The following is a 72,089-nucleotide window of genomic DNA, read 5'->3' as shown; positions in this document are numbered from 1 at the left end:
CCCGGGTCAAAAGTTAGCCTCATATTTCACCTGTTGCATTTTATTCACTAACCTGACGAAGATTTTAACTGATATAGCCTACAGCCGGAGATAAAAGTTTGCCTTAAATTTCATCTCTTCTGTAGTTCATTCACTTAAAATTGGCAGGAGACAAAAACAAATCGTCTAACATCTCACTTACCCCTAATTCACTTTAACTTTGAGAAACTTCGTCCTTTGTAATCCATTTCTCACACCTCAAAAGCTTAATAATACTACCGACCTGCATCCTTTCCATAATACTGTATTTTCGTCACTAACACCATATTCTAGAGTTAATCGCTTGTTTCAATTCAGCGTTCATGTTTAAGAGATGACAACTTTACGCTTATAATCAACAGGGTATACGTAGCCTTTCCTCTGCTGCCCCATATTCCGCAGCTGAGAGAGGCTTGGTAATATTTCTCTGCCCATAGATGATTCTCTCCAATATGATGGGTGAGAGAAGAATATGACAGACATACCCGAGTGAGAAGCAAACACAGTACAATGGAAGGCCAACTAATTTTCACTTCAACTAATCACTTTCTTCTGGCTGTTAATATTCCGAAGCAGAGAGAGGTTTGGCAATACTCCTTTGTCCATATGCGATCCTCTTCCTTGTCACTTTCTTCTGGTGGCTAATACTTCGAGGCTGAGAGAGGTTTGGTAATATTTCTCAGCCCAAAAATTATCCTCTCTGCTATGATGGGTCAAAGGGGAAAATGACTGACATGCCCTAAGTGTGAAGCAGACGCAGTGGAAGAGAATGCAAACTTTTATCCTTTACTGTACAGTCAGAAAAACAACTACCTTCCCCGTTCCCTCTGAAGAATATTAACAACTGGCGAAGTACAATGAAAATTCCATCCCAATTGGTTCGATGTTTCCGCTATGTATTCGTTAAATTTTGGAGAGATTCTTCTGTGCCTCTCTTTGTACAATTACCGAGCTATTCATGCAGCTCTCCATTCTCCCAAATTTGGCAAGCTATGCCAATTACTTGAAGGGAAATTAAAAAAAAAAGGCATAATTGTAATGTGTCAGGTAAAAATTCAGTTATAAATCCTTCACCAGTAAAAAAATGAGAAAACTCATCATTATTAGGTAATAAAACACGGAGTACCGAATACCATGCACAAATTATTGCCTCCTCTGAATTAAATTAGCGATACAATAAATTACGTAAGGGAAAAAAAAGGAAAGAAAGGAAAAACGCGGCGCATACCACAGTACACTCTTACACCTTTTACACCCCATCTAACTATCATTCCGTCTGCTACCTGGGTCCTCTCCTAAGGTGGGTAATATCGAATGGCATCCGGTGGTAGGAAGACTGAGGTATTAAAGACATCAGTCGAGAAGATAATGGTCACCAGCCGCCTTTTCTACCAATGTGACTGGCATTTTGGAACACGCAGAGAACACGTGGGCGATATTATTTATCTCTGTCTCCATGCTGTAGTTAAATCATTAGTAACTGCACATCTTATCTGTATAAACAATTTACAACAAGAGCCTGTAAGCACTGAAGGAATCCCCAATTTCCCAATCAGCTAAATACGTACCAGATTAATTATGCCTTTCCTGCGTATCTCGGGGTGTAAAGCAGAGAACAGCCATTAAAAACATCATTATAGTCAAGTAAGTGGGTAGTGAAGGCAGGACAAATGAACCCCCTTGTACCATGGCCTGAGTACGACATGGATTGACTACCCACTGATCAAGGTCAATTTGCTGATTATCCCTGCAGAGGTCAAGGCCCCCACTAAGCAAGGCAAGGTATTTTATTCTGGCAACATTAAGACGATTTTTTTTCCGCTGAAGAAGTCTCCCCTTGGATAATATTTACCAGAAGTTACAACTGGAATCCACGTAGTCTGATGTGCTTTCTGCTTATATCTCATCATTTGTTAACACTTTTCTTCTTCGTTAACACTTTTCTTCTTCTGTGACACCTCCGTCGCGAATGAGCCCTAATGACTTCAAGGGAGGGAGGGGGGAGGGGAAGAAGGTTAATCTGGGACGGAAGTGTCATGGAAGAAAAGCGCCAGCAAATGGTGATATATAAACGGGAAAATCATTATGTTACTTGAATTCCAGTTGTGGCATCTGCTAAATATTTACCCTCCGCTCGCGATTAACGATGATGATGATGATTTTAGAGGGAACAAATTAAGGCTGTCAGAAACGAGGAAGGAGAGATGATGATGATGATCATGATGATGATGATGATGATTTTAAAGGTAACTAATTAAGGAGGTTAGAAATGAGGAAGAGGGAGGTGAAGGAAAGGTGATCGATGGTAAGGGGAACTGAACGTGAAGATGATGCTGATGCTGATGATGATGATGATGACGATGATGACGATGATGATAATGATGAGAGAAAACAGAAGCATTCCCCCTCCAAAAAAAGGTGCTAAAACTGAGCTTAAGGAAATTGCGATGATGAAAGGGAGAGGTTTGAAAGGGGGGATGGTGGAGGTGGTGAAAATGGTGAAAACTGAAATTGTGGTGATGATGACAGAGAAGAAAATGTAGGGTGAGAGATGCCAAAGGTAGAAGATGGTGATGATGAAAAAGGCTTCTGTTGAAAAGGGTGATGGCGATGAAAATGGAAGTAACAGAAGAGTGGTGATGATGAGTGTGAGGGAAAATTATGGAGGGAGAAATGCTAAAAGTGGTGATGACGGAAAGAAGTTAGAAAAGGGTGGTGGTGAAGAGGGAAGGGCTGATGGAATTTGGCACAAAGGTGATGGTATAGGGAGGTGATCAAGGATGGTGGTGATGGTGGAGAAAGATGGCAAAGGGAAGGTATCAGGAGAATATTGGGAGTAAAAGAAATGGTGGGGTGATTTTTTTTTTTTTCTTTTTTTTTGGTGATAGTGATGATGGAAAGTGGTAGTGAGGATGGAGGTAAAAGATGGAGACAAATTTTTTTGGAGATATTATAGTGAAAAGGTGACGACAGAGAAAGTAAAGATGGGTGATGACAATAATGGGGAGTGACGGAGACAGGTGGTGGTGATGATGGAGAAAGGTGGTGGCGATGATAGAAGAAGGTGGTGATGAAGGAGAAAGAGGGAGAGAAAATATGATTGGACAAATTATCAGAAAAAGTAATAAAAAAGGATAATGATGATGATGATGATGATGCAGGGTGATGGAGGGAGGTGATGATAATGGATGGAGGAAATAAATGTTAATGGTGATGATGGAGGAAGGTGATAAAAGGGTAAAAGGGTGAGATAAGAGGTATTCCATGCTTGTCATAAAATGCGACTAAAAGGGGAGGGAGCGATGGAAACAATCTCTCTCTCTCTCTCTCTCTCTCTCTCTCTCTCTCTCTCTCCGTATATGCCCAAGTAAAGGACATACACCGAGGATTTTGTGCGGGTAGATTTTTTTTTTTTCCTATAAATTCTTCGTTAATCTCAGACCTGACTAACTGACAGAAGCAAGAGAGATATTTATTCGCAATTAGCAAACCAGGCGTAAATCTCATCTCCCTACAAGTTCATTGACCCTGGAAGTAGTGTGACAATATGGATAATTATAAACGATTTGATAATAGTAATATAAACATAATGAACGGAGACATGCTCAATCGATACTTTAAGGCAGAGTTCTTTACTTCGATTTTCCCTCTGCTTACGACCTCGAGTATATCAAGCCTATAATGTCCCCTACCCCTACACACACACACACACACACACACACACACACACACACACACACACACACACGATCCAGCGCATTCATCCACATCGCCAAGTATTTAATAAACGCATTCATCACACTAACAAAGACATCGGCTACCGTTCTCATCACACCCGCATATAAATCAAGGGCCCTGTTGTTGCCGGGTTTTTGGTACTGCGTCCTGGCTATAAATCAGCTTAATATATGTCCCCTGAGCTCCTGACAGTTAGTTTTATCTACAAATCAGGAAAATAGTCGTTCACCTCGCCCAGCATCAGACCCAGGGCACCACCTCCATCCATCACGACACAACACGACTTGTTTAACCACAGAGGTAATTGAGCTATCGGCGTGGACCATTCGCCTCCCACCTCTCTCCCATCCTCATTCTTCCTCTCTTCTTTTATTTTCTCCCCTATCCTTGTATGATCTCTCCCCTCCTCTCCTCTTTTCTCTCTCTTACCTCTTTTTCTTCTCTTTTCTCCTCCTCTTGTAAAATCTCTTCTCCTCTCTTTAATCTCTCCTCTTCCCTCTTCTCATTCCAACTCATATCTTCCCTATTATCCTTTTCTCCTCTTCTCACATATTTCCTCCTCTTACCTCACTCACCTCCTTCTCTCTCCCTTTCGCTCCTCTCTCCTCCTAACCTCATCCTATTCTATCCCCTTTCCTTTCCTCTTCTCACCACAACTCCATTCTCCTCCTCTCCTGATTCCTCTCTTCATCTCACTCCTCTTCTCACCTAACCTCCTCTCCTCTCCTTTTCTCACACTTCATCTCTTCCCTCTTCATCTCCCAACTTTCTCACCTCACCACCTCTCTCTCCTCTCCTCTACACACCGCTCCTCTTCCCTCACTTCCCCTCCTCTCCACACACCTCATCTTCTCTTCCCACCTCATCTCCCAACTCCTCTCCTCACATCCATCCTCATTAGCTCCGTCTTTGCCCATCCTCGCTAACTAACAGCATAAATCTGCGAATCTTGAGGAGCAACCAGGTAATATATTCTTTTCTAATAGATATGATCTTACGGTAAATTTGGTGGAGCGGACTTCGAAAGCAAGGGGAGGCAGGGAATTAACCACTTCAAGACGATTAGATTTTTTACCTCACTCTACTCGTTACACACACACACACACACACACACACACACACACACAGGTTAATCAGCCCACGACAGCAATCTATTAGTGTGTGTGTGTGTGTGTGTGTGTGTGTGTGTGTGTGCGCGCGCGCTACAAAAATACAAATATCAAAAGAAAGGACAGTGAGAATTAGTGTTTTCTCATCTGAATGTTCTAGTAGTTGCAAAAATTGAGTTTAAAAAAAAAAAATAAACGCAAAAAAAAAAAAAAAAAAAAAAAAAAAGCGAGAATTATTGTTTTCTCGGAACGCAAAAGATGGGGAGGAATTTTAAGTGTGCATAAATTCGACTAATTGCTGACACCGTTTATTGCATCATATAAACTTCACAAAAATACCTCGAGTAGGAAAACGACATGGGTACGAAAAATACCTAGGGAGTTTTTCCTCGTCACTGCGATGCTGGTTTTTCGATTTTCTGCTAATTCTCGACAATTTTATTAAACTTGGGAAAAACCTCTCGTGTTGAAAGGCTTGATGAGATTAATGGAAGTTAAGAGTTTTACCCTCATTGATCGGGAAAAAATCCTAAAGTTAATAAAAATCTTCTGGTAGTAAAGAAAAAATAAAGAAAAAATCGGAGTGAAGAAGTGAAATTATCCTAGTTATTAAAAATTCTCGCCTGGTAAGGTAGCTCCCTAACACATCTTCCTTAGCGATTTATTTTTGGATTTAGCTGGTTAATATCATATCTTTCTGTACGTTATATCTGTAGATTATGGTGAATTTTGAAGGATTTATATACTGTAGGACGAATAGAACAGTAAGGTATAATAAGCAAAACAAATCGCCTAGGAAAAGGTGTTAGGGAGCTTCCTTAACCTACGAGAATGCGGGCCACAGTGTCTCAAGTTTAATTAGGTAGTCTGATGCTTGCTAGAATATAATTAAAAAGACATCCTCTGCGTGAATCGGTTGAAAATCCTCGCCGTACTGAAGGGGTTAAGTTACTACCATGTCCTTAGTAACTCTCTCTCTCTCTCTCTCTCTCTCTCTCACACACACACACACACACACACACACACACACACACACACACACACACACAAACGACCCACATGTCTCTCATTCTTTGCCTTCTTCGGTGAGCTTTTGTTTGTATAACCTGTTTTTATGTATTGGTATGCCTTAACAACAGGTCACTTTCTATTGCTGCCAGGCCATTCAAACCCTAACAAGTCGTTCTATATCTTGTGCAGCTTAATTTACGACCTTTGTTTGGAAGCGTTTACAGATGAGGACAATTGTTCGCCTAAAATTTCCCTTCTACTACTTACATGTTGGCTAATATTCCTAAGCTGAGAGAGGCTTGGTATGTTCCTAATATTTTCACCTCTTCTACTTCTCACTTTCTTCTGCTGGTTAATATTCCTAAGCTGATTGGTTTGGTATGGTTCTAATATTTTCACCTCTTCTGCTTCTCACTTTCTTCTGCTGGTTAATATTCCTAAGCTGATTGGTTTGGTATGTTCCTAATATTTTCACCTCTTCTACTTCTCATTTCTTCTGCTGGTTAATATTCCTAAGCTGATTGGTTTGGTATGGTTCTAATATTTTCACCTCTTCTTTATCTCATTTTCATCTGCTGACTAAAACTCCCAAGCTGAAAGAAGTTTCGTATGATCGTAATATTTTCACATCTTTTACTTGTCACTTTCTTTTGCTGGTTAATATTCCTAAGCTGAGTGAGGCTTGGTATGTTCCAAATATTTTCACGTCTTCTACTTCTCACTTTCCTCTTCCGGCTAATATTCCTACGCACAGATTTTTCTCACTTTGCTCGCTAATATTCCAAAGCTGAGATGTTTGATATTTTTCATATATTTTCACCTCTCCTATCTCTTACTGGTGTTATAGCTTTGGGAAAATACCTTAATGCCTCCAGAGCAGGGAAAGGATTAACTGAGATCAGATGAAACTGTCTGACTGTTACGAGCTCTTAGCAAATTAAAATCGCCCAGTTTAAGCTTGAATAGAAGGGATCAATCGAAATCAGATGAAATTACTTGACTATTAGGAACTTTCAATAAAATAAAATCGCCCAGTATATGTTTGGATACAATACTCATGTGCAGCCCTCACAGCGACAGGGTTAATTGAGAACATCTGTTACCAAGGTTTTCTTTTAGCTGAACAAAGTCAAATAATGTTTAGGGTGTTTACCTGAATAACATACCCAGGTTCCTACACCAAATTTAAACGCTGTAACCCTGGACGTAGTAAAACCAAAAAAATACGCCCAGACTGAGGTGCTATAATCTGCTTTTATGTCTTCAGCTTCTCCTCCTCCTCCTCCTGAGTCTCCTCCATTTTCCAGCTCTCCTCCTATACCTTTTTCTCTTGCTTCTCCACCATCTCCTTCTTCCATTCCTTTTTTTTTTTCTTGTTGTTCTTTTCGCCTCGTTTCACTCTTCCCCTTTCCCCTCCTTCTCTTACTCCTCCTCCTCCTCCTCCTCCTCTTTTTCTACTTCCTTTTACTCCCCCTGATACTTCACCTCATCTCAGCCTTTTCATTTTCTTTTCCTCCCTTTCTTTCCCTTTCCATTTTCCTCCTCTTCTTTGTCTTCCAGTTCACCTCTCCTATCTATCTTTTTCTTCTTCATATATTCCTTAATCTTCTCACCTCCTCCTCATTCCCATCATCATCACCGTCATCATCATCGACATCATCACTATCATTTTTCATCATCATTATCATAATCACGACCACCATCACCATCATCAACATCTCTTCTTTTTATCCTTTTTTTAAAATCTTCCTCCTCCTCCGCCTCCTCTTCCTCCCCATCATCATCATCATCATCATCATCATCATTATCAACCACTTCCTCTTCATTTCATCACTTTCTTATTTATCTTCCTCCTATCACCACCACCACCACCATCATCATCATCATCAACCTCTTCCACTACTTTTCATCCTTTTATTTAATCTTCTTCCTCCTCCTCCTCTTCCTCTTCCTCTTCCCAATCTTCTTCTTCCTCTTCTTCAAGACCAGGATATATCTTTCGTGTCCAAGATGAGGGTGTTGGTGCTTTGTTCAATGTCTTGTAAACAGAATTATGGGATGGCTTCAACTATTGTGTCTACCCACCTAAGCATGTGTGTGTGTGTGTGTGTGTGTGTGTGTGTGTGTGTGTGTGTGTGTGTGTGTGTGTGTGTTTGCCAGTGTGTTTAAGTGCTTTCGTGATTAATGGGTTTTAAAGGAGACGTTTGTAGTCATGGAGATGTGTGTGTGTGACGTTTGTAGTCATGGAGATGTGTGTGTGTGTGTGTGTGTGTGTGTGTGTGTGTGTGTGTGTGTGTGTGTGTGTGTGTGTGTGTGTGTGTGAGAGAGAGAGAGAGAGAGAAAATGGATGTGTACTGCATATCGATAATGGCCATTGCAACATATAAGGAAAGGGTAAGGTACACTAAGCCGATATAATAAGAAAATGAAGGTAAAGAAAATGAAAGCAACACGCGAGTAAAAGTGAACAGAACATGAGTGAAAAATAAACAATGGCAAAAGTTAGAATGAATGCAACATCTTGATTTTAAAATGATGATGATGATGATGTGGCAAAAAAAAACGGCAACTGAGAGAACCAGGCATACGAAGAGAACTTTATATCCAATTACGGCAAATAAAAAATAAAGGTACATTGCCGTAAGAGGTGAAGTACAGTAGCCAGAGTGAGATTACAGTGAAAAACAACGTGAAACATAAAATAACGAAAATGTGTGAGAAATTTTAGCTAGTTAAGAAACCAAGCATGTAAGGAAAGCCAGTTAATACACATGGAAGGTACGAAATGAGATGAAGTTAACTGAGAGGGGCAGAAATTATAACACTAACTATTTCGAGATGTAAATGTCGTACTTAAAAATATAACTAAGAATATCAGCTAGCCAAGGAATCAAACATGGAGAATATTATGGGTAATTAATACAATGGATCTGAAGACGTGAAAATAGGGGAGCAAATCTAGACGACTTACAAATTACAGAATGAAACGGAGGAAATGTAAAAGAATAAGTGTGGAAAATATTTGGTGGTAAGGGAATCGAACGCATGAAACGGGTAACAGAGTGCTAATGCAAATGGGGCTGATAATATGTAAAATACTGTGATAAAGTTACTGAATGGAATATTAACACAGAAACGTTAAAACTACGCGTGAAATTTTAGCTTGTAAGGAACCCAAGCAAGTGAGGAGATTAGAACTCTTTAATGCAAATGGTAAGAAAGATTTATGCGAGCCATTTTATTCGGAGAAGAGTAATTTGACTGCAGAAAGAGTTTTAAAAGTAGGCGTGGGAGGAAAAGCAAAGAGAAATTCTACACCTTGCCCACTTTAACTTGTCCTAAAATTACCATCGCCCTATCTTGAGTGCTGTAACATGATGCTACCAATAAAATTTAATGCTAGTCATAAAGAAGTGCTGTGGTAAGGATGCAGAACCGTAGTACTGCCTTACCCTGGCACACCAATCTAAGTGAAATAAACTGCAAAAGGACGAAAATAACAGCCAGGTTAAATTAGACACAACATAGTGAGATTGGAGGCAAAGCAGGTGAGAACGCGACAGAAATTACACACACAGGTGAGAATGTCGTAGGTGTGGGGAGAGGATACGTGGGGCGAAGGTGGGGAGGGTGTGAATTAGGTTTAGGTGATTTTAAGGTGGGGTAGGTGTGGGTGGGGGGGGGGTCAGGCGATGTTATCAGGCTCCTCTGACTCACGTACAGGTATCAGGTAAGGCAGGAAGGTATGTGTGATGCTCAGGTGAGGATGAAAGGTGGTGGGGAAGACAGGACGATATGTATGAGTTTAAAGTGAGGATGATAGGTAAGCTTGGGGTGAGGCAGGGAGAATAAAGCGAGGTCGACATGAGGCAAGTGCATGAGAGGTAGAGATGAGCAGGTAGGTGTGATATTGAGAAGGGGGGGGGAGGGAGAAATTGGGGTAAAATGAGGCAGGGTGGCTGAAGGCAGGGAGGGAGGCTATAGTGAGGCAGGAGCTAGAGAGATAAAAGTAGGGTAGGCAGGCAGGTAGGTGTGATATTGAGGTACGGAAGATGGTGGTGGGGAGAAGGAGGAAGGTGGGAAGTGGAAAATAGGTTTGGGTGGGAAGGGGGAGGGAGGTTGAGGTGGGGAGAGGAAGGGAGGATGAGGTGGGAAGAGGAAGGGAGGTTGAGGTGGGGAGAGGAAGGGAGGTTAAGGTGGGAAGAGGGAGGGAGGTTGAGGTGGGGAAAGGAAGGGAGGCTGAGGTGGGAAGAGGGAGGGAGGCTGAGGTGAGGCAGGAGCTAGACAGATAAATGTAAGGCAGGCCGTCTGGTAGGTGTGATATTGAGGTGCGGAGGATGGAGGGAGGTGGGGGCAGGTAAGCTTGAGGTGAGACAGGTGAGGCAGGGAGGGTAAAGTTACATGGTCATCACCTGTCACAACAAAGCTCTTATTTCCTCCGCACCTCTTCGTTAACTCTGCCCAGGGAGCTTATCACCGACTCCCTCCCACACTCCCTCCCCTCTCCCTGCCTTCCTCTCACCCCCCTCCCATTCCTCCCCCTCCCTCCCTCCCCCTCCCTGTCTGCCTGCCCCACTCTCACTTCTCCCTCTCTGCGTGCCTGTCCTGTCCTCTTCTCTTCCTCCTCCCTCCCTGTTTCTCCCTCCCTGTCTCGCTCTCCTCCCTCCTATAACCTGGCAGCACCACCGAAGGCTTATATTTGTGCCACCACGTGAAGGCGTCTCTCTCAAGCACACGCATGGCATCAGCGACAATAAAAAGTAAAGACGTTCTGACCCTGAAGAGCTTTGAACCAGTAACTAGCGCTGTCACTCTGATGGGTCCCTGCTATACTCTGTTCACTTTAACTAGGCGTAAAGATGCCATCTCTTCATCGTTAATGCTGAGCTATTAGAGAATAACACTACAGTACGGTGCTAGTCACGAAGAAGTGCTAGGGTAAGGTTAGGCCGTGGTACTTTCTTATTCTGCCAGTGAGTTAGGTGAAACAGATTGCAAAAGGAAAAAAAAATCTCCGCCTTAGATGAATGAACTGAGCTGAAATCGTCTGACAAGGGCAAGAATAAAATAAGAGAGGATGTTAACACAGAGAAAAGTTGAGAGTTTTCCCACGTGTTAAGGTTCCGCAGCTGAATAAAATCGTCTATGAATAAAACAAGCATAGACGTCAGGGAAGAGAAGAGTTTAAGATGCTTGGGAGAATATATGAAGACGTTGCCCATGTGCTAAGTTGTGCTAAGCTAAATCACATTCTATATATTAAGTATTCACCCGACGCCTTATCACCCACTTCATCATTCATCAAACAACTTTATCACGCTGCCCTCCCATGAAAGCTGCTGAGACCTATAAAGAAAAGCAACATCATAACCAATTGCCTGAGCTCACCTCTATTTTTATCCCTCGACTTGTTTCTGGCCTGGAGCTGCCGACTTGATTCTCTCTTATACTTTGGTTTATAAGACTTTAAGGAATGCTGTTGTTTCTCGGTACTCTCTCTCTCTCTCTCTCTCTCTCTCTATCAGTCAATATCTACATTTACACATATATACATAAGCATATACAAACACATACATAAACCCTGAGAAGCAGATCCACAACATTCATCGTCATCCCAATAAAGTACGAAGTAAAAAATCCAAAAAATAATAACAGCAAAACATTGTAGGGAAGATCCAGAAACAGGAACAGCAAAGCATAGTAGGAGAGATTACGAAACAAGGACAGCAAAGAATAGTGAGGATGGTTCAGAAACAGGAACAGCAAAGCACAGTAGGGAAGATTCAGAAACTGCAACAGCAAAGCACAGTAGGGGAGATTCAGAAACAGGAACAGCAAAGCATAGTAAGGGAGATTCAGAAACAGGAACAGCAAAGCACAGTAGGGGAGATTCAGAAACAGGAACAGCAAAGCACGGTAAGGGAGATTCATAAACAGGAACAGCAAAGCATAGTTGGGGAGACTCATAAACAGGAACAGTAAAGCATGGTAAAGGAGATTCAGAAACGGGAACAGCAAAAGCAAAGCAGGGAAGCTATCAGCAAACTCCATAAAGAAACGGGCCATATATTCAATCAATCACTATTCATGCCATCCAAATTCTTGACTCTACCTGGCAGACCTCATGATTCACACAAAATTATGAGCTTATGATTGCATAGGACCCAGAGTAATTTCATCCATCCATTTCTAAAATACAGTAGTTTTATTGCTTCCTCAATATCCCGTCTCTCTTATAACATTAGTTTTACTGTTCCTCACCTTCCCATCCTCCATATTCACACACTCACTTATAACCGATTCCCAGCTATAACCTTTCTTCATCTTCCACACCACCTCCAGTCCTTAAACACACCTTTTTCCTCACATTGGTGTTCACATCCACTCTCTCAATACACCATACCCCCTGAATTAACTCGTTTCTACCTTCTAATCAACTGACTTCACTTCTCAACATCGTTCACGCATCTCTCTTACCGTACAGACAGGAAGCAGCGACAGGGTTACATTCAGAGTAAAAACATGGCTTCATTTCTCAACATCTTTCACGCATCTCTTTTTACCCTACAGAAGGGAAGCGGCGACAGAGTTACATTCAGAGTATAAACACGTCGCCTAAGCCTCCATTACACATTACTCAACCTAAATTACACTAGTCTAAGAGCTCTGGCATGTCTGTGAGCGTCGGGGCCTCTCTATCAAGCCATCCTGCGGTAGTTCAATAAAAGTGGCGCTTGGTTGCCCTGCCAGCCATTATAAATCACACCAACACCTCTTTTTGTACATTTTTTTTTTTTTTTTTTTTGGGGGGGGATAGTGAAGTGTTTTATGGCAGCGGTGAGGCCAGGTGAAGGTTGAAGGAGAAGTGGGAGACGCCGGGGTGAACAGCAGGGAAGAATAAATAAACGGGACATGGAAGGTGATGAGAATTGTGGAAAAGATGAAGCTGTGATTAAAGGATGAAGCTGTGATTATTAAGATGTGTAAATCCAACGCGACGGCTGAAGGAAATATAGGAGCGAAGAACAAACACAAGTAAACAAAGGAGCAATGGGAGTAGCGGTAGTTATTGCCAAGGTGAGAATGGACAGGAATTTGAATAACATGACTAAAGTCCTTATTCTTGTCGGTTAAGGAAGCTCCCTAACACCTCTTCCTGAGCGATTTATTATTGGATCTGGCTGGTTAATATAATTTTGTACGTTATTTATGCAGCGTATGGTGATATCAGAATGACTTAAATAATACGGAAGATAGCAAGGTGTAATAAGTAAAATAAACCACTTGGGACGAGACGATAGGGAGCTTCCTTACCCAATAAAAATGAAGGTCTAAATATTCCTATCCGGCTACAGTTTGAAGGAGAAATGGGAGAGGTGTGAATGAAGAGCAGAGGTGAAAGAATAAAAAGGATTATGGACGGAGGTAATGGAGATGTTAGAAAGGATAAAATAATAGATATGACCAGCTATGCAAATCCCAGCTCAAGGCTAAAGAGGAAAAGGGAAAGCTGGAAGGGACGAGCGGCAGATAATTAAGTAAAAGGGTTATGGGAAGGAATGGGGGAGAATTAAAAACGCTTTCTTTGCCCTTTACACAGCAGAGGTGGTTAGGCTGCTGGAGAACAAGGCAAAACTGTGGATGACATGACCACGTACACAAATCCTGGTTGCTACGGGAAACAGGTTGAAGGCTTGAACTCTCTCTCTCTCTCTCTCTCTCTCTCTCTCTCTCTCTCTCTCTCTCTCTCATATAGTAATACCTTCATCACCTTCATCTATTCTGATAATTACTCTCTCTCTCTCTCTCTCTCTCTCTCTCTCTCTCTCTCTCTCTCTCTCTCTCTCTCAGCCTGGTGTAAAATGTGCCCCCCGGCCGTCTATTAGGGCGCTAATTCACACAATCGCTTAATTAGATTTCCCAGGTGATCCCTCCACGTATTTTTACCTGCCTGGCTGAGATGAGAAAGGGAGCGCCGGGGGAAAGGAGGGACTGGGAGAATGAAATAATGAGGGGAAGAGAAAGAGGAGATAAAAAGGGAAGACCAGGAAGAGAATAATAGGATGAGAAGGAATCGACAGGAACACAAAGGGAGACGGAACACAAAGGGAGAAGGAAAACAAAGAGAGAAGGACTACAGAAGGAGAAGGAACACAAAGGGAGAGGGAACACAAGAAGAGGGAACACAAAGAGAGAAGGAACATAGAGAGAGAAGGACCACAACCGGAAAAGGAACACAAACGGAGAAGGAACACAAAGAGAGAAGGAACATAGAGGGAGAAGGAACACAGAGAGATAAGGAACACAAAGGAAGAAGGAACAGAAAGGAAGAAGGAACAAAAAGGGAGAAGGAACACAGAGAGAGAAGGAACACAGAGGGAGAAGGAACACAAAGGGAGGAGGATCACTGAGGGAGGAGGATCGCTGAGGGAGAAGGCTCACAGAGGGAGAAGGAACATAAAGGGAGAAGGAACACAAAGGGAGAAGGAACACAAAGGGAGAAGGAACACAAAGGGAGAAGGATCACAGAGGCAGAAGGAACACAAAGGGAGGAGGATCACTGAGGGAGAAGGCTCACAGAGGGAGAAGGAACACAAAGGGAGAAGGAACATAAAGGGAGAAGGAACATAAAGGGAGAAGGAACAATAAGGGAGAAGGATCATAGAGGGAGAGGGAACACAGAGGGAGAAGGAACACAAAGGGGAGAAGGAACACAGATAGAGAAGGAACACAGAGGGAGAAGGAACAGAGAAGAAGAAGGAACACAGAAGAAGAAGGAACATGATGAGGTATGGATAAAAATATAAGATAAAGGCTTTAGGAAAGAAAGGGAAAAAGACATAGAAGAAAGAGGATAACAGGAAGAAAATGAATAGAAACGCGCACACACACACACACACACACACACCGCTCGCTGGTGCAGTGGTAACGCTCTCTCTTGCCAACTGGTGGACGGGAGTTCGCGCCTCGCTCAGGTTGCGAAAAGTTTCACTGACGAAGTGGGTGGTTACTGTCCCCCTTGAGCAAGGGGACGGGTGTGTGCGTGTGTGAAGGTCACAGCCTTGCCCTTAGATCGGACTATATGAGCTCTCAGCTCCCTTCCGGGAGGGTAAAAAAGCTGACGATCACGACCATCAAAGTGATCCTGACCGACCCGGTGAATTACACACACACACACACACACACACACACACACACACACACACACACACACACACACACAAACACAGAGGAAATGCAGAAAATCCAGCCATAGTCAATGCTGTTAATGCGAAGATCTGAGAGAACGGATGGGATGAGAAAGGGAGTGTCGGGGGAAAGAAGGACCTAGGGTAAAGGAAAAACAAACGGAAAAGAGAGAAGACGACGGCAGGAAGAGAGAAAGCGCAATAATAATAAAAGAGAAAGAGAGAAGGAACGGGAAACGACGCTAGAGAGGAAGACGGTAGGTGGAAGGAATAAGAGGGGCAGTGCTGGGGGAAAAAGAGGTGTACGGGGAAAGGAATAGATCTGCTTCTTAATCTCCTAAGAAATAACTCGTATACTCTCTACCCCCAAAGACTTTCCCATAAAACACTCTCCTCCTACCAACAACATCTCAACTCTCACGCTATACTCCCCACTCCAATTCTTCCCCACTATCCACTCCTTATCTCTCTATGGCAAACTCACACTCAACTCCCTAGACTCTCCCACCGAACACTCTTCTCCCCAACCACATCTCCACTCCCAAGACTCTCCCCCACAAACCCCATCCACCCAGACCATCGCCACCCCATGACACCTCAATCAGTATGGGTCTCAGGGTCCCCACGTCGACCTCTTCCCCAGCTACGGCAGGGGAAGGGCAGGCAAAGGTCCGGGTAGGGTATGACAGGGTGTGACAGAGGTACCATGGGAAGAGGTTAGTGTAGCGTATACAGTATATTCGAGACGGGTGTATACTTAAGCAGTGTACCTAACATACTCTTCGCATACCATTCCATACGGCCTAGTAGAAAGCAATGTTTGGCAGGAGAGCAATTTCAGTCATCAGTATACAAGAAGCAACCTGTTATGCTCTTTCTATACTCAGTATCTTTTACGTCTCCACTCCGAAGACGTCTTTTGTTATTTTACAGTATTATTGTCTCTTAATCTTAATCGACTTTGGAAAGATCTCTCGTAATGAACAGACTAGAATCGATCTCCACTAACCCCCACCAAGACAGTGGAGCTTTTTTTTTTTTTCTAATATTAACAGACAATTTCATTCCATTTCGGAGGACACTCTTGTAGTGTGGGGGATCAACAGTAAATGAGAGAGGGTACAGAGAGGGTATGACGGGAAGGGTAGGGTAAGGAACAGGTCAGGTACGATGGGTAAGGTAAGGCAGGGGTCAGGCAGAAAGGGTAAGGTGAGGCATGAAGCAGGTAGGGTAGTGGAAGATAGGAGTTGGGGTAGTGTATGACAAGGCAGGGAGGGTAGGGCTGAGAGGAGAGTATTATTTAACAAGTGTGTATATTCGTTATACCTTATACTTCTAGTAGCATATACGACGAGGGGGGGGAGAGGGAAGAAAGAAGCCTAGTAAAGACAGTACAGGCTATAGAAGAGGGAAGGAAAGGTAGAGTAAGACATGAGGGACAGACGGTGGGTAGGGTAGGGTAGGGTAGGGTAGAGTAGGGTTAGGTAAGGTAGGGTAGGGTAGGGTAGGGTTGGGTTGGGTTGGGTAGGGTAGGGTAGGGTAGGGTAGGGTTAGGGTTAGGGTAGGGTAGGGTAGGGTAGGGTAGGGTAGGGTAGGGTTAGGTAAGGTCAGGTAAGGTAAGGTAAGGTAAGATAAGGTAAGGTAGGGTAGGGTAGGGTAGGGTAGGGTAGGTAGGTAGGTAGGTAGGTAGGTAGGTAGGTAGGTAGGTAGGTAGGTAGGGTAGGGTAGGGTAGGGTAGGAAAGGCAGGCTCATCCAAACGACCCTCTCATACAAATTGCGCAGTGCTGGTCGGGGGTGCTTAATTAACGTGGGTCCCTGCGCTTAATATACGGCCATTACTGCATCTCAGACCTTTACCTTCAATTATTATCTCTAAGGGGTCATGTCTTCAAGGAGTCAGGAGGTTCCCTAGCATCTGTCCCTTAGCGATTTATCATGCTTTACCTGGCTGCCTCTGCTTTTACCTATCATCAAAACTGTACTTTTTCAACTCCAACATTTTTTTTTTATCATATGGACGCACTTTTAGTTATTTCACGTTTTTGCCAGAAATTTTTATCCAGCTTATGAGAGACCTCTTGTAGAAAACTGACATAAGGGAGTTCGTGTCTGGCCACCTACATTACCATATACCTTTCCTGTTCTGCATTAATAATAATAATAATAATATTAATAATAATAATAATAGTAATGTCTCGTCGTGCAACAAATAAGAAAACTGCTGATCTTCCACCACATACTTCACCATTTGTAGATGATCCATTACAAGTGGAAATGCTGGGTGGGAGAGAGACAGAATAGTGCTTGAATTCTCTATTTTCTCTCATGTTTCGGGCTACACAGAAGCCAAACTCTCTGAAGATAGATTCTGTGCAGCCCAAAAAGTAAGAGAAATTAAAGAGTTCGAGCTCCGTCTCTCTCTCCTACCCAACATTTCCATCCCAACATTCTGCAATATTCATTTATGTGTGTAATTTCCATATCCACAGCATCAACACAGTTTGCTTCGATAACACATACGACAATATTAACTCGCCACTTATACAAATAAACAGGTTATGGATGAAGTTAAAGGAAAGTTTTTACACGTCCACAAGACAATCCAAGGTCTCTCTCTCTCTCTCTCTCTCTCTCTCTCTCTCTCTCTCTCTCTCTCTCTCTCTTTCTGTGTGTGTGTGTGTGTGTGTGTGTGTGTGTGTGTGTGTGTGTGTGTGTGTGTGTGTGTGTGTGTGCATCATGACTTATTTCTAGCATCCCTCATCTTAAACTCACTTCGACCTTTCCTTAGACAAAAGGTTACGCACTCTTAAAGCTTTCTTCAACCTCTTTTATCTTCCTCACTACCGCGTGTCAATCCTCCTCGACCTTACCCATCCTTCGTATAGTTCTTTCACCTTAAGTTAGTCTAGATTCTCGCAGCTTAATTTAGGCAGCTCATTGGCAGAAAAAGACAATGCTAAGGCTCTACATCCTTTCCGTAGCACTTCTTTGTGACTAGTATCATTATGGTGTTCATCCGTTGCTACAAATTTGAGTTTTAGATGGAGATGGCGATTTCGACCAACTTAAAAAAAAAAAAAATAGTATCTTCTAATTATAAATATTTTTATACCTGAACCCACCCTTATAATTTTCTATTCCTAAACTCATCCAGTATGTTGACGTCTTTATTGTTTTCCTAATAACAGAGCCAGACAATTTTATTCAGCTTAAAAAAAAAAAAAAAAAGTGACAATAAAGGAGTATGTCATGATTGTTTCGTCTGGTATATTAATTTATCCTTGTCTGTCACACTTTCACCCATTCCTTTAGCCATGTTAGTCCAAGGGGTCTCTCCTGAAATGAATTTAATCATATGAGGTACACCCATCGTCGGCTAAAAGTTGATCATGTTCATTCTGTTTTTTGTTCCTTACTTCCACATCTTCCGTCTTCCGTCCTTCCCTTTCTGTTTCTTCTCCTCGTTCTTTTACTGTACGTTTCCTTCTCTCTCTCTCTCTCTCTCTCTCCAGAAGAACTCCAGGTAAAAATGACACTTCTTTGTTAGAGTCTGGGGAGAGGAAGGAAGGGATAATGAGATGGAATATGGTATGCATAATATTAAACACTCCATTGCGACTCCCTATTACTTGGGTACCTACCATATTTTCTTCCTAACTTCATTTTTTTTTTTTCTAAGCAGAGGAATTTGATACAGCGGCATTTTCTAAGCTTGAGGGATTTGATACAACCTTCATTAACGCCTTGAATAACAGAGGTATTTCCCAAGCTGAATAAAATCGTCTGGAGGTAACAGGAATAAAATATAAAAATCACATCATCGTCGTAAAGAGACTAAGAAGAGCCTCAAAGAAATTATACCTCTTTGTTAGTGTCTGGGAAGGGGGAAGATGGAGAAAATGAGAAAGGAAATGGTAATGAAGATGCCTGATATTAACCCCTCCAGTATGATAACGTCTTAGTTAAATAATTATCACTGCTACCTACAGACGATTTTGTTCAGCCAAAGAGACGCTTCTCGAACTGGAAGGGAGGGGGGGTTATACAGCCTTCACTAACCCCTTCACTAGTACAGCTCTCTGAATAAATCCGCCGAAAAGCAGCAGGAGTAAAATAATAATAATAATAAAAATAATAATAATAATAATAATAATAAATGGTACAACGAGAGGGAGGGACAAGAGGGATGATGATGTAACGAGAGGGAGGGACGAGAGGGAGAAAGATATAACGAGAGGGAAGAAGATAATAACTTGAGGAAAATAACGACAGTGAGGAAGACAATTACGAGAGGGAGGAAGATATAACGAGAGGGAGAAAGATATACCCAGAGGGAGGAAGATATAACGAGAGGGAGGAAGATATAACCAGAGGGAGGAAGATATAACCAGAGGGAGGAAGATATAACCAGAGGGAGGAAGATATAACCAGAGGGAGGAAGATAATAACGAGAGGAAAGAAGATAAAACGAGAGGAAGGAAGACAATAACGAAAGGAGTCAAATAAATGCTATATCATTTAAATTTCTCCATACGATTTTATAAACAAGGGGTCCAGGTTCGGATTCTAGGCAGCAGAGGAGACCTCATAACACCCTTTCCTAAGCGATTTATTTCCTTACTTTACACCTTAAATTGTATGTTAATGTTATCGCGCCAAACGGACTCTATGCGGCATGGGAGGCTTCGTAACACCTCTTCCTTAGCGATTTATCTTCTTATTTTACACCTTAAATTGTATGTTTTTTTCTTCGCTCCAACCTCTTCAATCCGATGACGTACTGATTTAATTCTAGCTACTCCAAGACGATTTCCCTCAGCTTATGAGAAAAGTGAGATTATGAAGATGTTAATGTAGACCGTTTCTCTAAACCTAAGCCGTATAAGAGTAAGAATAATACAGAAGCACGTCATCGGATTGAAAGGGTTAATAAAAACAGCTCCCATGAATAAAGTACAAGAGGGATGGTAAAAAAGCAGAATAAATCGCTATGGAAAAGTAGCTACGGAAATTTCTTAAAAGTCATTAGCACAGGACCCTCACCTGCATTAAAACATACCTGGTAGGCTACAACATAAAAAATTTGGCTGATCTTAATTTGCGTGCATGTTTCTACTTAACCATTTTTTATTGTCTCATTTTTTTTTATTGCATCGCCAACTTGAAAAATTATAGAGTTGAATTTAATCTGACCATATGTTTTCGCTCATTTTTTTTTTTTTTTTTTTACAACGGTACCTCCTTTTTTCTTTTCTTTTTTTCTTTTTTTGTCAATGCTCTCCCTTCCATCCATTATTTTCTTTCACTTATCTTTGCTTTCTTTCAGGCAATCTTATTTTTGCTTTTTTCCATACGAATCAATACCCTTTTGAAATTAAATCATCAACTTAAAAAAAAAAAATCCATCGAAAAAAACAAACTGTGACGGACACGGTATGTACCAAGCAAACCAATCAATCAGGGTTCACTTGGATCAATACTGTATACTCTCTCTCTCTCTCAGTACGAAAAAAAAAATCTCCCCCAATTGGACAGGGGTTCATCAAGGCTCAGATCCCCCCCCCAATTCCAAAGGGGTTCATCAAGGCTCTATATAACCCCCCCAATTCCAAAGGAGTTAATCAAGGCTCTATCTAAGTCCCCTAATTCCAAAGGGGTTAATCAAGGCTCTAACTCCTCCAATTCCAAAGGGGTTCATCAAGGCTCTATCAAACTCCCCCCAATTCCAAAGGGGTTAATCAAGGCTCTAACTCCCCCAATTCCAAAGGGGTTAATCAAAGCTCTAACTCCCCCAATTCCAAAGGGATTAATCAAGGCTCTATCTATCTCCCCCAAATTCCAAAGGGGTTAATCAAGGCTCTATCAAACTCCCCCCAATTCCAAAGGGGTTAATCAAGGCTCTAATTCCCCCTTTCCAGGCTCTATCTAACTCCCTCAATTAACAGTTAATCAATGCCCTAATTCTCCAAATTCGAAGTCTCTCCTAGGTTGAATAAATCCGTCTAGTGGGGACAATAATCATACGACATATCACAAGGCTGAACAGGGAGGCTGCCAGAGATCGAGCAGCGTGGCATGACCAAGGCCGACGCATGCAAGCAAATTGGAGCCTTTGCAAACGATACTGACACACAGGCTATTAAAGTGGTTAAGGTGATCTTCATTAACCATACTGGAGATTCATTTAGGTATTTTACTCAGGCGCCACAAGATGACCTGATTCGACTGGGGGAAATCCAAACTCGTCTCGGGTCAAAGGTTATCTCGATTAACCCTTATACCGCCGCCGATGCACTTTGGTATTCTCTTCCAGCTGACACCCATGCGATATGATCCACCTGAGAGAATCAACAGAGTGCGTCCAAGGGTTAACGGGGGAGCGGTCAGCAGTAGCGGTCATCCATCTTCACTGAAACTACTCCTAACGGGAGTGCGGTCGGCTGTAGCGGTCATCCATCTTCAGCGAAACTACTCCTAACGGGGGTGCGGTCGGCTGTGGCGGTCATCCATCTTCACTAAAACTATACTCTGTTCACTTTACTTTGGCCTAAAACTGCCATCCCTCCATCTTGAATGCTGAGCCGTCTACAGGATAACCATTAGAATATGACGCCAGTCACGAAGAAGTGCTACAGATAATGTGTGGAGCAACAGTCTTGTCTTTTACCGCCACTGAGCTACATGAAATAAGCTGCAGAAGGATGAAAATTTGGGCCAAGTTAAAGCGAAATGAAGAATAATAGTAACTGATTTAAAGGTTAATTATCTCCTTCAAACGCGATAAGAATCTCCTAATTAATCTGAATAAACATCGTCTGTTAGTGGAGGCACAATGATAAAAAGTCATTAATGAACATAAGTGGTTAGACAAAAGGTAGATTTTTTTTCAATGCCGGTTAAAGGTTGATTATTTTTCACTGCGTGCGCTTTCTGAAAGTTGAATAAAATCGTCTATTGGTAGCAACAAGATAATTTAAAAAGTTGTCAGCGTACGCCACCAAATAACTTAGGGTCGTGTGATGCGTCTAGATCGACCTGGTCGGTATGGGAAAATAGATACGTTAGCAATAAATAAATATGTAAATAACGAAAGGAAGGAGGAGAGACAGAAGAAAAGAAAGAAAGAAACAGAGAAAGAAAGAAAATACGCGGCTAGTCAGATAAACCACCACGGGGCACAAAATAAACCAGTGGAAATAGTTGAAGCTCCGATGCGCGGTTCGTGTGAGGCCTCTCGATCGAGCTGGCCGGCCCGGGTGAAGTGCATGAAGTTTGATATTCCGAGGGCGGCCCGTCCGTCACTACACGTCCGCCTGTCTGCCCAGCCCGCCCGCCTAGAGCTGGGAGGTCACTGGGATGCGATGGGATGGCATGGGATGGGATGTGACGTGATGCAATGTGATGGGATGGGATGGGTTGGGCCGGAATGAGATGGGATGGATGGACTGAGATGGGATGGATTGGGATGGGATGGATTGGAATGTGTTGTGATGTGATGTGATGTAATGTGACGTGTTGTGATGCTACGGGCTGGGCTGGGCTGGGCTGGGCTAGGTTGGGTTGGGTTGGGTTGAGATGGGACGTGATGTGTTGGGTTGGGCTGGGCTGGAATGTGATGTGCAAGACTGATTTGGATTTGGCTGGGTTGAGCTGGGTTGCGCTGGGCTGGGTTAGGATGTGATGTGTTGGGTTGGGATACGATGAGCCAGGTTAGACTGGATTTGGCTGGGTTGAGTTGGGTTGCATTAGGTTGGGTTAGGATGTGATGTGTTGGGTTCGGTGGGGTTGGGTTGGGATATGATGTGCTAGGTTAGGTTGGATGTGGCTGGGTTGCGCTGCGTTGAGTTGGGTTGCGCTGGGGTGAGTTAGGATAGGTTAGGTTGGGTTGAGTTGAACTGGCACAGTTGAGTTGGGTCGGGTCGGGTCGGGTCGGGTCGGGTGGGGTGGGGTGGGGTGGGGTTGATATGTGATGCGCTGGCTTGGGTTGTTTCGATGTAGCTACAGTAGAACTATGATTAAATATTAGTCACACACACACACACACACACACACACACACACTCTCTCTCTCTCTCTCTCTCTCTCTCTCTCTCTCTCTCTCTCTCTCTCATCTATCTATCTATCTATCTACCTATCTATCTATCTCAAAAAAAAAAAAAAAAGTCCCCTGGCTGAAGGGACTAATGGTTGACTAGCAAGGGAACAATATCGACACTTGGCAGGAAGAGGCATGACATATAAGACGATGATAGCAAAGGCTTCTGTCGTCAGCACAACTACTGACGAACCTACGCAAAGTACTGACAAAGAAGACGACTGACTAAGCTAGGCAAAGTACTGATAAAGAACACCTGTCCCCAAACACCTGTTCCTACCAAGCAAGTAAATATCTAGCAAAGACGTATATGAGACTGATAAAGAAAATATGTCTCCAAATATATGTTCCTTCCAAATTTGTACATAAATCTCTTGCCAAGACGCATATGAAATACTAATATCATCATGCTTGACTTAGAAGTATGTACGGAGTGAATGCATGTACCTTTATATAGGAGTATTTAACACCGGGTACCAACTACAAAGAGATTTTTCCTTTTTTCCAGTCATTTCGATCAACTGCTACATCGCCCGCCTATCAGCCCCATATGCTACCAAACTTTCGTGAAAAAAAGTGAAATTTTTTTTACAGTTATCTGATATTTGGTTGCGATTGTGTGTGTGTGTGTGTGTGTGTGTGTGTGTGTGTGTGTGTGTGTGTGTGTGTGTGTGTGTGTGTGTGTGTGTGTGTGTGTGTGTGTGTGTGTGTGCGCGCGACTTTGAGCAGCAGTTGTTGAACAGTGGCCGTCATCACTGGAGCCTTTTTGTAAGTACTAACACTTTTCACTGTCTTTGCAATTCTAGTGTTTATAGATCCTTACATTTCTCGGTGTGTGTGTGTGTGTGTGTGTGTGTGTGTGTGTGTGTGTGTGTGTGTGTGTGTGTGTGTGTGTTCTCGCCAGTTTGTGAACATATGCAAAATAGTGTGCATGAGTGGCAGCGTGTGTGTGTAGCCTATGTTTGTGTGCGTTTAACGTGTGTGTATGCATGTTTCTCTCACCGGCAACACTGTTTCTGCTCCGCTACGCAACACAAACACGCTCTCTCAAAAACTTTATACTCTTGAAAAAAAAAAAAAAATCCAGTTTGTTGTTCCAATGCGTCCGATTTCACCAGGTATCTTTTTTTCTTTTTGGTTCGGTCGATTTCATGACTATTTGAATTTTCTTTTTTCTTTTTTTCGCTTCACCGCGAGGGGAATAGTGTGGCACATATTTTTATCAAGGTAGTGGTTATTAAACTGAAATATGTGAGTGAAGTGTTGGGGGAAACCGAGGATGAGGTGGAGGGATGGCAGACTGCTGGCGGAGGACAAAGTGACATGGAGATTAATTAGTTCGTGACATCTCCCTCCATGATTAAGGCGTCTGGTTACAGACAGACAGATGGACAGAAAGACAGATAAATTGACTGAGACACAGGCAGAAAGATTGACATATTGACAGAATGCATTGACATAACAAAAATCCTTGCAGCTTTCAATCTGTCTTCTAAATACAGTACAGTGTGCTAGAAAAGTAAATACTTTGTAGATCTTATATCTCACACTGCCACACCATAACAAATACCTCACACTAGCACTTAACACACTGTAATACCATAGTGTTACACTATACACACCTCACACTGGACCTCACACACTATACACTGTCAAATCACACACTACCACACCATACAAACACACGCCTCACAATGGCACTTGACACTGCATATTCAGCCACACTTAAGAGTCACACGTCGCACAGCACACCTACTACACCACAACACACTGCCTCACTTCAGCTACACCTCATAAGCACCGGTACTCCACAAACCACCACACCTCACACTGCCACACTTGACAATCACACTTCACACACCACCACACCTCACACTGCTACATCTCCCGTCTCCAATTGATTTTTTTCTTTCTTTTTTAGACCCTGTGAGCTGCACATCGTGTAGAACCAGATGGGTGAGCCAGACCGTAAAATTAATGCTAAGGGTAAACAGTTTCTACACACCTGTCTGCCCTTTGAGTACAGGAAGCATCGTAGCACCTCTTTCTAGGCGATTTATGCTGCAAATTACACCCTACCATTCACCTGTACTCTATTCATATACTGTATTTAAAATGTTAATATAGTTTGTATCAGCAATCATACATGACGACATTCAGCTGTGCAAAATAAATCGCTATGGATGAGGCGTTGCGAGTTTCCCCAGGCCACTTACGACCTACTAGAGTCATGTAACAAAGGCTACCTAAAATGCACATTACTCCGACATTAATTCCCCCACTTCCTTAACAGACACGAATAATTACTGCCTCCACTACCTGCACAAAAGGAAGAAGAGGAGGAGGAGAAAGAAGAGGAAGAGGTACAAGAGAAAGAAAAAGAGGATGATGAGGAGGACGAGAAGAGTAAACGAGAATGACGAGGACGACGAAGATGATGAGGAAAATAGGGATGCAGAAAGAAGAAAAAGAGGTAGAAGAGGAGGACGAAAAAGAAAAAAAAAAGTATGATGCAATTAAAATTCTCTAAGTTATGCAATGTCAATATCCCCACCTCATCAGTATGGCAAAATAAACATTACATCCCCAACCTGTGCAATATGAAGTGGATTATCTCCGTGGTGCAATTTATGGGGAGTGACCTGATTAAGTGTGTGGGGAGAGGTTTGATGATGATGATGATGTGTGTGGGGAGAGGCTGATGATGATGATGATGTGTGTGGGGAGAGGCTGATGATGATGATGATGATGACTGTGTGGGGAGAGGTTTGATGATGATGATGATAACTGGATGGGAAGAGGTTTAATAATGATGATGATAAAGTGGATAGGGAGAAGTTTGATGATGATGAGGATGAGGATGACCTGATAAAATGTGTGGGGGAGAGATTTGATAATGATGATAGCTGAGAACACCCTGGTGGTGATGAACATAGTCAAGGCTATACTAACCCCTCCAGATCTTTTAAAAAATCGTCTGGAGATAGCAAGAAAACGATAAAGACATCATCATCATCATCATCATCATCATCCAGACTTTTTTTCACCATCATTACGACCACCACCATCGTCATCATACCTTTTTATAGCGAAGGGGTGAGGTAAGATGAACTCCAGTACTAAAATTCTCAGCTCAGCATCAACTCGCAGCATAATTATTGCATCCCCGAGCTTTGCAATACGGAAATGGATTCTCTCAGTGCTGTAATTTATGTGGTGTGATCTGATAAAGTGCACGGGGAGAGGTTTGCTGGTAACTGATGATGATGACGCCTTCGTTGACACTCACTTTGCTACCTCAGTGGGCCCTGGGGTCTCATTCTCTCCCTAACTCTCTCTTGCACACTCTCCTTCTCTCTCGCTGCTTGTTCTCTCTCTCTCTCTCTCTCTCTCTCTCTCTCTCTCTCTCTCTCTCACACACACACACACACACACACACACACACACACAAACTCCCACTGCACACACAAGCTTCTCACCCAGTCAAAACCGACCAACACATCTTCACAGGTTGTACTCCCCCTGCCCTAAAGATGTAACCCTGTCCTTTACCATCTCAGTTTATAACCTCCCCTCACCACCACACCGCTCCCATTTTCCTTCACCTGCTCCCCATTTTTTCTGGTCACCACCTTATTCTTCTGCACTCGACCAACCACTCCCACATCGAATAAATAGTCCTGTTCTTTATGGTCACTGTATTTAATGTCTTCCATCCATTACACTACGGTATTTTATGATTTCTTTCCCTCTTGACAAGTGGAATTTCGTTACAGGGAACCCCACCACTATATGAGGTCACTATATGAGGTTCCCAATGATTACCGTATATAAGAATGGCAGAAACAGTAGCAAAAACAAAAACATCATGGTGCTGTAAGGATTAATGGACCGTTTCTTACTCTCCACAACAAACTGTCTTTACTAAGTTCAATAAAACCTCTCAGTGGCAACGAAAATAATGAGTTAAGAACGCACCGGTAATCATACGGAAGAGGTTGACAGGTTATTTTCCTCTCAGCCTCTTGCTTCATTTGTTTCACGCGCACTCCACTCCCCCCTCTCACCTCCTCTACCCCTCGTCACCTCTTACTCCCCCTCCCCCTTCTTCCCTTCTCAACTCATACCTCTCTCATCTATCTTCCATCCTCTCCTCCCCCCTGCCCCTCAATTCCCTCTCTCTCTCCCACCCCTTCCCATCTTACAGCTCACATTCCCCCCTCCCTCCCTCTCTCTCTCCTCGTTCCCCCTCCCCTTCCCAACATCCTCATTCTCCTCAATATCCCTCCCTCCTCTCCTCCCTTACCACATCCCTACCCACATTTCCTTAATGCAGTAAAATGCAGCAATCATCATCATCATCATCATCATCATCATTACCACCACCTGAGGAAAGACTGGGAGACTCAGGCAGATTAAGGATACCCATGAGTACACATTAGGAATATTATTGATTCCTTCCCTGTTATGCTTTGAGATTTCTGGCGTCTTGTGTGTTGTCATTGTTGATTTGTTTCACGTGTTTTATGGTACGGATGCTCTGGTTATAACGTAGTGCAGTTTGTGTGTGTTTTTATTTGGGGTCATAACGTATTTTCCTCCTCTTGCACACACACACACACACACACACACACACACACACACACACACACACACACACACACAATATGTATGCTGAAATGGTGAAAGTAAGGAAAGACTTAGAAACGGGAGCCGAAGAAAAATGCATTAGAAAGGAAGTAAAAAAATAATCTAAAACAACCCAACATTGGTCAAAGATTCAGCAGATATCAATAAATCTATAGTAATCACTGGTATAGAGGAGGAAGAAATAAAAAAGTTCGAGAGACAAAAAGGAGATGGCAAATATAATGAGCACATTGAAGGAATTATCAGAGGAAATCTGTAATAAAGATATTGAGGAACACAATAGGCTAGGGAAATATGAAAGAAATAAGTCAAGGCCCCTGAAAGCAACCTTCCAGAGCGTGAACACTGTGGAGGCATTACTAAAAAATGCAAACAAGCTCATGTAAAAAAAGAGGACTTTTAAAAAAGTATGGATAAAAAGATGCCTAACTCAAGAGGAATTGGGAATACTACAAGAGAAGAGGTAGAAGGCAAAAACAAAGAACGAGGGAAGATCTGAGGAAGACAAGAGTACTTTTTTTTTTTACAAAGTAATTGGATTGCAGGTACGAAAGTGGTACATAACCAACATGGAACAAAAAGGAGGAAGGTAGCAGACTCAAGTTATGGCAAGTATGTAAACAAGATGGAAGTTGATGTACTCAAATGTAGATGGAATGGTATCTAAATTATTAGAGACAGAAGACTAAATCAAAGAAATGGAACTACGCATTAGCCTATTTGCCTGAAACAAAATTAACCCCAAAGATATCAAACGATACCCTAAACTTTGAGGAATACAATATATGGACACAAAAATTTAAGAAAGGGAGGAGGAATTATAATCTTAACAAAGACAGCTCTACAAGTCAAAGAAATAAAACCAGATGTAACCTCACAAGCTGAACTGATTGCACTGGAAATTAACACATCTGAAGGGAAATTAATTGTGGCAAATTTATACATGCCACCCAAAACAAACACTTGGAAAAGAGGCAAATATGAAGACCTGACAAAAAGTACAATTCAAAGTTTAAGAACATTATTACATAGAATGGAAGAAAATCTGAAAGCATTATATTAAATGGAGACTTCAATTCAAATATAAATTGGAATACTCTAGGTGTAAAAAGCCATGAAAGCAGTTGGGGTCAAAAGCTCCTGGATCTTGTGCAAGAGTTTTTCCTAACACAGCATGTAAAGGAAACCACCAGAAAAAGGGAACTTGATGATCCATCAGTACTAAATCTTATATTTACCAAGCAAGAAAATGAAGTTGACAATATAATGTATTACCTCCCATTCAGCAAAACCAACCATGCAGTATCAAATTGTAACTTCGGGAATGCATATGACGTTACCAGTAGTAAGAGTTACAAAAAGAGTCTAAATTATAAAAAAGAGGCAACTACCATGACCCGAAGAAGTACTTCTTAGAAACTGATTGGGAAAAGGTACTTAGAGGACAAGATTTTAAATATTATATATAGAAAATCCTGTGAACTTTATGAAACAGGAATCCAAAATTACATCCCACAGCACAAAGCAACAGAAATGAAAATAAAGACATGGTTTAATACAGAATGTAAAAAATCAAAAGAAAAAAGGGACTTCTTGTGGAATAGATACAGAAGACACAATAGTGAGAGGGCATATAACAACTATGAACAGGCAAGAAATGATTATACAGTAATCTCGTTAATAGCTGGATGCCCGGTATCCGGACTCCCCAATGTCCGGACATTTTGGGCCTGGGCCTTTGGAACCCAAAAATGGTTAAAAAAAAAAAAAGTAAAAAAGCCCCCCCCCAAAAAAAAAAATCCAATTTTTTTTCCCCCCGTAATTTGAACTTGGCGCGCAGCGCGGACCAGCTGTGTTTTGCCATGTAGTTCCGCTGCCGTCCGGTAGGGCGACATTGCCTCCTCTCCATTTCCTGCCTACTCATCGTTGTGAGTGCACGCTCCTCACCATGGTCGCCCACATGCTCGCTTTTGTGGTGGTGCCCTACCTCCTGCAAGCCCTGCTGTTCCTCTGCTGCCTCTTACTCGTGTGTGTGATGATGGCCCCACCGCCTGAGAACAGGAAACAAGTGGTTCTGACTCTGAAGAAGAAGAGGGAGATATTGAAGAAGGTGGACGCGGGATAGCTGACGTCGCGCATCCTCCGTGAATTCAACCTGGCCCGGTCTACATAGTCTGATATCAAGAAATCCCGGGACAAGCTCACCCAGTACATGGCTGACTTCGCATCGAAGACCAAACACAACACGGAGAGGAAGGTTATGTACACTCCCCGGTCTGCAGAAATCGACCACTCCACGCTGATCTGGTACTGACAACAACGTGCTGCTGGTGTGCTGGTGCGTGGTACGGAGTTGAAGGCTGCCGCCGAGAAGTTTGCAAGGTTACATGACACCCCAGACTTCAAGGCATCTGAGGGTTGGCTCTTTGCTTTCAAGTTATGGCATGGCCATACCAACCATAGGTCCCATGGCAAAGTTCTGGACGCCAACGAGGAGGGAGTAGAGGAGTTTCGGCAGAAGGTGAAGGGTTTGATCGACAGGGAGGGCCTCACTCTTCGTCAAGTCTACAACGCTGATGAAACTAGTCTATTCTGTCACTCACTGCCAATGAACACTCTAGCAGAAGAGATGGAGAAGCGTGTACCAGCTCACAAGCTCTCAAAGCAATGGATATCTGCTTTGTGTTGTGCCAATGTTAACAGTATGCACCAGCTCAAGTCCGTTATTTTTGGCCATGCAAAGCAGCCTCAGTGTCTTCGTGGGGTGATGGATGTCCTTCCTGTGGTGTGGTACCATTCTGTGAAGGCTTGGTTCACAACCAAGATCTTCAAAGAATGGTTTCACCAGCACTTCATCAAGGTCATCCATTACCAGAACACACTGGGAATGCCATGCAACCAGGTAAAGGCCCTCCTTCTGGACAATGCACCCGCGCATCCGTCTGACAAGGAGTTGGTGGCTGAGAATGGCTGCATTAGGTGCATGTTTTTGTCACCTACTACGACTGGTCTCATCCAACAGATAGACCAAGGAGTGATCATGGCAACGAATGGGCTGTACCACTGGATGTTCCTGGACGAGGTGATGGTTATTCTCGTGGACGAAGACAAGTGCAGGGAGGGACGGGACACGCGAAGCCAGTGGACTGTGGAAAACATTCGCCGCTACAACATCAAGTCAGCCATCTACAACTGGGCCAGTGCATGGAGGGAAGTCTCTGTCAAGCCTCTGGAAAGTGGTTGGTCTTGTCTGCTTCGGGGACAATGTGGTGCACGACTTTCTGGGTTTTGACGTCAATGACTTCCATGCACATCTTCGTGCAGCTGGCGACGACGTTGATGTGCACGAAATGCGTGAGTGGCTGAATGATGATGAGGATGATCCTGGGTATCAGATCATGTCTGATATCAAGAACGCATCTTCAGTTGCCGGTACAAGTACCCAGCTTGAAGATTCCGACGAGGACAGTGACGATGATGCGGACTCCTCTCAGTGCGCTACTACTCCAGCCATTCCCAAGCTGAGCATACTCCGGAAGCTCGCTGAGTTTGGTCTTGACTACCTAGAACACCTGGACTGTGACAAGGAGGTAGGGCCCCTGGGACTTGTGGAGGAAGTGCGCGCTTTCAGGCAGCGCATCATCAATCACCAGAATCGCCGTTCCTAATGTCAATCAACCAATGACAGTTTCTTCAAGCCCAAGACCCCTGCCATGCCCAGCCCTGGCTCCACACCACTGCCTCCCCAAGACAGGCCTTCCACCTCCGAGCCACAGTCCAGCACATCGACCATGGTGGAGTCGCCACTGGACATGAGTCTGTGCCTATCTTCAGAGTCATCTGCAGTGGGTAGTCCATCATTATGTCCCAGCGACGCACCCCTCAGCCACCTGCAACACCTACTCTCAGACTCTGACAGTGAATAAACAGCAAAAACTCACCACTAGACCACACAGGAATTTACAGTGTTGTGCAGTGTAAAGAACAGAACATACGGTGTTAAGAAATTAGAATTCAGAATGCAAAGGATTAAGTGTAGAGTGCTACTGTACAGCTGAAAGTTTCAAGTGCAAGACCAAGAAAAGAATTGTGCATTGTTAAGAAATTAGAATTCGGAGTGCAAAGGCTTGAGTGCAGAGTGCAACAGTGGTGAGTTTCAAGTAGCGTGCAAGTGAGAAAAGTAAGAGCATTGTTAAGAAATTAGAATTCAGAGTGCAAAAGATTGTGCTGTGCAACACTGGATTACTGTAGGTGTTTCAGGTGCACCTTATTACTGTCAAGAGTCTGAGAGGAGGTGGGTTATTCATCGTGATGGCCACGGACTTGTTGTAAGTACCCTGAATACTGCTAAATATTTTCAATACTCACCTCTAAAGCCTCATTCTCTGGTTCATTTTCATTTATTTCATGCTTTCTGTCCCTTATTTGTGTGAACAGAGTCTTAAATAGGCGTATGCATGTCCAGTAGGGAGTTATGTAGGTGGTTTTCTGAGTTAGGCTGGGTTAGAGTCCATAAGTATGGTACCAATCCAGGAGGCAGGGTCCCAGTATCCGGATGATCCCACTTTCCGGACATGCGTTTGACTGTATTACATCAGATATCGAAGAGATTACTGTACAAAGACATGGAGGGAGGCTCAGAGACAGTTTGTGGGGAACATTATAAATAAAAGTAATGATCAACCTTAGCTCTTTTACTGCTACATCCTAAGCAAAACCAAAGTTAAAGATAAAATACAGCCCATTATGGATGAGGGGATCATCTATTCACAAGAGAAAGATATTTGTGAAACACTAAATAAAAATTCCAATCAGCTTTTACAAAAGAAAGAAATTTTGAGAGAGATGATATGGAACATGCATGCCCATTATGTATTACCAGATATACAAATATTAGAAAAAGAAATACAGGAAGAGTTATGTAAAGTTGCCAAAGGAAAAGCAAATGGTCCTGATGGAAATTATGGTTGGGTGCTACATGAATGTGCAGAAGAGTTAAGCAGACCATTGTATTTAATATTCAAGGAATCCTTAGGTCAAAGTAAACTACCTGATGTTTGGAAGAAAACAAACATTGTTCCCCTATTCAAGAAAGCAAATAGACAAAATCCACTAAACTGCTGACCAGCATCACTGACCAGTGTTCTATGATACTAGAAATGCTGATATGGAAAGTTTGGGTAAAACATCTAGTAGAACACAGTATGATAACAGAAAGGCAGTTCGGTTTTAGAAAGGGAAAATCTATTAAGCTACTATGATAGAGTTACAGAAATATTACAGCAAAGAGAAGGATGGGTGGACAGTACCTATTTATACTTTAAGAAAACATCTGACAGAGTACCACACCAAATACTTTTATGGAAACTACCATCAAGGAGGTATCCAAGGCCATCTGTACTGTTGGATGCAGGAATGGATGCAGGAAATGAGAACAATATTGAGGGGAAATTGTTCATCATGGAGGGATGTGACCAGCGGAGTACCACAAGGCTCAGTGCTGGCACCACCTATGATTTTAGTATATATAAAAGACATTGACAGTAACACTGGAAATGGAAGCTATCTACACATGTTTGCGGATGATGCAAAAATTCAAAGGAAAATGACTACCACAGATTCTTGCAAAGAGCTGCAAGAGGAATTAAACAAGTTTCATGAAGGAAGCAATAAATGGCAAAACGGAATTTAATGTGGAAAAGTGTCATGTAATTAAATTAGGTAAAAGTGAGAAAAGACCAGATTGGAAGTATATGTTAGGAAGATCAACCCTACACACATCGGAAATGAAGAAGGACCTAGGAGTAATTATCAATAACAGCCTATCTCCAGATGACAACAACAGTGAGAAGGTACATAACATGTACCGGTATACATTGCTTGCTAATATGAGAATAGCATTCACATATATAAATGAAGACATGCTGAGAAAGATAATAACATCATTCATCAGACCAACCCTGGAGTATGCATCAGTATTCTGGAATCCTCATCTAAAAAAAACATATAAATAAGACTGAAAAAGTACAAAGGGGAGCTACAAGATGGGTAGCCTACCAGGCTTAAAGGATCTATGCTACGAAGAAAGAATAGAAAAATTGAATCTACCAACACAAGAGGAGAGAAGGAAAAGAGGAGACGTGATTATGCTATATAAATGCATCTCAGGGAATGAGCAAATAGACATAAATGAATATATAACGTATGGGGAAGAATCAGTAAGAGGACAATGCAAGAAAAGAGGCGATAAAGACGTAAGGAAATTCAGTTTCCCTAACAGGGCAACTGATCAGTGGAATGCACTACCGAATAAAGTACTGTGTACCAAAACTATTCACAAATTTAAGGATATGTATGATAAAAATGGTTTAATACACGAGACAGCACGAGCTTGACTCATTCCTGTTAAGATACAATTAGGTAGGAACAATTATGTATGAACACACACAGACACACACACACACACACATTCATTTTAATCACGCTACCACCAGATGATTTTATTAAACCTACGGAGGACCTCTAGCTATACAAGCAATATCTAACCACACCATCTCGAAAGTAATATCCTGAAATGAAAATTCGTCGAGAACGTAAAATTGCTAAAATTAGAGCAACACCTTGGGACTGACAGAGTTGTTTGAAATGGCCGTGGTAAAAAAACTCCATGATATCGCCTCCACATCTATCTATCCATCTATAGCCAGATACCTTAATCAAGTAAAGGGTGGCCACAAACTGCCTTCGTGTCGCTGTCCCCTGCCATTTCGCTGCTCTCCCCCCAACTCACACCTCCCTCCCATACACCTTTCCACTCCATCGCTTCACCTCATCCTCGGTCTAGATTTTATTTATTTTATTTTTTTTTATGTGCTCCACTCTGGGCATAGGCTTCACAGCCTGCTCTCAAGGCCCAGTAATCCTCCTACATTCCACACACCTCTACATGTCTGCTCAATTATCTCATCCTCAGTACTTCAGAGTTAAGCATTAACTTTCATCCATTCTCAGCGCTTACCCACATTCATTCAGTACTTCATACCCAAGAAAAGTACTCTCAGGCCATACTACAAAATCACGAGGCACTAAAGATGCATAAGATACAAGAAATGCACATACGGTAAGTGGCAAAATTATTCACAGCTGAGTTATTTATGGAAAAAAATATGACAGTTCAATCACACCCACTCATGTGCTTCCTCAATCAACTAAGATGATGTTTCCTCAATAATACAAATCAAAATCTCAATACATAAAGCAATATACAGCAAGCAGGTAGAAAAATATCATACAAATCTTCAGTGTTGTTAAATGAGAGATGGTGATGATGGGTGACACACTGGTATCACTTCCGGGTCTTATATCTACGGCCAAAATCGTATTATGCTCACATTTTCACGTTTCCATCCAACATCGCCGACCTCCTGGACTCGTTTGGGAATTAAGTTTGATTGTGTGAAGCAGTATCTGATGCCTGGGAGAGACGAAACAAGAAAAATAATCACGTCAACAATCCAAACACTCGCGTACACTCGTCACGTAATGATTTCGCCAGCCACGCATGCCAATTTTTTTGTTATACGGTAGTTTTGGCAAATGAAGTGTTCTCTAAAATACGTATCACAGTTACAAAACCTACGGTACACCTGCATACGGTACACGGCAACACAGACATATACAAATATTAAATAAAATAAAAAAAGTTTAAAGGGGTTAAAAGGCGGATGGCGAGGTTTCTCGAGGAGACAAGTTCCGTGTTCCAACAACAACAATGCATCCCAGTCTTTAACTCGTCTCAATTGCAAAATACTCACCTTTTCACACTCCTACTCGATCTCGGCCGCCCCCTGGTTTAAAGTAGGAATAGGTGTGATACTCTACAGCAGTACCCAAGTCCTACGAATGCCAAAATACGTGAAATAACCGCACATCAACACTCAATACTCAACCATTACTCGCCTCAAGACGCCAATGAAGCCAGTGTTACCAACTGTGCGTAGTAAAATTACGCTAAGACTGCCCTCAAACTCCGCTACATTTAGTTAAAATCCGGCAGAATTTTCTTCGCTCGTGAATCATAAAACAAAGCACTAAGAATTACTCTGTATTTCTATATAGTACCCACCTCTTAATTTTCTACTAAAAATATATCGCCGTCCTCCTCATCTGGCTCAGGAGTTGCTGTTGACCGAGCTGTACTATTCTCCCCTTTTGACGTCGGTGCTTTAGTATACACAGCAAGTGTTCCAGTCAGATATGTCACGTTTCTTGGTATTTTGTATGAAAGGCTACTTTAATCTTCTGAGCCCACGTTTAATAGCAAGTATAGCACTGACATACTCCCTATCTGGCCGGTTTCTGAGTTTGCATTTCACAATATTAAGCTGACTAAACAATAGTTCCACCTCAGCATTTGAGTGGGGAAGGAAAAGTATATTAACCGCTAAATCTGACAGTTCATGGAAAGAATTAACCCCAGATGCATCTCTATTTCAATCCAAAACTTCACCGGTGAGTTTATTTCATTCCACCTGATTATTGTTAAATTCCACCACTGATTTTCAATTTTATCTGTTCTCCACTGTACCACACCAATCCAGCAATCGGTGCGACATGTTCTTTTACAACTCTCAAACACTCGGAAACAAAGAGTGACATTTTCTTTACGACTTGAAAGTTGTCAGGCGGCCTACTCTTTAATTAATGACAAAGATTAACAACAAAAGACTGGCAACGTTTGCAGACACTGCTTTCTGCTTTCTTTGAAATGTCTACTTTTCTACAGTATTTTTTCAATACCTAAGTAGGCTATGCACCAGAATCGAGATGGGATCTAATATCAGATGTTACAGGATCAACTCTTGAAGCTGACACAGTGACTTTTCTATTTGTTGCAAGGATGAGATTTGTTAAATCCAGAAGAAGCTTTGTTGAATCGGTATTTTCACCTTGGAAATATCTCACTGTTCGCTGAATACCTTGCAGTACTGGACGTAGAAAGGGCAAATACAGCTTCTTGACTGAGTCACTATACATGATAGTGTTGCAGAGGTGCAGCACTTTTCAGTCGACCTTGCAATATCAAAATGTAATTTTAGCTCTTCCCACTGTGCTAGAATACGTGTCATTGCAGGTACCATGGAAATACATCTGGTGTTGGACACTTGGTATTTGAAGGGGATGTCTGCCCTCATTCAGAGTTTCATACAACTATTTCTATATTTCATGCCTTTTTGACGAGTGTCCAAACCAGTTAAAAGTCTCAAGCACCATGAAAGCAATGTTTCTAGGCAGCGATTCAGATGAGATGTAGCCAATTGAAGTGAATGGCACACACATTGCACAATCATAAGATTTAGGAGGTCAAGTTCTATATTCAGTAATTCACAAACACCATGATTTATGCCAGCATTCACACTTACAGTATCCACCACCTACTGCAATTAATCTTTGTGGATCAAGGTTGACAGCCTTCAAAAGTTTCACTATAGCACTGACAATAGATGCTGCAGTCCCAGCTTCAGTTTTAAACTTATCCAAGCAATGTGGAAACTGTTTTCTGCAAATTCTTGCTTAAGTACCTTAGATACTTAACATCAAGTAGCTTTACAACAGTTACTTTTGTACAAGGACTCATCAATTAAAATGCTGAACTTAGCATGACTCACATCTCGTAAGATTTCAGTGAAAAGAGGCACAAGCACATTAACAATAATGTTTTTGCACCTACTTGTGTGCAGCTTCATAGCCTGTGCTGATTTACTGTCACCAAATGTCTGTTTGGAGGTGTCAGCTAAAAGATCTGCAGTCAGAGATAGCGTGTGCTCTGCAACAAATAATGCAAGTTGCCCTTTATTCTGTATCTCACTTTGAGGAAAGTTATCTGAGACTGTCTTTCACTGGAAATTGGTTCTGATGCTTTTACGTGTTTTGCCACTTTAAATCACTGAATTTTGCCATTTACTGACACGTGCAATATAGGCAATATATTTTAGTCATATTTTTTACTGGTCATAGCCAGTCTTTCAAGTCCGGGTATGTTTCCTAATTCTCTCGGTACAACTAGGGGTAAACTGGGGCCATTTTTATGAAATCAGTATCTGAATCGCTCTGGGCAAAGGGCAGACTATAATAGGACTGACTGAGATGACGACTGGCGGTGATAGACGGGATGGGAACATAAGGCTCCGTGAACAGAAAGGGTGGGTCTGTACGAGATAATCGTTAGGAATCGTATGACGTGATATGAATAAGAAGTTTGTAAATATTCAACCTGTAAAAAAAAATAAAAAAATCCGCCAAAATTTCCGTCAAATGCGATGGAAATTCGCTAAAGAATTCGCAGTTCTCCATACACCGATAAAAATCGCTAGTTGGAATGAAAAACCCTACAAATTTAGCGGATTTTTTGCTAAGTTGGCAATACTGGATCAGGCGATCGTGCATCTTTTAAAGAGATGAGAAATATTTCCCGTACGCATATTTTGGGAGGAATCTGAGGCATTAGTCTTGTACATTATAAATATTTTAACGTTTCATATGGCAATCTCATTTTTGGGGTTATTTTAGAGATAAATCAGTCATGCAATTGATTTACTTTTTAAATGTCTGTGCTTGTCACTTGCCGCGTTCGTTTCACGCCATGTTTTTATATTTTGTTAATATTCTCTTGATAGAGTTAAAGAGAGCTTATGGATAATATACATATGGCATATTCCTATATTTTAATTTTATTAGTGGTATATTTGGTGTTAAACTACGCCTGAAAGCAATTTGATTATTAAAATACTCTTCTCATCGGTCTTGCTAATGCATTCGGACACCCGTTGTTAGGATGCTGGGTGCTTTGTGAGTGTGAAGTTGGGGTGGTATATTCCATCCCTTTTTTTTGTGATTTCGCGAAGCGTTCCGAAGCCTCAGAGATTTCTTGCTACCATGAGGTCCTGAGGAAGCTGCTGATATGGAACAGCACAGCCTTGGTAAGAAATTGACGAGATGTTATGTGCTTTAAATGTTCTCAGCCGCTTGTGTTTGTTTGGCCCACCATGTTTAAATCCTCACAATATTTACTATGCCAGGGCATTTAAGCTCATTCACTACTTGACCTGACCCTTCTTTAATTTTGATGTTGCTATATATAGATGATATTCCTCAGCCCAGGATGGATTTTTGAGCTGGAAGGGTTGAATATAGCCGTAATTGGCTTCTTTCATTACCGCAGGCCTTTTAGTACCCCCAATGAGAGCATCATTGGTAGTAAAGTATGCTTCATCGTAGTGAGTGATTGAATACCTGTACTTACTTGGGCCTGTTATTCTGTCACTTGATGTAAATAAGTAGGCCAGTCAAGTAAAATGGTTAGCATTTAATACAGTGCGCCTTATTCATGTGAAATTGTGTATCTTAGTTGCAGGGTGGGAAAACAATTGAAATGTTTTTAGTTTGCAATTCTTTATGTGATGTTAAATTTCAGCTTACTATGTATGTGCTTTCTTGTAGTTCAAAATATGTTGTAATTTATATTTATCATGTGCAGTATAACTCTGTTATTTTTGTGGGTAGGCCACAGTAATATCTTTCCGCCATAAACAGGCTTATTTAGAATTTTGCACTTTGGAACTTATAATCTTATCTTGAGATTAAATAGCAAACACTGGATATGTTAAAGAAAAGTGTGGACAGACAGCAGGAGAGCCCACATTCACAAATTATGAAACTTTAATGACAGGGATTTTCTTTTATTGTGTTAAATTCATTTACAATGCCCAGATTCTGTGGAAATGTAATTTATGTTACTAAAGATTGTATAATTCTTTCATTACACCCATAATTCTGCAAGATTAATGATACTCAAGAGCCCAAAGTTAGGTTTCTTAATGGTGGTGGTGCCATCCAGAGGCCAATGGGTCAGTTCGGATCCGAATTTCATTTGTCCGCAAATTGTTTAGGATAAGTTAAATTACTTTAGGTTTGGGTGAATTAGGTTAGATCAGATAGTGACTAGATTAATCTCTCGGCAGCGTATATCATTCCGGAAATGCTGATTGGTAGACTGCATCGTACATTCCAGAAGAGCCGCGTGAAGTATTGTGAACGTTTTGGTAATTTTTCGTGTTTGCTGCCTAAGTTTGATGACCGGGTCGTGAATCATCAGTGTGGAGTGTAAACCTTGTCAGACTAAAATGTTATCATATTTGGTTAGGTATAAGTGGGCCAAAACACATGTTGAAGTAAATTATTTTAACCAGTTTTCTCACACCACGGACATAGGAAATATTTAGGACGTTGCGGCATAGGGGTTAATAGGGATGAATGATTAGTGACAAATTGACTTTGGAGCTGAATCAGCGTAAAAGTTCAATATGGCGTTTGGCCGCTTGCCACAGTGTGTGTGTAAAACTGGTGGTTGTATAGTTGATATTGTCGAAGTTTCGCATTTCTGCAACTTTTTAAAGTTTTCGCAATGATAATTATGTTATAGTTTATTGAGAAAAAAAATGCAAGCGTAAATATTATGCATGGGAGCTCTCCTAGAGTTTCACAAAGTGGTGTACAGGTTTATAGATACAGAGACTATTTGCTAAAAAAATAAAGTTGTAATTGTAATGTTTTGAGATGTCAAAAAAAAAAAAAAAAAAAAAAAAAAAAAAAAATATGTACGCAGATTAACAGATTAGTTAAAGGTAGGTAGATGTTGTAATTAGCTTGTAGATGATGAGAGTACATTTATTACAAAACAAAAGTGTACAGTACAGTAATTACAATTATCGCATAGTTATGCTTCATATTTTAGGAAAGCTGTGTCAGATAATGCTTTTTTTTTTTTTTTTTTTTTTTGATAATGCTGTACTACCTCTCCCAGACCTTATACAGGGGGCATAGCTAACCATTACAAAAACACAATACAGTGTATTGTACTGTATATACAGTGGAACCCCAGAATTCGTACTCCTCTCTACTCATACAACTCGGTTTTCATACAGCTTTTTTGCTAAAAAATCACTCCAGTTTTCTTACAATGACCCGTTATTTGCACTAAGAGATGTGGTGTCGTAGGTGCCACATGGTTGCCAGTCTGGCTTTGTCTTCCGCCAGCTGTGCATCAGTCATACAGGCTCAATTAAACTTTGTGATGAATTACTATTTTTGATAGAAAATTGTACATAATCATGGGCCCCAAGAAGATTAGTGAGTCAGCTGGAGCTAAAAGTAAAGCAGTGAGAACAACAATTGAGCTGAAAAAAGAACTCATTGCAAAGTTTGAACGTGGAATCCATGTCTCCGATCTTGTCATTCATTATAGTATGGCAAAATCTACTGTTTCATCCATACTAAAGAATGGATTAATATAAATTACATTGCTTCTTATGGAAAAAAATGATTTGGTTTTCGAACAATTTGCAACTCAGACAGCCTCCAGGAATGAATTGTGTACGAATTCCGGGGTTCTATTGTACAGTATACTGTAACTCCGAACATAGGAAAAAAAAAAAAAATAGTTTTCCTAATAAACAGTAGCAACAGTATTTTACAGTAAAACGTACGGTTACTCTATACTGTACCTACCATACTGTAGTACCGGTACTGTAAAAGATTTGACTGATTTTCCCATGTGGTTAGTGGAGTGCTGTTGGTTAATGCCATAAAAAATGGATACTGGTATTGCTTTAATTCAACCAGATTTTTGCCTGTCAAGTAATGACGCTTATTGCGTAATGCACCATATGATGATCAGGGTACTGCATATTGATTTGAATCATATCTGAAGTTCAGAACTGTGCAGACTTATCCATTTTCATATTTATGCCCTCGCCTCCTTCCTAATTTGAATTTGTCTTCCTTTTTATTAACCCCTAAAATGCGGCCATGGACAGCCGACCCCCCCCCGTGTGGCGGGGTTGGATCGCGGTCTGAGTACCTGTAGGAAAATATTAGCCAAAAATCAGAGATTAACCCTAGAACATTATACTTGGTATGGCAGATAGTGCTTACGGTACATTCAGCTTTCTCCAGAGACAGGTGTTGAGCCTTCGTGGACTACCCAAGGACTTGTGGAGAAGTGCAAAGTTGGGGACAATGACTGGGAACCGGGGTCACCACTTCGCTTCCTCTTTGCCCCCTTGCCATACTCCACTCCCTTCTGCTGTGGAGCCTTGCATGACAAGGTACTAGGCACAGCACTGAGCTCTTCCTGCACCTCAAACTCATCACTGGACGATAATGTTTCTGATTCGGCAAGACTCGACCGCACACCAACATCACTACCATAGGCTATAGAGGCATTCATTAGTTCTCGGCCTATAGCCGACTCACTCAGGCCCTTTGCACTCTCTAGTAAGGGTTTAGAAGGGGTTGAGGTCACAAAGCCCTTTTGCGGGGGGCTGGAAGGCACTGACTCGGAAGAGCTAGAACTCGCCATAATGTCACTTTGAAAGCCTGCGGTAAACTGACGCTAAACAGGGGAAAACCGCGCGAAAAAAAGCTAGTGTGACAACTGGGGAAACAAGCGTTTCCTATTAGCATAAACTGCTTGTGAGAGGAGAACGCAGATTGACAGTTCTGAGCAGTCAGCGCGCTTCCATATATCACAGCCAGGCTGGCCGGGCCGTGGTGGTGGGGGGGAAACGCGATACTTGGCAACAACGGATGTCAGTAGTACAAAGGTCAAGTATGCTAATTGTAGCTAAAGGGTGGCAGTACTGATAGACAATACCAGCTGGAACATGCTTGCCCGCGTTTATTCAAAATTAACTCAAATCACAAACGCGACGATCTGCCGTTACTTCCTTTTTGGCGATCGTCGCAAAAGTGACAATCCGCGTTTAAGGGGTTAAGGGACAATTAAGCTTCTAATGCATTTTGCAGCGGCATTTATGATTGACCATTGTGACAAGAGATTTTGAATAATAAGAATATAGAAAAACTTTTAAAATATTGAAATATACTGTATAGTTCATACAAAAATTCAGCTCCATCCTGATATCAGCATAAAGTGAGGGATGTCTTTTAATCCCATTTTGCCCCTTTTGGAGCATATAGCTTCAAAGCTAGGCTACTGTAGCTCAGTACATTTAAGGATAGGTGACTTCTGAATGCCCATGGTAGCATTTTTCATGATAGTAATGCCCCTGAACACTTCTGAGACTCAAATTGTAGCGCATAAACCGCAGCATATTCTGATTCAAGAGCTGTGCCACTGTAACTTTCATCCATAAAACTAAAGATCTTGTTATTATTTATAGGACAAAGAGCTCACATTACATTCTACAGTGTTTTTGACTAGCCATTGAGATAACAGGAGATTAGTGGTCATGAGTAAGAAAAGTCGTGAAAGTTTTTGAATGTGTATTGCACACCCTCGTTATTTCAAGGTATAGTTTCTGCAATGTGTAAAAGAGTAATAAGTCCCCACATGCTTTTTGTACTGAAATTTATAATTAGCCACCATTGAGACAAGAGGACTTTGGGAGTCAGAAGTAGCTATTTTGAAAAATGAATTTTTTTTTAATAGCTATAAAATAATATTGTTTGCACACCAAGTTTCAACGTTTTCCAAACCATATCTGTAAATTTCTATTATTATTTAAGGAAAAAATTATTCCCACACTCTTTCAGCAATGCAGTACAGCATGTGATTAGCCACTGAGACAAGAGCTTGTGAAGCAAAGAAGCCTTTTGAACATTTTTTTAGTATATATCGCACACCAAGTTTCATTGTCAAAATTGATACAGTAATACCTTAGTTTAACGTACCTTGATTGACAAGATATCAGATTTAATAGACACTACGCAATCACTGCACTTTCATCGACTGTGACGGACAGTGTCCGTTAATAAGTCCTCAATAGCCATTGGCATCCAATGACGCTTTACCTTACTGGTGCCGGTGACACTGAGTTAGTGTGTACCATAAAAAGCTGCGAACAGTTATGGGAAGGGAATGATGGTCACTGGTATATTTACATGACCCTACCGTACCATTCCAGGCACTCAGGCGGTCACTTCATCTTGGATGTTTTCACCCATATGTTTATGTGTCAATGGCACATGTCGTAATTTTGTGAATTCTTCTGTATATCGTAGCAAGTCACAGGATGGGTTTAGGAACCTAAAATACACATTGCCAGGTGCGCCAGATGATTCCCTTCGCATCTTTAAGAGAAAGAAGTCAGTTTTAGAACTTTGAATAAAATGGTCCCAGGGCCAACCAGGGGAGCATACAGATTCTGAAGGCATGACCATTAAGGGGTTAAATGGGGTGCAGTCGGTCGCAATACATGTTTCATGAAGAAGTGCACTTACAGCACAAGGATATGCTGTTTTGTTCATTTATTTCCAAACATGTGCTTGAAATACCACCTTTGGAGGGGGTATTGGATATCATGGATTTTTGTCTTTTTCGAATCAGGTGTCGTTCCCATTAGTCTGTTGTAGTGAGGTCTACTGTTGGTGTAGTTTGACATGGTTTGGGCATGTTGAGAAGATGGAGGATGACAGTTTGGTGTGGAAGGTGAGAGGTGTGAATGTCAAGGGTAGGGTTGTGAGAGGGAGACCAAAAATGACGTGTCACGAGGTCGTAGAGTGTGACCTCAGAGATAAGGTACTGAATGAGGAGGCAGCCAGATAACAAGCAGCATGGAGAGCTGCCATTAGGAGACCAAGGCCTGTGCCTGCAAGCATATTAGAGTCTATAAATGACACAAAATGATGCAGTACATTTTCTTGAATTTCTCAGACTGAGTGGAAAAAAAAAAGAAAAAAGGCTGAAGTCCAAAAGAGGGTCAGCTAATGTAGGCCTACTTCTAAAGATATAAAAAGAAAAGACTGGTATGACAAGACCTGAGGGCCAGCTAATGTAGGCCTACTTCTAAAGATATAAAAAGAAAAGACTGGTATGACAAGACCAGGAAACCTTCATGCACATCGCAGTGGCACTCTACACAAGTATCCTTTTTTATAATTGTCAATATCAGAATATAGCACAGAATAAACAATCTTCTGTCATGTTATAACTCTCTTGCTGAATGCAAAAAGAGCCACTGTCAAGAAGATGTCAAATGTTTATTGGTATATTTTTAATATAAAAGATATAAAGACTGTTTTAACATTATGGCCGTTCTGCCACTGAAATATATGCCATTCTCCTTGTTAGGTTGGTGTCCATGATCCTTTGGACTTGTCTAATACCAGTCTTCATTTTATGAGAGGAAGAAGGGTCAGTAAACAATAGTCTATCTATCTATCTATCTATAGCCCGACGCCCTAATCCCGCAAAGGGTGGCCATCTTAATAGACATCTTAAAAATACTGACCCTTTTTGGATTCACCAGCCATTGATAAAAAATATTAGTATTAGAATCACAGTAAATGTAGACATTGCTACTGAAAGGAGCTCTGTGGTAATGAAAGATGTTGTTTGAATGTCTTTAGATTATTTTGCTTTAGATTATTATTATCTCACTCCCTACGTGTCAACAAGTGGGTTGGTGGAGGGTTAGTGCCCCTCCCCGTAAAACAAATAACTCAAAGTCAAATGACCACCCCTTACGGGATTATGGCGTCTGGCAATAGATAGATAGATAGATGAAATTCATTATCATCTGTGAAACATAAATTGCATGACTGTTCAATGCTCTTGCCATCAGGGGATGCCAGCAAGAGCTCATTTCTTACAGTCTCAGATAAGTCCAACAATTACAGCCACTTGATGCACTCAAGCATGTTTTAACCACTCCATGCTGAGTAAAACTGTTTTGCATCAGCCAAAATAAAATACTAGAGTTGGCCTAACCATTAAAAGGTTACTGTTACTCATTCAAGTATCCATAGTTTAATAGAATTTCAAGTAAAGATTTTACGGTAATGATTCAAAGTTTTTGACACCACTTTCTGGCCTGCAGTACCTCAGTTTTTTACAGTCGAGAATCCTTTGAGGAGCAGAAATGTGTGTGTTGTCTGCCTGTTGCACAGTTTAGTACTCGGCTATTTGTCCATCTTGGTTGCCTTGCACAGAACTCCACAAATCACCTCTGGCCTGTTGACCAAAATACCCGAGCCCGCTGTTCTTCTCTCTCCAACTGCATTGTTGCTTGCTGATAATGCCTAATTCCTTGCTCTAGTATTGTGTTGCGCTGTGCCTTTGTTTCTGTATTTTGGTGTTGTGCAGCACTAATCATTGCTTTTTATGCAGCCTCGAGTGTGGTTGCATTAATGCTGATACAGTAATACAAAGAAGTTTCTACAAAAAGTGTGAAAAGGGGAAGAACTGGATACAGTGATAGCCACCTCAGGTCACTTCTGCCATACATATGCAAAAATGCTCCCAATTTATGCTAAATGTGGTCAGTGCATTGCAATTGTGAATGATACAGTAATGAATATTTTGCAGCTGTAAAACTGAAAATAAGTGATATGAGCAGTACTGTAAATGGTTTTTAGTGATAATATGTGTTGTTTTAGATGGGTATGAACTTTATCTAGGTTGGTTTTGATCATGAGTAAAAGTATCCCCCACAGGGCCAAACTTGGAACCCCTGGTAACTTATCTCCATTGAACCCATGATGATGTGTACACTTAATGATACGGTTTGTACATTGCAATTCTGTCATTAAGTGAAGGATGCTTATAATAACACTGAGGCATGTATGACTCACTTGCAGCTGAATTATATTGTCTGGCATCAGCTGGAGTCAACAGTATCTGAAATGATTATGATGGCCTGTATCATTCATGAGTATTAAACTACCCATCTTCGGAGTTTTGTGAACACACTACTCATACCTGCGTAAGTAGCCTAATGGTACTATCAGGTTTTCAATATGCTGTACAGTACTTTACTTTCATTTACATTGAATTTTCTTTCTCGTTCACTATGCTGAAGTATGACAGAAAAAAATGTGTTATGGAATAGCAAAGCAGATTTTAATGGTTCGTAATTTAACTGAAATAAAGGATTTCATGTAGGAAAATAGCATGTTCATAGAGACATGACGGACCATAGAGCGATCACTTTCCTTGAATATAGTGCATACAACATTATTGTCTACATTTCTATATTCTGCAGACTCAGCCCACAAAATTCAAAAGAGAAAACATAGTTTTTCAGTTAAAGATAAACGCTTGTTCCATATTTCCCCGTGTATGGTGTAGGGTCTCAGGGCCAGGTTGCCAAAGTGTAGAACAGTGAAGGCAGATGACCAGGTAATTATACTGCTGCCACTTCCATATATGATTAAAAGACTTCCATCCACCTCTCGGAGTTTCCCATTCGTGAGTGCAGAAAAATTGCTGTCCCTCTGGATTTGCCAGTTTGCTGTGTGATTTTGATTATTCATTGGTTATTAAACATCTCAGGATACGGATGTTTAAGATGTCTTGGGTATCATCTTCAAATACCCGGTACACTATAAACAAGGAGATTCTAATGTCTGGTGATGTTTTAGGTCAGTGCAACAGTTTTTTGACTCAGCAGCTGCTTTTGGGCTTGCCAGTTGCTGTATTTGTAGATTTTTGCCATGTGAGGGTATTGTATAAATTCATCTGCAAATAAGGATGGCCGATTGTTAGTTGCTCCGACTGGTGCATGTATCCAGTAGACTGCCTTTGATTCAGTAATGTAGGTTTCCAACACTTAATTTTGAACTTAGACGATGAATTTTAGGATGTCATACCAAATCTGAATATAATAATTCAGCATTAGCCAGAATGAAGCAGATGACATGCCAGGGTTGAAGAAGTTATGGAGATTCACCTTATATCCATGGACAGTTTACCAGTGCTGAAGTAAATTGTCTTATTTAAAAAAGGAAATGCACTGGCGAAGAGATTAAGCCAAATCTTGGCAGTGGTAAACAGTACAGAATATAGATACTTTTTTGGGAAGTGTAGGTGTTTTGTTTGGAGACCCCTTGTATTTATCAGTTTCCTACGTTGAATGGAAGTGACCCCATCTCTTAGGAGACTAGGAAATGAGACTAAAACAAGCTGAAATTTTGTTGTGCTACCATAACAGGATGTGGATTGTGCAGCACTGATGTTTAAATGCACTTTAAACATACCACAAGCTAGGCAGCGAACGCTGTTATGGCAGCTGAAACAGTGCTGTACAGCATATCCATCCAAACATGCATGTATACAACATTTAGGAGTATTTCTAGCCAGACAAACACCTCGTGGCTCTACTGGGCCATTCAGCACTTGTCCAAATGAGAGTCGCTTCTGAACCGCACTTTGCCCTGAGTGCTTTGTGCATGAACAGTAGAATCAGCTGAAACCAATCACAGGGCATGCTCCTCCTGAAGACTTTCATTGGAATGAGTGGATCCTTGCACCAGTACAAGTTGTGAACATATTTTTTGAAGTGAGACACCAGTATCAGCAGTGCAAGGAAGACCATGAGCACTTGTTGCACCAGTTTCCAGCACAGAAACTGCTGTGAATGGGAGCAGGATGTGTTTGACAATCATGAACTGATGGTAGTTCCTGGTCGTCCCACATATCAGGTCGGTGATGTCCCTTATGATGAATGCATCAAAGTAATCAACTTCATGGTCGTCTGCAGGAACTTGCCACTCCCCATTAAAACCTCCACAGTCTGGCCTCGCCATACCGTGGAGTTACATCAAGTGATAACTCACTGCATGGCAGTTTAGCATATAATGAGGGGATTATAACATGGGTTCAATGGGGATATGTTTTTGGTCAAGGGCCACCCACCCCAAAAAATCTAAAAAGTTTCAAACCCCCAAACTGGTAGTTATTTCACTTCGCTGCGCTTCATTGGCTGCATACAACCAAAAATGCATCTAAAAATTATTGTACAGTAGATTCCAAATCACCTAATCCAGTAGTTATTTCAGTTCACTGCACTTCATAATGCTGCTGGAACTCCAACACCACAATATGTTTCATCATTGACACTAACACACCCGAGTGATCGAATTCAAAGGCCATCTTGGAACAAACAGATGACTGAGCTTGGTGTTGACATTTGTATAGCTGAAAATATGTAGTTGTACATCGACTGGCGAGGCTTTGAACATGATCGTAATGATAGCCAAAGCGATTTTCGCAGTCGCTCAGCACGGTCAGGTAGAATTTCTTATCCGTTGTCATGGTGATTCATCGTGTAGCAGTGTAATGTATAACGAGGCCCAGCTGTATTTGAGGCCTTGAAAAGATGGATGTCAGAGGCGAAGGATGATCCTTCAGACCACGTGAGGTGGGCTGGCAAAGTTGGTGACGGTTGCAGTAGTGATGGAGTCCCTCATTCACATGAGCATCCCTTTGTGCATCGTGACAGGAGTGATGGTGGTGGTGGAGAGAGTACTGAGGAGGTTGAGGGTGCCGGTGGTGAAGTTGCAAGCACAGGAGGTGTTGAGGGTACAACAAGTGCAAGGCTGTAGTTATTGTGGCAGATTTTAGTGATGGTGGTGAGTGCGTAGGTGGTCATGCAGTGGGTTAGGCAGGCAAGGTGGTGGAAGTGTGCACATCCTCCTCTTTACCCCCGTGTGTCCTCCTTCACTGTTCTCCCATACAGATTAAATATCATTGTCTCCACGATACCATCACATTATTCACCTTCCCCATTACTCAGATGGTTGCCCAGATCCACCTCATTCCTCCCACTTTCCTCCGTGAAGATTTTTTGCTTATTTTAAATGGTACGAGAGTGGTGAGTGCAGTGGGAAGGAATACCGTACTGGGTGTTGATGGCTGGCTCAGGTCTAGTGGGGCAAAACACCCTATTTTTTTTTTTTCCTCATATTCCTCACTTTTACTCCCACTCACTTCCCTGGGTGATGGGTGTCATTTTCTGGGTGGGTGGGTGTGTTTCATACCCATTTTATCACTGGGTGGGTGGGTTTGATTCATACCGGTACCCATTTAAATCACTGGGTGGATGGGGGGGGCGGGAATCAGAGTATCATGCTGATTCCATGGCAGCTAGTGCAGTACTGAGGGGTCATGGTTACACAGGAATGCCTAGGTGAACTCATGCTATCCACTGATTGAGTATAAATTTGTCATTGGTGCCAAGGTCGGCTGCACAAAACTGGTAGGCGTGTGTGGCTTCTGGAAGGTCTGTCTCAGTTTCTGGGGTAGCCCCTCGAAAAGGACAGATGCAGCCGAAGTGTGAATGGCAGATATATTACCTTGCACACTGTTTAGTTTAAGGTAAGATAAGTAACATTTGATAAGAAGTTGTAAACACCACCAGTGAAACACAAGATGCTTTGCCATTGTAGGTGGTGTCACTGCCCAGGGACCGACATCAGCCATTTTGTGGCACTAACCCAATTTACAGGAATGGGACTAATGCTTGATAAGTATTGAACAAAATTGTCTTGAGGTACGAAAAGTAAAATAGAGTAAGTCACCATCTTACTGAATAGTTCAATCCAGAACTCGAAGGATATTATTGCCACACTACAAATCCATCAGTCTGTACTTGCCTGTGTTGTTGTTGATCAACACACTTTGCTAACAGAGTAGATAATTTCATGATCGTGTCAATCCTTATCTATAATCTATCCCCCTTCACTCGCCTCCCCCCCCCCCGACCGACACCCTCTCTCTCCTGTCCAGGGACCGACTTCAGCGCTTTCATGGCACTAACCCAATTTGCTGTAACGGGACTAATGCCTGATAACTGCATCCCCGGACTTTGCCCGCCCGACGCAATAATGATATTAAAAAAATCGTATTGACCTGGCAGACAGAGACGCGTAATGTGATTTCCTTTAATGCCGCCAGTATTGAATTGTGATTAGCATTAGCACATCACAAAAAGAAAAAAAAAATGGAGGTAAAATTATAAAAAAAGCAAAATTGCCTCTCAGGGTTATGGAGTGAAAATGCAGGCAAAATTTTTTGGTGGTCACGCAATTCAAATGTGGTTCCACTTTTTTTTTTCCTCTCTCGACCTGTGTCCCAAGTTTAGCAGCACCCACAGTCCATGTTCTCTCTCTCTCTCTCTCTCTCTCTCTCTCTCCAGAGCTGAAATTGACTGGTGTCAGCAAGAATTAAATGTTGAGGTCATAATGAACAGTTTAATGTGAATTTTTCCCAAAATGGTTAAGAACCATAAAAAATTAAAAATAGGTATCATTTAGGATGTTAATGATGGCTTCATATATATATATATTTATTTATTTACTCATGTATTTATTTAATGTGTAGCCACCGCCTCCAGTCTTATTAACGCAGTGTTGAGGCACCTTGAAGTGATCCTGATTATGGCCTTCTATTGTTCAGGTTTCTTTAGAAGGGGCATTCTTGGAGGACCTCACCCTTTAGTTCCTTATTGAGAGAGAGAGAGAGAGAGAGAGAGAGAGAGAGAGAGAGAGAACGCCGAAGAAACTTATTTGGCCCCTCACTGCTATCACTAAACCATTGAATTCACCTTAGACAACCCATCTGACTTAAAGGGATATCGTGACCTTGGCCTTTGACCTCAGTGTGTGAAACTACGAGAATTTTGCGGTAATTCGAGGTGTGGAAGGGGTTCGAGGGGGAAATGTTGACACCGTAATTCCTGGATCATTTTGTTCTCGCAATTTGTGTCGAGAGAGAGAGAGAGAGAGAGAGAGAGAGAGAGAGTGTGTGTGTGTGTGTGTGTGTGTGTGTGTGTGTGTGTGTTTTGCTTATCTAGTCGCAGATATTGAGTCATTAATTTTACCAGGCTAATTTATTGCTGGCAACTTTCGAGTGTACATCTCATTAAGGACATGATAATAAAGTTCGTTCATTTTAACTAGTCGGAGATTTTCGTCCCTTCATTACTTATTCCGCGTCGTTCAGGTATAGCCTAAGACAATACTGCGGCTGTACATCCTTTCCATAGCGCTTCTTCGTGACTAGCATCGTATTCTAGTGTTAGTCTCTTGTCACAGCTCAGCATTCAAGAAGGGATGGCAATTTTTCGCCTCAGAGTGAACAGAGTATAGTAACACTGCATTAAATTACGTCTCTTAACCCCTTATTATGAGAGGTCTCTGTTAAGGTAAATTAATTCGTCTGAAGGTAACAAGAATAAAAATTTTGCAAGATCTCCTCGTATTGAAGAACATAGTGGGGATTATTTCTAACCCCTCCAATACAAGATGTCTCCCATAATAATAATAATAATAATAATAATAATAATAATAATAATAATAATGATGATAATAATGTAGAGATCACTAAGTCCTTGAAGACATGATTTATCCCTAGAAGCTCAAATGGTCAGGGGATAACAATAAGAAAATGTGATATAGTTAGATAGATTGAGAGAGAGAGAGAGAGAGAGAGAGAGAGAGAGAGAGAGAGAGAGAGAGAGAGAGAGAGAGATTATCTGAGGACAGGAAGAATAAAATGAAAAAATATGCCCGTGTAGCGAAAAGGGCTAACTTGATTACCTGGCGATAATGAATTTTACCTGGCCGTACCGTTATTATATTTATGAAGCTTTTAACTGCAGCTCCTTTGTCATCGTAATCTGATTTTAATGACTTAGTTACCCAGTGATTAAATATTGGATTAATGAGTCTTCCTTGTGTCATTAGATGCTGTTGTGTAGTTCAGAAGAGTTATGTGTATTTGAAGGTGGTACACACGCATGCACGCACATTTACACACACACACACACACACACACACACACACAGCATATATATACGATTTAAGTGCGGTGTACCGGTGTCGATGATTAAGTAAGATTCCTTTTCCATTTTTTTTTAATACATCAAAAAATTTCCCAAACATACACAGTATATCGTAATTACCTGGGTATTGCCACATTTAAAAACGCTAATTATTGTTTAGTAATTGGCTTTCTTAACTCAGAGCTTATAGACAATCGTCATTAAGGCTTTTAATTGCATGGCGTCTTTTATTGATTTATTTTTGTCTTGAGATGGTCTTCCTTCAACTCAAGAACGTTCCCTCACATTGGCTAGGCTGTGAATGTTCGCAGGTGTACCGAATATTTTTGTAGCATCCTCTCTCCCCGCTTGTCTGTCTGCCACTTAACAGATTTGTAGTAGTGGTGGTGGTGATGGTAAAGATAGTAGTAGTAGCAGTAGTAGTAGTAGTAATTTCGTACACCCACGCCCTTCACTAGGAGACGTCTGAATAAAACCATATGGCGGTAGCAAGGAAGAAATATTACGCTTAGAAATATAACCACACATTTACCACCGAATATTCCTGTACTCCCTCCCCGTCCGTGTGTCTGTCTTGGCCATATTTGCAGAGGGCCATAAATCCAGCATTGGCCACGTGGCGTCCTCAGTGCCGCGCGACTAATGGTTAATGTGGCCAAGGTGTGGGGGAAGGGGTTGAGGGAGGGGGAAGAGCTGGGGTGGGATTTGAGTGGGAGTGAGAGGGGAGGGGTGGGAAGACTTAGGTTGGGTTTGGTGTGGGATAGGGAAAGCTAGAGTGGGGGATAGGTGAGGGGGAGCTGGGCTGGGAGTGGTTGGAAATAGGCATTGGGTGGGGAGGTAGGGGAGGGGAAGCTTGGGCGGGGGGGATAGGGAGGGGGAAAGCTGGGATGGGGTGGTCGGGGGTAGGATTTGGGTGGGCGGGAGCCGGGAGGGGTGGGGGATGGTCTGGGAGGAGGTCAGGTTAGGGTAATTAAACCTTCGCCACCATATTTTTGCTTAATCAATTTGGCCTGCTTGGAGGAATCTCTCTCTCTCTCTCTCTCTCTCTCTCTCTCTCTCTCTCTCCTGTTCAGTGGCTTGCAGACAATTCTGTAACCTGAAACTACATTTTTTAAATAATTTTTCTAGACCTTCCAGACACTTCTGTAATCTGACACTGCATATTTTTAAAAAATAATTTTTCCAGACCTTCCAGACAATTCTATAACCTTGTGATGTTGCATTTTTAAAATAATTTTTTTTCAGGCCTTCCAGACAGATCTATAACCTTCTGACCTTGCATTTTTTTCATAATTTTTGCAGACCTTCCAGACAATTCTGTATCCTCCTGACACTGCATTTTTATACTACTTTTTCAAGACAGTTCTGTATCCTTCTGACACTGCGTTTTTAAAATGATTATTCCAGACCTTCCAAACAGTTTAATACTCTTCTAACACTTCAGAGCTTTTCTGTCTTATTCTAGGCTCTGTTGACACAATAATTTCTTTAGTCCGGATCATGTATTTCATATTTCATTCATACAAATTCTAAACAGTTTTATTCACCTTGGGAGTGGAATTTTCGAACTGGGTTATACATGTAGCCTTCATTATTTCCAACACTATCAGCGAGCCGTCCTAAGCCTAGTAATAAAATAGTTTGAAAGCGTCAAGAGTAAACGGGAAAAAGACGTCATCGGCCTTGGGGTTAATAATGTTCTGACAGGTAATTTTTCTCCAGGTTTGGTGGGGGTGGGGGTAGCAGTATGGTAAATTGAATCTTTGCCACAGTATTTTTTCATCTCTTTTCAATGTAGGTTATTTCGATGATTGTCGTTTTTACAGTATTTTTTCATTTTCAGTTTTGGTTACTTCGATGATTATCTTCATCGTTTTTGCGGTGTTTTTGTTTTCAATTTATTTCGATTATTTTCGTCGTTTTTGCGGAATTTTTTTTTCATTTCCAGTTTGGGTTATTTTGATAATTGTCTTTTTTACAGTATTTTTAATTTTTTGGTTTAGGTTACTTCGATGATATTTTTTTCGTTTTTACAGTATTTTTTCTTTTTCAGTTTAGGTTATTTGGAGGATTTTCTTTGTCGTTTTTGCATTTTTTTTTTCATTTTCAATTTGTTTTTCGAGGATTTTCTTTGTTGTCTTTACAGTATTTTTTTCATTTTCAGTTTGAGTTATTTCGATGATTTTGTTTGTTGTTTTTACAGTATTTTTTCATTTTTGGTTTGGGTTATTTCGATGAATTTCTTTGTCGTTTTTACAGTATTTTTTTCCTTTTCAGTTTAGGTTATGTGGAGGATTTTCTTTGTCGTTTTTTTGCGGTATTTTTTTTTTTCAGTTTACTTCGAAAAATTTCTTTATCGTTTTTACAGTATTTTTTTTCTTTTTCAGTTTAGCTTCTTTCGAGGATTTCCTTTGTCGTTTTTACAGTATTTTTTTTTTCCTTTTCAATTCAGGTTTCTTCGAGGATTTTCTTTGTCCTTTTCCTGCAGAGTTCATGGACGGGTTTGTACTTTTCTAACACTGAAACTTTTTTTTTGGAAGATTTTCTCTGTCGTTTCCCTGTAAACTTCATGGACTGTTCTGCACTTTTCCGACTCTGAAACTTTTAATTGGAGTATTTCTCTGTTGATTTCTTGTAGACCTCATGGACGGTTCTGTACATCTCTGGCATAAACTTTTATTCTGGAGGGTTTTCTACGTCGTTTTCCTTCAGACTTCCTGGACGGTTTTGTAGTTTTCTGGCGCTGAAACTGTTATTTGAAGTATTTTCTTTGTTGTTTACCTGCAGATTTCTTGGACGGGAGATACTTTTCCAACAGTAAAGCGATTTCTTAGAGGTACACTTCATGGACGGTCCTTTACTTTCTTCTTAGTTTCATAAGCTTCTCTGCAATCCTGATTCTGCAAGTTTTCGATGAAATTTTCCATACTTTGCAGACTCACTAGTGCTCTCTCGGTGTGGAATTTTTCAGTGCCATTTTCCATGCAGAGAGGCTAGGTAGGGTTAGGGGGAGGGGGGAGAGGGAAGGGGAGAGAGAAGGGGAAGGGGAGGGGGAGGGGGAAGAAGGTGTCCTAGATAGGTAGTTAGATTTCCAGCACAGTATTTTTCCTTTATCAATTTAGCTTTATTGGAGAATTGTTTGATTTGACTTGTATAATCTCAGAATGTGGAAGTTTTCTTTTTTTCCTCAGATCCTGTGAACAGTTCAGTGATCCTGCGACATTTTGAAATCTCTATTATTTTCTGGTATTTCAAATTGGGAACTGAAATAAATAAATAAATGAGCAGTCGAAGATAATCGTCATTTTTACACGTACGGGCTGTTATGCATTTCTCAAAAATTTTCTATATTCTGTGTACGATTATAGACTTCAGGACTGGAATATTTCAGAACACTGCCTCAGGTATATAATATTGTCTAGATATATAATACCTGTTAATGGTACCACTAGTATCAGAGGCTTTGCAGGATTTTGAAACTATTACTAATCTAACCGTGGGAAGTTTTTTTTTTTTTTTTTTTAACTGTTTTAGACATTTTCTGTTTTGGATGCTTTTTCGGCATCAGCGTTTCTCTCTCTCTCTCTCTCTCTCTCTCTCTCTCTCTCTATCGCTAGTGCTTTATTGTACTTTCCTCCTACATGACAGGATTATTTCAATATTTTTTTTTTCCCACCCTACTCATTTTCTTTCCTTTTCAAATTCCTTCTCACTCCCTTTTTCCCTACCTTTCTCAATGAATTCTTCGGTGGGTGGAAGTGCGTACATGTTTATTTTCTGACTTTTTTTTTTTTACCTCCTTTAATAAGATGAAACAGAGGAAGGAAAAATATTAACGAAAAGAAAAATCCATACACCAGATTACAGTTGTCCTTCGTTCGTAAGAAAAATCAGTAAATAGAAAAAAGAAATCCATACGCCAAATTACAGGTATCCTCCGTTCGTAAGAAAAATAAACAGAAAAAAAATACATACACCAGATTACAGGTGTCCTCCGTTAGAAAAAAAAATCTATACAAAGTTGTAAAATAAATCCATACACCTGATTGCAAGTTTCCTCCGTTCATAAAAAAAAAAATCTAAATAAATAAGCCCGTGAATAAATAAATTGCATAACGTGGTCTGTTATTCCCACGATATCCTCAAATTTTCTATTCCATCCCTGTCATTGCTTTCCTCGTAAGTTCTTAGTCTCTTTCTCACTCCTTTCGTACCCTGTCCCCCTCTCCTCACTTTTTTTTTATTTTTTTTCCTTTTTTTTTTTCCCCCCTTCACCGTGCATCCTTACAAAAATTTTCTTCCGCCTTTCATCGACAAGGGGGATTATTATTTTTTTTTTTTACTTTCCCCCATAATTTTATTTTTTCTATTTTTATTTTATTTTATTTTTTTTTTATACCCACCTCATCTTCTGTCATCGTGTTTCCAAGACCCTCCCTGCTTCTTTCCACTTTTTTTTTTTTTTTTTTTAACTCTTTTCCACTTTTCCCTACATTCTTACACCTTATCCTGACACTGATGCTTGTTTCTCTCTCTCTCTCTCTCTCTCTCTCTCTCTCTCTCTCTCTCTCTCTCTCTCTCTCTCTCTCTCTCTCTCTCTACGTTGTCGGATGTTGCTGGCATCACGTACAGGAATTTTTCATTTTAAGCTAATATGGTTGGGAAAGTAAGCGTTGACTTTTTATTATTATTTTTTTAAAGATAATGTTCTCCTAGCCCAATAAAACCGTCTAACATTACATAGAGGGAGATGCTGCGCTCGTACTTCGCTGCTAAGATTAAAATGATTGTAGACTGTATTGATAAGATTAGGATTAAGCTGCTTACAGGATGAACGAAATCGTAAGCGAGCAGCAGCAGAGAGACGAAAAAAGTGTCATGTGAAGAAGGGCTTAAAGATATCTATTTCTTAACGAGATGTGACCCTCAGATAAAATCGTTTGCTATGAGAATAAAAAATAGAACTTCCACGTATTTAATTACCTTGATTTTTTTTGCAGAATGTTCTACCTTACTTCTTCCATGTGGTTGTCTGGTGATTGCAAGAAGTGGGGAAAAAAAAAAGTTGGTTGGGGAGCTGAACGTGGTAGTGTTATGCTTAAAATCAACATTAGTCTGTGGATATTGCTCGCCTGTTACACACACACACACACACACACACACACACACACACACACACACACACACACACACACACACACACACACACACACAGCACAACACAACACATGTTACACAACACACCGTCCCTCACCCCCGACCCTTCTTTTTCTTTCCTCACTTTTTTTCTTTCCTCACTTTTTTTTCCTACTTTTCCTCTCTCACTTACAGCCCAACCCTCGTCAATCCCTCCCTCCCCTCTCCTCAATGAGCGTGAAGAATCGTGAATAACAACCCAGCTCATGACATATAGCCTTTTTTCTTTTTTTTTTCCCTTCCTCTCGTCTTCGCTGCCACTCAAACACACACCCTCGGCCATTTTTGTGGATGTGTGTGTGTGTGTGTGTGTGTGTGTGTGTGTGTGTGTGTGTGTGTGTGTGTGTGTGACGAGGGAATTTTTACTTACGTTTTTAAGATTTAAGTTACGTGAGAGTGCAGCGTGCTTACTTTCTTGTTTTTAATATTTGTTCTGCTAGGAGAAGTTTAGGTTTACACCATGCCTTATCTGTATTGGTCAACCTACAGGGCTCATTTTCCCAGTCTTTATTACCCCATCCATTTCCCTCTAGATATAACCCTTCCAGTCCTTCCCACCCTCATTCCTCATCCACCCCACCATTTTTCTACATCCTTTACCTTGACTTTGAACTTCTAAGAAAAATCTGTGACTCACAACTTCCCACCGCCAACGCCGTCGTTCTTTCAACACCCATCTTAACAGGGGAAACTGGTCACACCCTTCCCTACCTTCATCTTGGCCCATCCCGTAAGAATGATTACATCGACTACCATGGCAACCCAAAACACCCATACTCTTAGGCTATACCTCCCCCGTCATGGTCCTCCACCCACCGCCCTCAAAGCTCATCCCGCCCCCACCCAGTCCGGAAAGTCCAAAATCGTCTCATCTAAAAAATAATGTAACCAGTAGGACTAAATATTCGTCGTTATCTAGAAAAATAATATAACCAATAGGGCTGAGTTTTCGTCGTATCTCAAAAATAATGTAACCAGTAGGGCTGAGTACTTGATCACACCTTCACAGCCCTGAGATTAAAAAAAAAAAAATGTATTTAGAATGAAAGGGACCCGAAATAACTGAATATTCGTAGCTCGAAGGGGGCACACACCTGAAAGGATCTATGTAGACTTAAATCGACTGGATGGATCACGAAAGACCTGAATTGACTGCTATGGCCATGCACTGATTTACTGGGGTATGAGCAAGTACCTGAACTGACTGTAATGGCCATGAACTGATTTACTTGGCTATGAACGTGGCGGAAATGAAGTACAGTAATATGACAAGAACCCATGTAAACTGACCTGGGTGCTTGTGATTCGACCTTTTAGTAATCTAATTGGGCTCTGTATTATGAATTCCCCAGTTGGACCTAATTGGACCTAAATTGATGTGACCTGACCGAGCAGTGGGTTTTTGTGAAGGACCTGAATTGATCTAAATGGCCTTGTTGAAAACACTTGGACCTCATATGACCTGACGACCTAAAATGGGCCTGACTGGACCTGATATTGATGACCCTAATTAGACGGAGTACAACCTGAATTGAACTCATTAGTGATAATTGGCCAAGCAAGGACCAGCACTGATCTAATTGAGTCGGATTGCATGTGAAGGGTCGTAATAGATTTTAGTGGACCAAAGTTAATCTGGCAGGACCTAAACTGAGAGAAATAGACCCTGATTTCTGTGAATGGATCTTCCCGTGACTGATGGAACCATCCTCCTCCAGCTCCTCCTCCTCCTGCTGCTCTTACTCGTACTCCACCTCCTACTCCTCCTCCTCCTCCTCCTTCTCCTTCTCCTTCTCCTCCTCCTCCTCCTCCTCTTCCTCCTCCTCCTCCTCATCATCATCATCATCATCATCATCATCATCATCATAGTAGAAGGAGGTAACACTTCCCTGCGATTACTTAGTTTACTGACTCCAGACGATTTTATTCAGTTTAGGAAAAATATTTTGTATTAAAAGGGTTGATGATGGCTAAATATAACCCCTCCTTAAGCAAGAAAATAATAATAATAATAATAATAATAATAATAATATTATTATTATTATTTCTAGGCCGACTAAAAGTACCCGGAGAAAGCAGAAATTCAGACGATTTTATTCAGCACAGGAAAGACAGGTACTAAAATGGTTAATGGACGGTACCTCTAACCCCTCCATCGAAAAGATAAAGCTAACTAGAATCGTCTGGTGGTAATAGATAAAATATATATTAAAGTCATTGTACTGAAGAGATAAAGGTGAGAGAGAGAGAGAGAGAGAGAGAGAGAGAGAGAGAGAGAGAGAACGAAGTGCATGAAAGTGATCCGTATGAAAGGAAGGACAGGGAGAGAAGGGGAGTGAGATGAAACGAGAATAGAAAGGGCGAGTGGGGAAACAATAGGGAGAATGGAAGTGAGAGACAAAGAAGAAGGGATGGAGAGGAACAAAAGATGACGCCGGTGAAGGGTGAGAGAGAGAGAGAGAGAGAGAGAGAGAGAGAGAGAGAGAGAGAGAGAAGCCAGGTATTATCAGGTTTAGAAAGAGGGAGAAGCAAATGACGAAAGAAAATAGTTAGGCAGGTAGAAAAAAAAGACAAAACAAAGAAAGAAAAAGGAAAGAGGGAAAACAAAGTGTGTGTGTGTGTGTGTGTGTATGTGTGTGTGGCGAGGGAGATCGGAAAAGGAAAGAGGGGAATCAGAGACAAAGACCATGTGTGTGTGTGTGTGTGTGTGTGTGTGTGTGTGTGTGTGTGTGTGTGTGTGTGGAAGGAGAGACATTATAGGGCTTGGCCAGAATCAATCAGTTTCAGCATATAAGCCTTAAACGCGCCATCTCCAGGACCATGAAATCGCATGAACAAATCCAGGCAGCCCAAAGCGTGTCATTCTGTCCACATCATCCCCACCTTTGGTACCCACGCCCAGCCATTTCCCTCGGCCCGTATTTACATTTCCACTAAAGTATTACGAAAGGAGGGTTTATGCTGCACGGATGGTAGGGTATTTGGGAAGGTTTGGGGAAGGTGAAGGAGGAGAATCAGGGTTGAAGGATGAAGGTTTGGAGGTTAATTTTTGAGGAAGGTGGAGGAGGAGGATCTTTTAAGTTGAAGGATTAAGGACTGAAGGTTAGATTTTTGAGGAAGGCGGAGGAGGAAGAGGATTTTTTAAGTTGAAGGTAAGATTTTTGAGGAAGGTGGAGGAGGATCTTTTTAGGCGAAGGATTAAGGTTTGGAGGTTAGATTTTTGAGGAAGATCGAAGAGGAGGAGGAGGATATGTTAGGTTGAATGATTAAAGTTTGAAGGTTAGATTTTTGAGGAAGTTGGAAGAGGAGGATCTTTTAAGTTGTAAGGTTATGATTTGAAAGTAAGATTTTTTGGGGGGGAGGCACTGATTTTTCGTCTCTCAAAAAAAAAAGTTGTTGAGTATAATCCTAAATGGGCAATACATTAACAATCATACCCATATACCTCTGTCTACGGTTTATGATATGCGTTCTTCTTGCATCTTATAATCTCATGACCCAGCCCCACTGACGGTAATGAAGACTAAGGGGAAAATATTTGGGACAGATTTTTTTCCCTTTACATTTTTTCCATCGAGGGAAGGGAAATGCAAAGTGTATTTTCATTTTTTTTTTTTTTAAACAAAGATCGCCAAAAAAAAAAAAAGTAGTTCACTATTTCAAACTGACACATATGAAGGCAACGGGGAAAATGTTAGAGGTAAATGTTTTTCCTTTTAATTTTTTTTTTGTCACGTAAAAAATGCAAAGTTTATTTTGTGTGTTTTTTTTTTTTACGTAGATCAAAATTTTTTTCACTAATTCCAGCTGACGCAAATGAAGACTACAGGGAAAATGTTAGGGATTAATGTTCTTCCTTTTCATTTTTTTCATCGAGGGAAAGAAAATGCGAAGTATTTTTTCCATACTTTTTTTTTATATTTAGATAAAAAGAATGTTCACTAATTCCAACTGACACTCATGAAGACTAGAGGGAAAACATTAGGGGTAGTTTTTTTTCTCGTAATTTTTTCACTGAGGGAAGGAAAACGCAACGTGTTTTTTCCGTGTTTTATTTTACCAAGATCACCAAAAAATGTTTACTACTTCCAAGTGACACCAATGAAGACTATGGGAAAAGTATTAGGGATTTTTGTTTTTTCATTTTTTCTCTATACATTTACAGTAAACACAAGAGAAACACTTCTGGATACATCCCATGCATTATTTTGACGTGAAAAGCTTGTTTGTTCCTCGAGTTTGACACAAGGCATAGTCATTGCGGATTTGTTAGGCTGGCAGTGAAATATCTGGCAAGGGATGATTTATTATTATTATTTTTTTTGTGTGGTGTTGGGAGAAAAACTGTTGCATTTCCCCAACTATGGATTTGACAAGGTATAAACAGGAAATATGTATAGGAAGAGGCACAAGTATCGTCCTAAGGTTAGACGAATGTGTAGGGAAAAAGTCGAACCATCTGAAATACACGCCTGTAGAGATAGGGTTTTCATTGTACTTCGCCAGTTGTAAATTATCTTTAGACGGAAGTAGGAAGATTTTTTATTTCTTTGTGCACACAGAATATGGGCACATACTGTACATCCTCATAAATATAAAACGTGCCTTGGTAAATTAAGTATGGTACAGTTAGATAGGGACACATACACACATCTGGAAAATTGTGATAGCATTAGTAATAATAGATGATAATAACAATAATTATAGTCGTTGTAATAGTAGTACTGTAGTAGTAGTAGTAGTAGTAATAGTCGTAGTAGTAGTGGTGGTGGTGAATAATAATAATAATAATAATAATAATAATAATAATAATAATAATAATAAAACCAAGTAAAGATTAATAAAGGTTGCGAACTGATCCGTAATTGTATACCATTCTCTGATGTTTTCGAGAAAATTCAGGATAGTTATACAGCGTAAAAATAAGCGCAGTTTATACCATGTACAAATTAGTCATGAAGTAGTGTTGTTCCCTTTAGTACTGGCACAAGGTAATATCATCGTAAGCCAAGGATAATGGATAATATATACATTGATCTTAACATAATATTTCCTTCGTCAGCTTAAGGAAAATACTGGATACACAAGTCATAGTTGTAACACCTGAGCGAACAAATAAGGACATCAGGAAAGCGAAAGGAAAGGGATACTACTTGCCTTCCTTTTCGTCCTTACCCAAACCGACATGTACTAAAAGTTCGCGTGTTCCCATATTGTTTAGAGTCACAGGCGACAATGTAGGGAAAATTTATGGCCTTCATTATGCATACAAGGAGGACAGAGGGAAAGGAAAAGGTATATACGGTGCTGCCCGTGTAATTCTGAGACTGGACTGAAAATAGAATTGGCTAATTTTTATGCTTTTCTGACAGTCGAATCATCCCCCTAAATTTTGCACTAGCTATATATTTTCTTACGGTGCAGACATCGTTAAGAAAAATATAAATTACTTTTCTTTTCCACTTAAGACCCCACAGAATCATGGCATTTGTCCTCTCGCACTGACAGGAATGAAGACAAGGAGGAGAAAGTATGATCGATAAATATTTCCACTTTTCGCCTTTGGAAAGTAAAAGGTGTCGCTTACTTTCTTTGCGGCATTGACATCCGGGCGACAGGTTGAGCATAAAGGACATAATTTTATACCAGCTTGATGGAGACGGTACTAGGAACATTTTATTTGGTACTGATATTGCCAGAAACTAACCTGTGTGTTGAACCAATTTCTCTTGTAACTTGACAGAGAGAGAGAGAGAGAGAGAGAGAGAGAGAGAGAGAGAGAGAGAGAGCATAATATATACATAAAATAATTTTGGAAGTTATTTCCTTAGTAATTTAACGGAAAACTGGAAAAAAAAAACACTGGTTTTGCCATTTCCTACACCATTTTGACACGGCGGGCGTCAGCACTTTTACACACACACACACACACACACACACACACACACACACACACACACACACACATTTCCTCCATACCTCTCGAGCCAAGACATAAAAAATAATGAAAACAGCCAATTTTGACAGGACAGGCGACAAGATACACACACACCCTCACACGCACACACACTCACCCTCCTTCCCCTCCACACACACACACACACAGACACACGCAATTTCCTCTATAATTTTACCAAGGAACCGACTGAGGGACGATAAAAAAAAAATAAAGAAAAAAACAGACACCCATATTGTTATTTCCTTACACCATTTTGACAGACCAGGCGACAGAAAGAACCACCGCTCACAAATTTATTAAGCCCGCCAATAAAGTGAGGTGCTTTAGGGGCCCATAACTCAGGGAAGGTGAAGATGAGGGGGTGGGGAGAGAGGGAGGTAGAGAGGGAGGGAGGGATGGCAAGGGAAGGGATCAAAGAGAAGGAATGGGATTTTAAGAGAGAGAGATGGGAGGGGATGAGAGGGAGAGGATGGGAAATGAAGGGTGATTAATGGGAAAGGATCTGAGGGAATGCGAGGGAAGGATTGTAGGGAGAATAGGGATGGGAATGGATGGGATCAGAGAGAGGGAATGGGTTTTGAATAGAGAGGGATGGGAGATTATGAGAGGGAGAAGAAGGGAAATGGAGGGTTATTAACAGGAAGGGAACAGAGGGAAGGGAAGGGAAGGAAAGTGGGAAGAGGAGCGAGAATAGGGTAAAGAAGGGTTTTGGGAATTGTAGGAGATAGGAGGTAATGGTTGGGAAAGGGAGGGGGATGGAAAGGGGAATTTAAGCTGAGGGAGGATAGGGACCCAATAGGGGAGTATGAGGGATTGGAGGGCACAGGAGAGGAAGAGTGGAGAAAGCAGTAGGGGAAGTAGTGCTGAGAGAGGGTACGGTAGGGAAGGAAAGGAGAAGGAATGGCTAAAGGGAGAAAGGGACGGGAAGGGGAGGAGAAGAGAAGGTAGAGATGGATTACGTGGAGTAGGAAGCCGGGATAAGGAAGATAAGATAGGATAGGAGAGGTGCGGCGAGGAAACAAGATACGTAGGAGCTAGGGACGGTAGGAGAGAAGAGGGGACGAGAAGGGTTGAAGGAGGGGAAGGTGATAGGGAAGGATCGGCATGAAGGAGAGGAGAGGGAGGTAGAGAAGGGATGTGGGGGTAGGGGATGGGGGTGGAAGGAATCACGGGGATATAAGAGGCCAGGGAGGAAGGTGGAGGGAAGATAAGAATGAGGATAGAGAGGAAAGGGAATAGGAGGGAATCAAAAGGAGGGTGGGGAGGATAGAAAAGGGGAGCTATGGAAGGAGGAGGGGATGGGATAAGGGAGTGAGGGTAAAGGATAAGGAAGCTGGAGGATCAGGGAAGTATGAGGAGGAGGGAGATGATGTAGGAAAGGTGTAGGAGAAGGAGGTCGACTGATAGAGAGGAGTAGGGAGTGTGAGGGGCAAGGGATAAGGGGAGGGGATGTCAGGGGTAAGGGATAAAGGAGAGGGAGTGTCAGGGATAAGGGATAAAGAGAGGAGGTGTCAGGGGTAAGGGATCAGGGGGAAATGGTGGGGGAGGAGACTTATCATCTCTGGGGTAATTTGGGCAAGCAGATGACACCCCGAGCCCGCCTCTACCCTGTGGTTAGTGTCCATAATTTGGTGACGCCTGGTGTGCCTCGCTTCATACGTCTCACTCACCCGCTCACTACCTCACTCACTCACTCACACATCCTCGCTTACTCGCTCACTCGTACTTGCTTACTAACTCACTTTTTATGTCTCACTCACAACCTCACTCACTCACACACTCGTACCCTTGCTTGTTCGTAGACGCATTGTCACGCATTCATTCACTTCTGTTCTTGTATGCTTCCACACTCACTCGTTCACTCACTCACACACTCGTACCCTTGCTTGTTCGTAGACGCATTGTCACGCATTCATTCACTTCTGTTCTTGTATGCTTCCACACTCACTCGTTCACTCACTCACTCGCTCATACATACACTTGCTTGCTTGTTTATTCCCTCACTCTCTCACTTACTCGTATATATGCGTTTATGTTGGCTTACTCACTGACACGTTTCCTTACTCACACATTCGCACGCTGGGTGTAGGATTAAAAGACAGGATTGCTCATTCACTCACATTCGCTAGCTGGAGATTACATGGGAGGGTGTGGCCGAGCGGTTATAGCTTTGAGTTGGTAAGTCTGATGGGGCAGGTTTTTTTATGCAGGAAAAAGAAAAAGAAAGGTTCGCCAAAGGATTGTTCCCTGCGAAGAAAGTTGAAGAGTAGAAAGCCAAAATCAAGAGGGGTTCATTTCGAAATGTGTTTGAAAGAGTTGAGATCTTAGACAGAGGGAAAGAAGGATTGAGAAAGGTTTTTGTAGAGCTGGCCAGTTGTGTACGTGAAGGACTGAGATACCGGTCATCATCATCATCATCATCATCATCATCATCATCATCATCATCATCATCATCATCATCATCACCCAAATTCTCACGAGTATGTTTAAGGCAAAAACATGAAAGGGAATAGAAAACGAGAAAAAACAGGAGAAACTATTGCTTTATTGCTCAGGTCTGTTGTAAAGTCACATTTGGTTGACTTTTATCGTCCGTGTTATTGATATTAATTAAGGCTGGAATGTTTGGGAACGAGTTCGTGATGAAATGATTACCTTGCTTCTTATGTCATTACTCTTAATTAGGGTCCTCAGATTAAGTCTTCGGCATGAGAGATACTTCAGTTACTCTTATGGTATTACTCGTATTAAAGGCTTTCAAGGTATGTAGTCTTAATGAAATACTTAAAATTGCTACTGTCGTATTACCTGTACTTCTAATTAACCTGCCGACGTATAATGTTGTAGATGATATACCAAACTTGTTCCTCATTTTATTGCTCGCTGGTAAGGTTGGCAAGTTGTAGGTTCCCGATAAAGTATTTAATCCTATATTCTTTTTACTTTAAATTGGCCAAAAATTGCCATCTGTCCGTCTTGAGTGCATGGTTGTTAAACTAGAGTATGATACTAGTCACGAAGATGTGCCATGAAATGGATGCAATGCCGTAGCATTGTCTTTTTATGCCATTAGGATACGGGGATTAGGCTTAAAAATGACGAATATGTGGGCCAGGTTAAGGTGAAAGAACTGTAAAGTAGCTAAGGTTTAATCAGCAACAGGAAAAAGTATACTCTCATAGTCCTTGTTTGGGAGATTTTGAAAGGTAACACTGCCCTGAACAGCTCCTAGGAAAAAAAAAAAAAAAAAGTAGTGAACATCGTTAGTTGTTTCCATTTACTGATTTTATAAAAACATGTGTTGTGTATATATATGTTACACTTTTATGTGTTTGTATTTCTTCCTCAGTACACTTCGTCCTGTGTCTGTACCTCTTCTGTTGATGTTTTTTGAAGATACAAATATTTCAGGCCCCCAGTCTCCCCCTTTTCATTTACATATGAAAATAGAATTTTAGTGTATGAAGGTGACCGCATAGTTTGAAGAATGATGAAAAATTGAAACAGGAAACGGGTATTGGTGCATTAAAATGGAGTAGTAGCTGTATGGAAAAAAGGCAGGAGTGACTTGAAATGCAGTAGCATATGAAAGCTTTGTGTATGGGTTTGTGGAAATGGAGTGAGGTGATGTGTAAAGCAAGGCCGTAAACCAGTAAAAGAGAGGGAGGAAAATATTAAAACAGTAGTACCTATACGATGAAAAAAAAAAAAAAAAAAAAATCAGGGTTGAATTAAAATGCAGTAGTCGGGAAATGCTTGGTGTATAGGTGTGTGGAAGTAGAGTGAGGTGATGTGTGAAGCCGGGCCGTAAACCAATAAAAGGAAGGGCAGGGGCTGTGTTCAGTCTGCTTGGTTTAATCCACACAGCCCTGGACTGGGGTTTGGGGGATGACCTGGGGAGGGGGGGAGAACGGGTAGATTTTTTTTTCTCCCCCTATCTCCCTGTCTCTCCGCCTTCCTTACCTTTCCTCACCTCTCCTCTCATATCCTCTACTCATGCACTTCCCTTCCCTTGCCTTTCCTCTGCTTAGATTCCCCTTTCTGCTCTTCTCTTTCCTGTTTATCTTGCTTCTCCCTTTCTCTTTTTATTCTCTTCTCTCCTCTCACACCGTAAGATCGTAGGAGGAGAGGATAAGGTCATTCGGTCGATTAGGTCATACTGGGCAGCTTCTGTTTAAAGGATACGGTGTAGTTACGAGGATAAGAGATAAAAAAAGAAATTGGAGTTCTCTCTCTCTCTCTCTCTCTCTCCAGGAGTAGTGTGGACAGGGTAAAGAAGCTTATCTATAAATCTCACTTTGTCACTCACACACAGACACTTCGATGTAAGCTATCTTTCATCACTTGCTCACTCCAATCCCTCACTCACTCTCTCTCTCACTCATCGTCCTTCCCCTGTACCGTGTTTTGTATCTGCTTCGTCTTCAGGTATTCTATTTTTTCCTGTTGTACCTCTTTCTGTTTCAAGCCTTTTCTTTCTTTATATTACGCAGTCTCTTTCACCCTTTGTTACGTTAGTTCTTCTATCGCCTCCTGTTTCTTTTTCTTTTTTCTCGTTTCTGTTCATCAAATCATCCTTCACCTCTTAAATTCATCTCTTTCCCTTTCCTTCTTCTCTGCCTCACTTTCCTCAGCTCACTCTTTCTTTCCTTGTCCCTGTTTTCTTCTTTTTCAATAACTCCCTTTTCGTTGCCCTTCACTTTCCTTCGTGCATTCACTCCTCCATGCTCCCTTCCTTCCAGCCCTCCACCCCCCCGTTTGGTTTCCTTGTCTTCCTGCTTCCTTATATCCTCCCTCCTTCCTTCCTTCCCTTTCTTTTCTATATTATTTTTTGTTCGTTTCCTTCCTCCTCCCTCCCTCGTGTTTGCCTCCAGTCTACCCATTTTTATTTTTCCTTCTTACCATCTTGCATTCTCTTCTGCTCCCCACCCTTCCTCCCACCTTGCGTCTCCTTCTCTCTCCCACTCCTCTCCACCTTTCTTCTCCCTCTCTTTGCTTCTCTTCTTTTTCTTTCCACTTTTGCCTCTCTCCATTCATGCGTTTTGTCTCCCTCTCCACCCTCCTTGTGTCTCCCTCTCTCTCTCTCCTCCCTCTCCCTCTCATCGTCCTTCTCCCTCTCCCTCCCTCCCTGCCTCTTTCTCTCCACTCACAATGCCACCACCATTAGTCATCGCTGTGGACTGATCCCGGCTGCTTTTTTATTCACAACAATGCACAACTCTGAATAACAAACAAGTAATCAGCCGAGAGAGACTTTATTCACTGCATACAACATCGGCTTCTTCATTTTACTCTCCTCCTTTTCCTCCTCCCACTCTCACTCCCACGTCTTCCCCCTTCCTCCTTCTCCTCCTTTCTTTCCTCTTGTCCCCAGTCTTGTCATGGTATTTTTAGTTTTGTAAATATATCCTCATTGTTCTTATTTTTCTTGTCAGTCTTGTTATGTATTTTTAGTTTCTTATATATATCCTCTTTTTTTTTTTTTTTTTGTCGCCAGTCTTGTCATGATATTTTTGGTTTCTTTTATATGTCTTCCTGGTTCTTATTTTTGCGACATCATTCTTATCACATCATTCCATTATAAATGTACGTTGGTTTGGTGTTTTATTTACCATTCCTTTAGTTATTCCTTATGTGTTTGTTACTTTACCTCTCTGCTTGTGTTTTTATCATACCACGCTTGTCTGTAATTAGGGACACTATTAGAAGACACATAAATACGTTTGTTTTCACTTATACAGCTGACAAGTACTTCACAGCCGAATTAGAATGAATATTAAGGTGAAATACAAAACAGAAAGAAAAAATGGAAAATATAATATGTGATAATTTAACTGTTGTGGACTCTTGGTTGTCCAGTAAATTAGTTAAGATTCTTGAGAAATATTTCAGGCAGCATCGTTAAGAAAAGATTGGGCACAGAAGCTTTCAGTAATCATGTTAAATTACACTTTAGGATTAGAGTGAGTATAGTGACCTAATAAAACACCCAAAAGTCATTACACCTTTGGATTAGAGTGCGTGTAATGACCTGATAATACATCCTAAAGTCATAACACCATTGGATTAAAGTGGGTGTATTGGCCAAATAAAACATCCTAAAGTCATGACACCTTTGGATTAAAGTGGGTGTAATGACCTAATAAAACATCCTAAAGTCATTACACCTTTGGATTGGAGTGGGTGTAATGACCTAACAAAGCATCCTAAATCAGAGTGTGTTTAGGAGGAGGAGAGGATAATGAAAGGCACATGCGTTAAAATAGAATGTGATGGTACTGTACAATTGTATTGTAAAAGGTGGAGTAATGAACGGAAGGAGGTTAAGGGGAGAGTAGGATAGTTACAAAGTACATGTAATAGAACAGAAGATAGTGGTAGTAGACAGTGTAGGACAGTAGGACAGATTTAAGGCACACAGGCGGTGAAGGACGATTTTGGTACAGCAGTGGTCAGTGATGTTGTGTTTGGTTGATTGGTGTGGATTGAAGTTAACGTTATGAATATCCACCTCACAAACTCATTGGCAATCAGGGGAGCTCGAACCCACCACCAATAAGAGGACCTCCAAAATTTGAGACCAGTTCTAAATTGACTGAGCCACATCGTCTCCAGCTCCTTTCTATCATTTTACTGCTCCTTCCCCTTCCCCACACGCATACATCATTGGAACACTGTGATGAGTATTCGCCAAGTATTCGTCATGAAACCGGCCAACGGTGGATAATAAACATGCCATTTCTTGAATCAAAGCTCAGCATTACAGCCATAAAGTTTTCATGGCCAATCTTGTACCTCTGCCTTAACACTGAAAGCGAGTTCCCAAGAAAATGATCTTTTTTTTTCTACACAACTTCAGTGAATTCCATGATTGTTATGTGATGTAAATCCATTGAAGTAGACTTTAGTGTGTGATGAAGGTGTTCTCTGAAAACTGCCCTCTTTCGAGCGTTGGTTTTATGGCCATGTCAAACACAATAACTTGGTAGCGAATGTCCTCGTTATGCTCGATTCAGAGACGTAGACGTGCCAGTTCAGTCATATATGCACCAAGTGGCGGTATTATCGTACGGTTTGGAAGCTTACTATCATCTGTTCCCTACTGATATGTTTCTGATTCTTCTCCATCACTATATTCTTGTGTGTTATTCATGCAGTCTGTGTCGATATTGAAAAGACAAGAAGCAGGCCAGGGGATATTAATGAGTACTTTAGAAAATAAATCGTTAAGGGAGAGGTGTTAGGGAGTCTTCTTACCCGAGGAGAATACAGGACAAGATCTATATATACATGTTTTGGTACAAGCATATGGTGGCCACTGTTTGTTTTCTCCATGTATTTGTTCACCTATTACTACGATTTGGACCTGGATGTAAAAATTTTTGTTGGTTTTACTCTGGAGGGAGATTAGGGCCCTTATTCTCGTTACTTAAGGAGGGTCCTTAGCACATCTTGCTTAGCGATTTATTTTTGGATACAACCGGGTAATATAATTTTGAACGTTGCTTATAAAGAGTATGGTGATATTAGAATGATTTAAATAACACAGGGGATAGTGAGGTGTAATTTAGCAAAATATATCGCTTAGGAAGAGGTGTTAGGGAGCTTTCTTAGCCGAATAGAACACAAACCTGGGACTTGGCAAAAACTTGATCTTCTGCATAACGAAGAACTGATTGCCATAATGGTCCTCCTGCTCCCAATTGGCATTCATATAAGCCTTCGTCTTTCTTTTCTCTTTTTACTTGATTTCAGAGACGCAGACGTGTAATTTCGGCCATAAAAACATCAGTATATAAAGAATACTGTTATGGGTGGCTGCGTCCAAGAATACATGCGATGGGTATCAAAATCATACCGCGTGTAATTTGCAGCTTCTGAGCGTCCACTTCACAAACTCAGTAGCGGTCAGTGGTGCTCGAACCCACTCCAGAGCATCCTTCGAACGTGAAGCCGATGCCAAACCAACCAAGCCTCTGAGTTCCTGGGTGCGAACGAGTCTGCCCTCATGTCCCTCTTCATCTCCCGGCTTCATTTCCTTTCTTCAGTCGCCGGAGTCCGAGTTCCATCCGTCTATTCGAATGTCGCCTTCATCTTTCTGCCTTTGACTTACCATTTTTTCCATTTGTAGTTCCCTCCCCATTTTTCCCTTCGCCTTTATTTTTACATGTGACTGGTCAAAGAATTGTAAATTGACTCCTATTCAGCTGGATCGCCTCTTGTCCTCCAGTGTATGCATTTGGAATGAGCAGCCTGGTGTTGATAGGGACGAGTTTGAGTGTTGTGAGGTGTAATGAGTAACAGTAGGGGGTGGAGAGAGAGAGAGAGAGAGAGCAACAGTGAAGAAATATTAACTTCGCATGGTGAAAGCACTCAGTCCATTTCCTTTTTCTCCCATCCTCCCTCCTTCCCTTCCTTCCATCTTTCCTTCTTTCCATCCTTCTTCACTTCCGTCTTTATCCATCCTCCTCATTTTTCTTT

The sequence above is a fragment of the Coenobita brevimanus genome, chromosome 67 (assembly GCF_032717465.1).
Source record: "Coenobita brevimanus isolate Jiangsu-jjx chromosome 67, ASM3271746v2, whole genome shotgun sequence".
NCBI lineage: Eukaryota > Metazoa > Arthropoda > Malacostraca > Decapoda > Coenobitidae > Coenobita > Coenobita brevimanus.
The sequence above is the reverse complement of the archived record's forward strand: the minus strand, read 5'-3'. Positions refer to the sequence as shown.